Source organism: Phaethon aethereus (assembly GCF_964289735.1).
Source record: "Phaethon aethereus genome assembly, chromosome: 14".
NCBI classification, from domain to species: domain Eukaryota; kingdom Metazoa; phylum Chordata; class Aves; order Phaethontiformes; family Phaethontidae; genus Phaethon; species Phaethon aethereus.
In genome coordinates this window covers 8320960-8393048 of record NC_138590.1, presented here as the reverse complement: position 1 = coordinate 8393048, position 72089 = coordinate 8320960, and the positions used below count along the sequence as shown (strand labels likewise).

The 72089-nt window shown below is 40.5% G+C and overlaps 1 protein-coding gene across 1 annotated transcript; it reads right to left on the bottom strand.

Annotated features, from left to right (window-relative positions):
• Positions 1-11592: 11592 nt before the first annotated feature.
• ATP10B (ATPase phospholipid transporting 10B (putative)) lies at positions 11593-67091 on the bottom strand (the record flags this gene model as incomplete). The annotated part of the gene is made up of 21 exons (XM_082006421.1): positions 11593-12085; positions 15066-15253; positions 15703-15807; positions 15918-15998; positions 17765-17965; positions 19304-19429; positions 19975-20051; positions 21243-21555; positions 24834-25018; positions 26418-26544; positions 27276-27382; positions 27912-28497; positions 37417-37535; positions 38447-38699; positions 39825-39952; positions 42549-42680; positions 46262-46368; positions 49643-49728; positions 53120-53324; positions 65552-65746; positions 66817-67091. 21 exons carry the CDS (start codon positions 67089-67091, stop codon positions 11593-11595), a joined length of 4089 nt encoding a protein of 1362 aa, XP_081862547.1.
• Positions 67092-72089: the final 4998 nt, after the last annotated feature.

Below are 72089 nucleotides of genomic sequence, written 5' to 3'. Positions count from 1 at the left end.
GGAAGACTCGTTAAAAACCACACGTACAGTGGGGCCAAGGTCCTGCATACAGAACAGAAACACACGTGTGTACGTACGTACATGTGAACCCAGGACAGAGGACTCAATTCTGACAAAATGGATCCTTAATCAGAACAAATATGTTTTTTTTCCAGCCCCTTCCCCGTACCTGGAACCGTAACAGCTAAGATTAGAGCTTTATGGCAGGGAAAAGGATGAAAAGAGCAAACACCTTTTTATTTTTTCACATAGTTTTCCTTCTTTCCTTTTTTCTTTTCTTAAAACAAACATTTCCTGATTTCTTTCCTCCCTGTTTTGAAACAGTAATGACGCTACACTGACTCAGAGTGTTCACAAGGTGTTTCCACTTACATGGAATTGGTGAGAAATGTGTTTCTAACAGTTTCCCTGCGGGCAGGAACCTATGGAGCTGGGAAATGTCTCTCAGCGGGGCTCATCTGTAAAATGGTGAGTTTGAAAAGGGGCTGTCGATGGACTTTCAAGGCTTTGGCCTGGCTCTCTCTAGCAACATTTTTGTGATCCAAATTGGCATCGATCCGAGATGTGTTCCTGTGCAGGGTAAACGATAGCTTAAAGAAGCTGCTAATTAGCGGCTCTGTTCTGTTCTTGCTTTTCATGTCTAGATACCTCCTTCGAAATAAGCAGCAGAAGGAAAACATCCAAGCAAAAGAATCAGAAGGCAAAGGAAAAGAAATGGATGGGGACTGCAAGTGAAAAATTAATGAGGAGAGACCTCATTTCACAAACCTTAGATAAAGCTGGGCTGCATCTGTACAAGGAACAGTGACCCAGAAAGAGAAATCTGTAAAAATTCAGAGCCAGGTGCAAAACTTGGTAGACTTTTTCCCTCTGAGATGCCCCTGCATTCGCAAACAACGGTGTCTTGTTTATGGCCACTGCGAGCTCATCTTTGAAGTTTCCACCTTGTTTTCCCTCTGCTCCGGCAGGTCCTGGCTCGGGAAGCAGCAGGGTGGGCTCAGCGCTCGTGGAGAAGGTCGTGGCTGAGTGTGAGTCCAGAGAAACTGTGCTGTGGGCTCCACATGGCTTCTCTCATGTGCTATCCCCCAAATAAATATCTTTATTTGGGGATATCAAACCTCCTTATGAAGACATTTGTTTTCTATCCCTTCATCACATACATATATACAGCACTTAGGTTCTGGCCAGGATGAAACCCTTTGTAACGCTGCTGTGCCCACCGGCTGCCTGATGAGAATTCCCTTTCTGGAAAGCTTGGGATTGTTCCCAGTGCAGACGAGCAGGTAAAAATCTCTGTTTGTGGGTGCAGCAGAAGTCTTCAGAAACTCATTCTTGCTGAAGAACAATACATATAAAATGGCACCTGGATAGTACTAAAAGGGACAGGGAAAATTTCTCATTATTTTACAACTCAAACCCTCAATGAATGGACATCTCCTTTCACGGCCCATCCCAGAAGAAAAAGACCTTTAGTACCTTGCCTGCCAGTGCTGAGATCCTCACCCCAAACACTCACTACGTAATACCTGAAAAACAGGCCTCTTCGCAGTTTCCCTGGAAGAGAGAGGAGCATCTGCAGGCGTGCCAAATCAGCAGGCTAGTTTGAATCGCACCCCTTGCTCACTTGCCTGTTGCCCTGAGTGGAAACTCCGGAGAATTATTTAAAGTGAAAACTTTTGCCTTCTGTATTAAGAACACCTCAGGTAACACCGAGCAGCTCACACTGCTGTTAACGGGTTTCCAGGTATTAACACAGCGCCTATTTCTCCTACTAATTTCTCCTGCCGATCTTTGCCTTACAGTTCGAATAAAGGGATCGAGGCATCATCTGCTATCGCACTGCGTAAGCTTTTTCTCCGAGTGGCATCTTCGTTAGCAGTCAGCCTAATTTGATTGTTTCCAAACCGGAAAGGACAGCTGTCAGCCGCCTCCCAGGATGGATTCAAAGGCTATAATCAAGAAACCTTCTCCAAGAAGTTGTTCAAAGCTGGCGCTTATCACTCTTCAAAAGGCTGTGAAGACAATAAACTAGTCAATTGACTCTAATGAACAGGTGCAATCCGAGTATTTAGTGTCTTGTTAATATTGACTGGCAAGACTTAAAGGAATTTGAATGCCATAGATGTCAGCTGCTAGACTGGCAGGACATGAAGCAGTGATGAAAATATTTATACTCGCGCAAGAGGCTAATTCTGGTTTATTTTCCGAGGTCTTAACTACTGAAATTAATAATGTTTAAAACTTGCACTTTGTGAATATGTTCAGATTTCCCTTTGAAATAATCGCTGTTAGTTCTCATAAGGCTGCAAGGAACCCCCATACAATAGCAGAGATTCCTCCTGATGAATCTGATCTGGTTTCTCTCTACATTTGGCACCAACATTTCCTGCCCTCGCTGACTCCCCCACTTCTCTCAGCATCCCGGCCGCTGAGGACCTGCGGCGTATCGCTGGTACCCGGCGCGGCACAGGGTGGTTCTTTCCCCTTGCAGACCGGGAGGGCAATGGCAGAGGCGGCTCCCCACCTCCTGGGGGGTGTTTAGCTCCGTCAGCATCACTGAGCAGCCCCTGCGCCTGCTGAACCCTGAAGCAGCGTGGTTGCCTTCTCACACGAGAGCTGCCCGCGGCCAGATCCCCGTGGGGGACGTCAGCTGGCAGGGCAGCCTCACCCTGGGTGTCTTGGCGTATTCATCTGTTTTGTTTTTTATTTACAAATGCTGTTGCAGAGGCTATTGGCTATTAAACCGTCCGTTGCACAGTTAGGTCTAGAAAAATACACACTTCCTAAAGTCTGGTTTCCTTCTGTTTTAGCAGCACGTTACCCATTTCGCTACTGGCACCTGCATCTTTCTGACCCTGGAACCTCTGCGCCGGTGGGAGCGCGTCCCTAGGGGCTGGCTCAGGAAAGCCTGGGCAGCCAGCGAGTGACTTCTGAGCCTCAGGATACTAATTACAAAATGCCCTTGAGTCAGCTCCAAGTCAGGTAACAAAACAAAAGGCGCCACAAGGCCTGGAGGGGGATGGATGTTCAGTAAATAAGACCTATAAGACCCTTCTGTTGGTGACAGGCAGACAGTTTCAATATACAGAGCTTAAGTCTTAATGAAACTTGTTTAGAACCACTTATGTACAGTTTCAGAAATACAGGTGCATTGTTCACTTTCCTCTTCCCAAATATCTGGTTATTTAGCAGAGTCAAACTATTACCGGCTTAACAAAGAAAGAACTATACACAAGCGAATAGCAGTATTTTAAAAATAAACTCTCTGGTTTACCTTTTGTGAGCTGAATCTTTTCGATGCTGACAGACAATTGATTAGAGCTTCATAAACAGTATTAAGCAGACAAAATATTTCTTGAATGTGAGCATTTAGGGGATTCTGAACAATTTCTATCCCTTATAAACCTTTAAAAGGCTTTTTATTAATCACTGAACAGCATAGTTAACAAGTTGCAAAGCAGAGGTATGCCCGTAAACCATTGACTTCGACTATCTGCTTTTTATCAAACACAGCTAATTTGCGCTTTAACCTATTTCCTTCCTTTTTTTTTAGGTGACTGTAACTTTCCAGTGTAAGAATAAAACATTATTATACGTAACAAATAAAGCATATCTAAGGACATACTTTCAACTAAATAGTTTTCAAACTTTTGATGTTTGTGGTCATTATCGTGAAGGTTAATGACGATAGGAATAGTAGCAAGCAATAGGTACTGCAGCTCTTATAATAAAAGAGAAACAAAATGGATATGAAGCTTTAATGTGCTGACATTTGTATGCATCTATAATCCTAGTATTTGACTAGCTCTGCAAATTCTGCTTTGCTTCAAGATTTCTGTATATTTATACATATACCAAAAGCGTTGTATGGAAAGCTGATGTTTTGAGAATGGACTGATCTCTCATTAATTCTGCATCATGATAAGAGTTTTGCCATAACCCACATGACTGCTTTAAATATATGTTTCTATTTCAGTTGATACAGAAAAAAAAAATCTATTTCTATATACTAGGGCTGACACAGAGATCCAGAACATCTCGACTGTAGTGAAAGTGATGAAGACAATTTAATAGAAAAAATGGGAAAATATCAAATACTTGCCCATTTCTTAGTATATGCAGGACCTGTCTCTGTGCCATAGAATGCAGTAGAGGCTTTGCCATTGAGCCCGGAGGAGTGAACGTTGGGGTGGTGGGGCACCCCCTCCAGCACAGCACCATCCCTCTTTTCACAAGAGAATTCTACTGCCTCTTCCAACCTGCCCCTCAAGTCTAGTATGTGCTAACAACATTGCTCTAATAAATTAGTGATTACTGATCCAAATATACAAACGTAGGTCCCCTCAGCAGAAACCAAGCATGAAGTTCTCAAAAAAAAAAAAATCTGTATTTTCAAATGCTGTGATAAAAAATCCAGTTTCAGAAACACATAATAAATACAAACCAGAGAGAGCTCTTAAAGATGGCCTATAGCCGATTTCCCGGTACAACTTGTCTTTTAGATTCTCTGGTTGCTAAGATACTAGCAGTATTCGCTTTCAGAGTCTTTGGGATTTGAAGACTTATATTCCCTTACGCCTTGTGTAAGTCTCCTCCATGTATTGCATCCATGCCCTTACCTGTACCTTTCCTTTCAGAAAGAGCAGTTGGAGAGTGTAGGTGAGATTCTCCACACATATAAAGCGACGGACCTCCAGTTGCTCCAGCGGAACACTCCTACCTTACAACCACTTACAATCTGGCCTGGTAAATGCAACTGCTTGATTTAGAAATAACGGTTTGGAGGTTGTGTCATACCAGGTAACGTAGACTTTCTATAAGTGCAAATGATGTCACTGTCCTAAAAGATGCCGGAATCATTTTATATGAGGGTTCTGATTTTCAAAGTTAACTTTCAAATTCTATGCTCAACTACCTGATCGACTCAATCAAAACAATTTTGATGTCTAAATGGTTTCGTATTTTAGTGCTCTACCATCAGCCTTGAACCGTCACGAAGCCTCCAGGCTGGGGAAGTTATCATCAGGATTTTGTAAATGATGATGTCCATTTCCAGGAGAACTGGAGATGGAGTGATTTGAAAGAAACTCATTCTTTAAAGTTCATCACTCTCACTAAGCGTGATTAAACACTATATAATTTAACATTATTTGCCGATAGAAAATCAAAGCATTTGCCCCCAGCATGCTGACATTTACAGCAGTGGAGAACTTTTGCACATTTTATGCTTATAATAACAGATGAGGTATGAAATGGATTCTGATAATGCTTTGAACACCACGGAAGTCTTGTCATTTATCACAGCGTATGAGCTTGCTCTGGATCCCTACCATTATTGTGATGTATTTCTCTACAGCAGAAGTAAAGAAAAGCTTTATTTTGATGATGGATAGTGGATGAATCTCCAAAAATCTAGTAAGCAGGTTCTCTTCAAGCAAGGTTCTCTTCAAGCAAGGTCCTCTATAGTGCTAATTTCAACTCTTGCAGGTTTGGTTTTCATTTTTTTTTTTCTTGTTGTGGGGTGGTGGGGTTTTTTTTTTGTTAATAAAGACTTGCGTAGACAAATAGCTGATGTGGATTGTCTGTAACTCCTTACTGCAGAGAGATCAGATTCTCTCTTGAGATGCTTTACTGTCTTACATTTCTGTGAAACTATGATACATCACAAATAACCAGTTACGTAGAATAATCTCAGGAAACTGCAAACCAGTCTAAATTTTCAATGAGTGCAAGTCAAATGCCAGAATATTCCTTTTAAGTAAGTTGCCTTCCAAATCAGTATTAGGATTTGAAATATTTATTTGGTGTGTGCTTGGACTCCTTAATTGAAAGGTGCTGGAGAGTTAGATTCCTTTGGGCTGTAAATTTTAGCTTTTGGGTTTTTTTCATCTGAGAACTAATAGCTGCAACCACAGTTCTGGCTCTTTGATGTCTCTGGACTGTATTCCCTCCTTACTGTGAAATTGATGATTATGAAAAGGAGCAAAGGATCTTAAGAACAGATTCCCATAATTTATATACATTAAAAATTTTTGAGAAATTGTATCTGAATCTTTACAGCATTACCTTCTTTTGAAACAAGATTAAAAGCAAAATCATTTTAGTCTACTACAAGCGTGGGGCATCACAGTCCTCCATGCTTAACCGAGAACATACACGGATGCATACTTGTTTTACTCGTAAAACATGTTTGATGATAGATAGACACTTCAAGCCCTCAGTGACCTCTGAACAATACTTGAAAGTATTGTTTGCAAATCTCCAGAAGGTCCCGGACATATTCATGTTCCTCCTTTGTCATTATGGTTCCCTACCGATCTTGGTACTTATTAGTCCATCTCCTGCTGTGTCCCATGTACACAGTAACAGAACGAAGAATCTGCTCTCCTCTTCGAAACCTGATTTAGACCATGACATTACTAGCCACAAGCTGCCTAATCATTGTGAAAGAGGAACCATTCAGATCGAGCATATACAGACGTTTGTTCTTCCTGGCAAAAGTCCTTGAAGTATTAACAAAACAAGATGGGCTCTAATAAAATTTCAGTTGAATTCAGCTGATTTTAAATGACCTCTATTGACCTGCCTGCAGCATACCGATTTACATTTCTGCTTTTTTGTATAAAATCAGTAAATGTACATGAGTTTCCCAACTGATCTGGTTGAGGTTAAACAGAATGATGTTAGTACAATAAGGAGGAATACTGGCATAAAAAAGGAAGGCCCCAGCTATGTTTGGACTCGTCTTCCAATGTATTAGCTACTTATTTAAAATATTTTTAGTCTTTGGGAATAATACATTATTCACATTTGAGGTTCTTTGGACTCTCACCATGTCATGCAAAGAACGATTTTCAGGAAGACTAAAGTATCTGCTGACCCACTGGAATAGCCCATGGTGCCGTACGCACAGCAGCCATTAAACCAATGCATTCAGCTTTAGAGCCCAGCTTTGCTTTCTGGCTGGCTTCAGCAAACCCTTACAGGGACTGCAGGCAAAATGGAGAGCAAGAGCTAAACAACTGTAAGTATAACTGAGGGTTTCTTGTCAGGGTTTTCTGAAGCAGTTGAAGAGATAATCTGTTGTGTCACCTTCATGATGAGGGCAATAAACTATGGCACAGAAATAGCCCCCAGGGCTGGTAGCCATGATCTATTAACTGCTCCCCCCATAATCCCATGAAGACCTTGACTCTGCTTTGTGGGGCTGAATCAATGGCAACAACAAAGTAACATCAAATGACTTGGTTTCTGTGACGTCAAGGTCAAAACTCCATTTCCATGGAGCCAAAACTTGACCTATTAGTTATAGCGATGATCATTTATAGAGCTCTGCTCACCTGTTGAAGAACACAATAACCACCTGAGTTCTTTGGGCACTGACATGGAAAGAGACCTGCACAGTATACCTGGAGGTGAGAGTACACTTCAGTAGCTGCACTGGGGGTGGTAGATAAATAACCGCTGCCCTTCAATGCCTTCAGACAACAGACGGCTGCCCCTCTGATATTTTTGGAAAAATAATGATTCAGACTCTGTTCACACTCAGTCTTGTTTATATAGCTGAGAATAATCAGGTGTCATATTAAAGAGCTGGGCACCAAGTTCTGTTCACAGTTGTCTCATGTACTGATAATTGCAGCAAGTTCCAATCACCGGCAATGTCAAAAGTACTTCATAGATCTTCAGTGTTATTTGGTCAGCTCTCTAAATCCCACCCTCTGTGATCATTATCTTCAAGAGTCTCTTGTCTCTGGGTTTATATTTTTACTCATCAGTGCTGCTCACGAGTACCTAATCATGCCTCATCCTGCCTGCAGTCACCTTACCCCTAAAGCAAATAGCTCTGTACTTGCACACCACCTCAAACTGCAATCAAACAAATGAATTAAACATCGCAGCATCAGCCAACAAAGTGGCAAATTATACACAATTCATCCTCGGGAAAAGTGGTTTCTGTGGTAGAGCACGATGCACACCTATCTCTACATAGTTTAAAAGCTGGTTTTATGTTTCTGAGATACAGAAGAAAAGAGAACAAACTGGATTCTCCTCTCTATCCCACCTGAATAATTCTGGATTTTAGACTGTTATTTAGAACTGTTTTTGCTGCTATCAAGCAGATGATCTGCTATAACTGTCAAAGACCACATCTCCAACTTGCTGTGCTAAGACAGACACAAAAGATAGACATGTGTATGCATTTCCTGCACCTTGTATTAAAAAAAAACCCCAAACTTGCCTCTGTTGAGAACATGACGAGTGGCTCTTCACTGACCATTGCAAGCAGTTACTCAGTTCCTGCTCACCTCCATGTGAGAGGCCACCTTCAGTTTGTCACATAGGTATAGCTCTGTATAGCGCAAAGAACTGTTGCACATGCAGTATCATTATTGCAATAATATCATAGACCAAAATAAAAAGTATGCAGTAATTTCACAAAACTCTATTAATTTTAATGTTTTTATAGTTCACGTCTATGAAATGTTGAATATTACCACAGGATACGTTAAAAAGTGAGACACTAGTTCTGTTGTAAAGCATTCACATTAGAACTAACGGAACATATATCTTGACAGTATTAATAAATATGTCCTGAAATCAAAACAAGATATCTTGGAAATCCAGTTAGGTCTAAACAACCCATTTAGTAAATAACACTTTTTCTCTTGCAAAGAAATTCATTGGAGGGCTTGCTTTCTTACTATAGGCTTGCTTTCACTGGAAAAAACATAATTCTCTCTAGATCCTACTTCCCAAAGGGACTGATAGTCTCAGCTAATTTACTTCATGATCAAAGGGAAATGCCTGTTCACCATCTTTTTAACATGAGATAGTTCATGATCACTTCTTACCGAGCAGCATAGAAAAGATCGCACTGTTTAGCCATGAACATAGGTCCTGAACTATGGCAGCTTCTGCTTTAGAGGTGGGATGGTCGCATTGTCACCCAGGAGGAGGGTATCAGGGGAGAGCTTCATAAAGCTGCGGAGCCAGCTGGGATGCAGAGGCCAGGTCTTGCCTGAAGCTGCTTTTTGTTTCTGGTTGTTTCAGCTTTCTCTCTCTTCAAGGATCAGGATCCTCAAGGATCTTCAAGGTGCTCTTCCTCTATGTTGCAAACTCTCCATGTAAATGAATCGATTGGACCATTTTGTTATCATCTACCACACAACAGAAGTAACAGACTGTAGGTCTAGTTGTAGAATTATTTAAGGCAGCCGTGCAAATTTGGATTCCTTCTTTCAACTGAAGTAACTGTTTTTCGTTACAGCCTAGAAGCTACTTAGAGAGGGCCTGTCTTCCACTTCTTTCATCCCCTGATGTAGCAGGGACTCCATCGCTATAGAACTTTTAGGGTTTTTTTTGCTGGAGATCATAATCCTTCCTTCATTCCCCTTCTTAAGAGGACCCTCCCTGAATTATGTGCCATTTCTGAGCCTAAGCCCAGCTGTCAGGGCAAAATGCATGGTATAACGGTTTTGCAGAAGCTGTGATGAGAAAACAGAAAATTAGTTCTTGGCTTTGAATTCAGGAACCTCTACAGGTCTTCCAGATTTGCTTAAACACGACCTGTCTGCCCCTTTTCCATATATGCTCAGTCCCCTTGCACATTCAGATAAATTTGTTAGCTAGTTTTTATGGTAAGCATTTCTATAGTGCTGCCTTCTAGATCGAGCGGCCTCTAAAAATGTGAGTTTGCCACTCATGGATGAGAACAGAAAAAACACTCCTCTGCCTCTGTTTTTCTCCTCTCAATAACACACCAAATCACGACCAGGTTATATTTATTACTGTAAAAACACTTCACATTTTGTAATAAAATATATAAGAAATTGGCATCATCTTTAAGTTCAAAGGAAATGGAACATTTAATGTAAAAACATGGCTGCAAATCATAAAAACTTGATCTTAAGTTTTATCACCCAATGTCTATTCCCAGCTAGTGAGCAAACATTTGAGCAATCTCACACTCCATTAACAATAATCTCAGCTACGCCTAATTCTCTTAATTTGTACATCATGCAAAAAATCTCTTTCTGAATTGTTTTACAGCTGACAATTAATACTTCAGGTATTACAGGTCTACGTGTGCTCTTGCTGTGGCTACCAGAAATCCCAGTGGCATAAATGCTACTCAGTTATGCCTGAATTGCTTTAAAGTAACACCTTGAAGACTCTAGTTACAGTAATTATTATAACAGACAGAAATTAAATTAGTGTTTGCTAAATAGGTTATTAAACAGGCTTTACACATTGTGATAGGTAGCAAATAGCTAAAATAACATAACATGTATAAAAAAGGCTAAAAACCTACTTAAATCAAACCAGTGGTAGATTCACAAAAATACAGATAGCTTGAATTTAAAACATAGTTAATATTTCACCCCACACTGTGAAGAAAAACTTGGGAATGGTCTTACTAGTCAACATTTCTATAAGAAATACCGAAGTCACTTTTCATTGCATTGCAATAGGTAGTGATGATGGTGACATTTGATGGGTTTTTTCCTGCATCTTGTTGCCCTGAGATACTAAAAAGAAAATGTATTATGCATATTCTGGTCATTCTACACCATGAACTTACTGCAATGTGATTAGTGACCTTCATACATTGCTTGTCAAGATCTCCATTATTGAGATCTCTATCAACTGCTAAATGTAACGAACTGTGGGGAGGAGCATGATTTATACTTAATTGAATACAGCAACACTGTATAATAATATAGGGAATGGAAGGAAGAAATGGAATTTCTAGATGAAAAAGCAGGGACAACTTTAGAATTCTAGAACATAAATTCTTGAATTTGACTTGTTACATCTGTCTACGTTTGTAGGTGTGAAGAAGTAGACTCCACTTATCCCCGAGTTATCCTGTCAGTTCTTGTAGTTCAGTATTTGCGTTCTTCTGCTTCATAAACTCATTTGTCCCGTTTTTAACAGTATCAGGTCAAACTGCCTGCATAAAAATACTGAGCTTACTGTTCAGGGAAAACAGACTACAGACCTGGTATTGTTATATGTATAAAACCCCAGAACATTCTCTAACCTCTTTCCAGTGTTGTTATTCTGCAAACACCTTTAGTACTAGGAGGTAACATTTTTTCCAGGCAGAACTGTAATTTTTAAGTTAGTAAGGTCTTTTTAAGACTCTGATAGTGAAAGCCAGTGTGGAATGTGTTGCTCTGACTTGGCTTAATATAGAATGGATTCTCTTTCTATTACCTCAACAGCGTAATAACATTGAAACATTACTAGTACAATTATTCCCTATTACTGTGAAAGAAAAATGTTCCATGATGAAAGAAAGTAATTGTACATTTCTTAGTAACAGTGTGGTGCTCATCTAACATTCCCCTAATGAGACAAAACCAGGAAGACCAAGAAGTCCTGTAATGACAAACCCAAACTAAATGCGCACTTAGGGTAAGTTGCATATTAGAGATGTTATTGCACTACTCCAGCAGGTTTGCAACTCCACACACCTCCCTCTCCTTTTGTAGCGAGCATCACGGTTAAGTATAAGTAGACTTTTTATTTTCTGTATGGTATCCTTCTCCACATGTGCTGTGGATCCCGTTTCTGAATGTTTCTTCAGAGTGTCACTGCACTCACAGATCGCCGATGGCTTCCGTGGTTAAAATTGTTAGCATTATCTTTAGTCAGTTTGCCGCTGTCCTGTCCAGTTGTTACACTGCTGGGTACAAGGGGGTAATGGCCAGAGAAAGTTCCTGCTGAAGAGTTTGTAGCAGTAGATTCCTCCTCTGCCCACCTATTAAAGAAATAGTAGCTTTCTTCAGGTGTTCGTTTCCTGAGAGGATTCACTTCAGAGGCAGAAAGTCCCTGACTTTCTGTGTCGCCATGAGACACAGATGCTGCCGTTGGATGTAAAAATGGTGAGACACATAAGTGGCTGATGTTTTGCTCAAGGTCATCATTAGATGCAGGTGATGCTACAGTAGTTTGATTTCTTGATCTCAATTTCTGGATTTCAAGATCCTGTTGCCCTTTAGGAAGCTTATCTAGCTGTTGTGCTTTCAGGGTCAGAGGTGCTCCAAGGGTTCCTTGTAGAGCAAAAATAAAAAACCTGATGAAAGAGGAAGAGAATGGATTGTCTTACCAGTGGGATCCTTCCATAATCTGCATCACATAACACAAACACGGTTGCTAATTTTTTGTTGCTCTACAGGCATCTGGTAGACACCTTACAGCTGGTAGATGAAAGTTGACTCCTGAATCTTAATGCAACATGTAACTCTACACTTATCTTGACCCGTATAGAATCAACTGCATGTATATAAATGCTAAATAAATGATAATAGCAGCATTTGATTGCTGAACAATTCAAGAAAGGTACACAGAAGCTCGCCAAGAGATGCAGTATTTGAGGAGTTTGAGATTATATTTATACTGCTAAAATAGGCTGAAGAAGGGATCTTAATTTGGTAGATAAATTAAAACCAGAAATTTAAAAACCTCAGCTTGTTGGATTTGCTTAGGAAGCAGTAAAAAAAAAGGTGTCCTACCTGCCCTTTGCAGGACAGAGAACTTAAATAACTATATATTACGTGCAATGAGAGAGCACACATCCTCTCTCCATGTCATGTCAGTTCTGTCTGAAAACCAAAGTCTCTTTCAAAGCATCTTTCTAATAGGATTTGACTTTTATGTACGTGGCCTCAAGACACATTTTAAAACAAACATGGGGACTCTCTGAAATGGCATTAATAAAGCTGCCGTCTTCACATCCCACTGCTAAATGTATGCGTAAGTAAGTATAACAAGATTAAAAAGCTCAACAAGCTAGACTAAGTACAGAAAGGGCTTTTAAGGCGATGGATTTCTCAGGCCTATCTGCTCAAGTAGGAGTGGGTAAACACATATTTGGTGTGCCTGTGCTCCGGCTGATCCATCCCACAGCACCTCAGGTCTGGGCGCTGTGCAGCTGCTAGCTGCGGTTGGGCAGCTAAGAGCACAGCCACAGAGAGCCCAGGTCCGTCTGCGCAGAGCTGGTGTGGGTGTTGTCCTCTGCCTTTGCCCTCAAGTTGCCCCCTGTATCTTCTGTGCAAGTGGCAGGAGGACCAGACAGGAAGCCAGAGGAAGGGAAGAACTGTGTCTTCCATCCCACGAATTGCTGGCACTTGCTCCTGCCCTTCCCACAGCCCTGCAGGGTGCGAGACTCAGTTACCTGGTGGGCATCTGCAGGGCTTCCTGGCAGACCGGAGCCTGCCTTCTCCAGCTGGAGAGATATATCTGGCTCGTGTGTTGAAATCCTCCAAGAGACACAGCGCCTTCCCTTGCCAATGAACGAACGTGAAATTCACATGCCTTTTTTCTTCTCGGACTCAAGGGTTTTAGTACCCAATGCTGTGCAGTTCGTGCCCCAAAACAAAGTTCAGAGGCAGTGTTGAGGTGCAGAGGCACTGCCAGACAGTGCTGCAGGAGAAGACTGCACGCAGGCAGGGCACGGGCAAGCCCCCCAGAGTGCCTGCAGTGTCTCAGAAATGTCAGCTAGCACAGAAGGCAGTAGCAAAAGCAAGAACCGAGGAGAGCAAGGATTTTAACAAAACCTCTTAGAAAGAAATCAGAATCTTAAGGCTCCAGCTGGTTTCTGAAGGAGGTAAGGAGCAGGCAGTGTGGCGAGGTGAACCAACTGAAACTTAAAATTAAGTGCATTTTAAGAAAGGGTGGTTTCACCACTGCTGTGATATGCTGACACAGCTAAGTTGTAGCAGAAATGGGGGCTGGATGTTCTGTGAGCTGGGGACTTTGCAGAAAATTATCTGGGGTACCTATGTGAAGGACCAGCAGTTCTCCAACTTTGAAGATCTCAAGATACAAATCTTTAAGCTCAGTATCCTGCTGAGGCAGCAATGATCTCAACCTTGCTGAATTCCCAAGATGGAGATAGGAATTCTCTGACCATGTCTTTGATGTAGCTCTCAGTAGAAAGCTTAGGGTCAAAAATCCACACTGTGAATGAGGGCTGATAGGAACACAAAAATCAGACAGGCGCAAAACAGCCTGGAAGAGGATGCGCTGTCTAGAAGACGTAAGACCTTACTGAACTGTGTTGTTTATCCTGACCTCAAGTTATATAATGTAACACGAACTCACAAGAGCATCTCAACTGAAATGGGGAAATAATAATAATAATTTGAAGAAAAAATACTATCTAGTCTTAAAGGTCCCTTTTTAGACAAAGTTAGGGCTCAGATTCTAATGCCTTAAAGCACTTACAAAATCAGATACAAATTATTTTCCTGATTCTTGCAATACCAGTGTGCTGCACTACTTTATGAAAATCAGGATGAGGAGACTAGCTAGATTTTTTTTCATTGTCCGTGCAGAAATAAAAATTTTAAGCAAGTGGTGCAACTCAGACAAAATATATCTCCTTGAAGAATGATTAAGGTATTAAGCGTCAAAAATAGTAAGGTTACCATACACATATATGGGAACAGAATAATTACATTTTTCAAACCAGATTTTTTCAGCAGCCTATAGACATAATTATCCCTCTCCAAATATTATTCAGCCTCAGTTAAAGCTATCTTTAACATACCTCATTTGTTGCACAGGATAAAACTAAGATTCTGGATGCAGAAAATTATTTGATGTAGAAACAAGTTCTTAAATTTGGCTTTGTAATGCACTGTAATGTACTACAGAAACAGAATGTGTCTTGTAACTCTCAAAGCATATAGGACTATTTCCAAGATTTACTTTCTAGTCTTGATTAGCTCAACAACATTGCATTTGTAACAGTGAACAATTAACAAACAGATTTGTACTGGTAAACTTTGAAGCACCCCAGAAAGAAAGGTGGGAAAACAAAAGCAGTAGATATATAGTGACTTATCTAGGGTTCTATAACTGAATAAATTAACGGTTCATGAGCTGTAAAGTTGAGCCCAGTCATCTGACTTCCACACTGATCACCTGTCCCTGTGCAACACGTATGCCTGACATATCTCATATCCGTACACATCATTACTGTTATTTCACTTAGATGCCTACAAATCCACAGAATGACAACTGAGAGGAAAACAGTGCATCATTCAAACCTTGGCAAGAGTGCGATGACCGGGGTAATGAGACACAGGAAGTAGAAGGTGGGGTCTGAAAGCTGCTTCTCCATGATCCAGTAGGGGTTGGCGGGAGGGTTGCAGACCATGCAGGCGGCATTGTAGAGCAGAGAGAAGATGAGGTAAAACACCACGCTGCAAATCATCGTTACCACGTGGAACAGGGTCTGTAAGCAGAATTGCATGAAATGACAGAGACGCTTGTAAGACTCCGACTCTGGGTCTAAGACAGGAGGATACAAAGAAGGATTAGAAAGAATATATCCAATAGGTCCATGCTACTGAAAAATGCGGCAGAAGAAATAGCTGGAAATTAACTTACAAAACAACAGTGGCAGAGAATACTGTTCTTTAAGATACATGTCCTCAAATAATGATGTATAAATTATGTACTGTCCTGTCCAAAGGCGTAGCAGAAGCAAACTCTGTCGCTGTGCACATGAAGGTATTATCCTGAGGCTAATAATAAATTATGGCACGTTGTGAAACCTCAGTGCATCTGTTACTTTTTGTGACCCAGAATTCAGGTAAATGACCCTGAAAGGCAATGCCGTGTCTACACAGTATACTCTGTTCAAAAAAAAAGTCATGTGAATAGGACAGGTCAAACACATACCCACGTTTTCATTTCTAGAGCCTGGTGCAAGAGAATGGTCAGGAGGGAGATGGTATTGATGGGGTTTCCAAAGGAAAACACATCTATGTCAGAGTCCTCGTATGTCTAGAAAACAGGCAGAGAGACTGTGATGAACCCTGACTATTCAAAAGTGATTTTTTCTATTTTTTCAGGAGGATTAGGAGAATGAGAATATTAATGACCCCAGTACTTACCCAATAGGGGACAAAGAAGCAAATGAGGCTCTGATAGAAGGCATCCAACATTGTAATAACGAAAGTTGACAGCTTGTATATCTGCAGGAGTTTATAGATAACAGTCATTATGATGGGACACACATCTTTAGTCTGTCCTACAGGCATAATTGCTGTCTGTTTTTCTTCCATTCAAACTATTGATTATAGCTAACTGGTCTCCCTTCATGAGTAAATGCCTCCTGAGCCATTGATTTAGACCAAAGGCTTGTCTCTGAATAGGCATTTTCTCTGTCTTAACTAAAGACAGACCTTAGGAAGATTAGCCAGTCAAGGAAGGGTCTTAAAAGCTAAATGTCATGAATGCCCCATCCCTCCCCAAAGGACCCCATTCCTCAAATTCTTTTTAAAAAAAAAAGCTCTTCCTAGAGCTACAGAAAAATCCTTTCTGTCAAGGTTCCTTCCATGGAAACATTTTTCTGCCATTTTAATTTGACTACTTGTAATACTTAAACTTATCCAGTGACCTGTGGGGCCACAGCTCCCATGGAGTGGGATGCATTATTGGAACGACAGAAGGCTGGGCTGCTGTTGTTTCAATGCAGACAAAATGCCAAAGCAACAACAATGATCTCTTCAAAATGGTAAAGGACATATATTTCGCATATATGTGAGGTCCAAGAGCTCCTAAGAAAAGGGATAGAAAGTCTTACAGAGAATCCTCAAATTCTGCATTCCCTTGCCTGGGTTCTTCAAAACATCACTAAACACGATGTGACCCACCAGTGTTCATCAGTGCTAAAAATCACAGTCCAGGCTAATAAAAGTAGGTATTAGGAGAAAAAGAAGGAAAGAGAAGAATTCTTAATTACACTGCAATTTTGTGATTTAAAACTAAGGCCACATCAAATTTTGCTTGTTAACATTTTTATAATTTACTATGAAAAACGTTAAGGCAATTTGGGAATAGGTGCTACTGCACTGCATGTATATGCCAGACCAGGTATGTATGTCTGTATATGTGTGCTCCTCGCAACCGGATCAGATTGGTTCTCTAAACCTGACAGGCGAACTGAGATAAAAACATTTCAGACATATTTTCTGAGGGTTACCAATACTGAGTGGTCAAAGCAAAAGAAGTAAATAAATGACATAGTTCATGCCTGGAACAGCCTAGACACCAGTCTGTGGCAAAATTCTTTATGTATTAACGGGTGTGTTTCTGAACCTGAGAGTAGAAAAAAAATGTCGGGTTGTTTATTGATTTAAGGGTTTGCGTTTTCTTGTCACTTTTTGCTGTAATCTTTTTAACAAGTTTTTCTTCTTCAACAGATTGAGACCGTTCAAAGAGCCAAATCTGGGCAAAGTTTAATCAAGGACCAGCTAAACTATTTTACCCTCATTTGTTACATTTCTCATCCTGTTTTATTTATTTCTCCCTGTGCCTTCACTGAGAAATTTTCTATATATATTGTGTGTACATATATACATACACACACACATATTTGCTCCATCATCTCTTCAGATCAGAAACACCAAACACAGGGCTGATTCACTAGCACATCACTTCACTTACTGTAGTGCAGCATGTTGGTACCAAACTGGATTGCTCCGTATATTCAACGGCAGAATAAACCTTCCAACTATGACAAGCACCCAGCCTCACTGCCAGGAAGCGACTTCAATCATATGTTCCTTATCAGTTCTTCCGACAGCTACAATTATACCCCCTTTTAGTGGACACCAGAAACCATAAATGGATCGTTTGGTTCTAAGTAAGCCTGAAACTCTTCCCTCCCTCCTCTGAAAACCAAAAAACCTGCGGTCCTGTGGCTTATCAAGCAGTTATTTTAGCAATCAAGACATACTTCGGAATTTTGTCCATGCTTGTACAACTCGGGCAAACCTAGAAGTGTTTCTGCAGAAACATCTCTATCCAGGACTCCAAAGAGAAGAGGAGGCATCGAGGTGAAGAAGAGATTGAAAAAAATCATCTGCCAGTAATCTATCATTGTGCTGCCTGAGAACCCACAGAAGAACTGGTACCAGAAGAGCAGGTTAACGTACGTCTGTGGAGAAGCAAATACGAACACAACATCCCGTTACAAGCTGAACTGTGGCTCCTCACATGTGCAGTAGCACATCCTTCATGCTGATGTGTTTTATTTCCTCTTTGGGTTTTGGGAGTTGTGAAGCTGCAGCTTTCCTGTGGCCTCTCCTTTACGTCCTCTTCCTTCCCTCACACTGTTCCCTACTGTTACAGCTGTTCCGGACCCTCAAGTTTACAACGCATAGATGGTCTATGTCTCTCATAGTTCCACCTTGGTTGGTTATTAGCAGAGTCTCCTGAGAATACATTATTTTGGTTAAAGGTACCATCAGTAGACAGCTCTGCACTTCATTCCATGAAGCAGTAGATCTTAAGGGACTACTGCACACCAATCCGCTGTGATACAGCTTTTAAAAAGCCATTAGGCTTCTTTAAGACAATATCAGAGAATAATTAAGTAAACTGTTCACAGCTCTAAGCACCAGATTTTAAAATCCTTTTACAAACTGGTTGTCCCTGCGGAATCAAAGGCCTCCTGCTCCCTAATGGCACTGGGGAGATAATAGAGCAGCAGCATCCCGGTCTGGAGAGCTATTTTGCATTGCAAATAAATAGCCTTTGAACTCTAAAAGCATGCCCAATCAAGAAAAAAAAAAAGTTTCCACTTTCAGTACAAATTTTAACACTGATAAGAAGTAATCCTTATTCAAAATTATAAAAAAAATTGCTTTGAATTCTAGGTAAATAGTCTTTCATGCTCGGAGTGTGTTTCATATCAAATGGACTTGTTTGCACAGTCTTGTAGGAACTGTATTACTATCAGGTTTTTCCACTTTACATTATTCTTCAATGCACAGCTCATTTGCATATACATTAAATTTTTAATAAAAATGCCAGCTATGACTGCATCATTACTTGCAAGTGGCTCCTATCAAATTAAATGCAAGAATTCAGAGGTTTCACAGACAGCCAATTCTTAGTGCAGAGTCATCTTCTGTATTCTAGCACTAATAATCTCTTCCTTACGCAAATTTTAGTTTGAGGCCTATGGGTATTATTAATAAAGTTTCTTGAACTACCATATTAAAGTTACTAATACTCAAGTCCTTTTTCCTTCTGGAATAATGGTATTTCAAAATCTATTTAGAACCCGTATTTTCCTCAATGCTTTATGCAGCACATTACTAAGAAGGAGGTAACACACTATAAACTTGCAAAGTGAAGAAACAGGAATTGTAGCTTCATAAAATGTAAGAGAGCATGACTTGCAAAAAACCCAAAACCACCCCCCACCCCCAGCCCTGGATAGGATGAACCTTTGATAGGATGAAAACTTCCAGAATTTTAATAATCTTACCACATTTTTGTAGAAAAAATAAATCACCATCTTTGCCAGGCGAGCATAACACCAATGTCCATGGACAAGAAGAAGTTTTTTGAGATGCTTAAATCGGGATATTGCAAAGTCACTAGCCATCACAGCCTTGGGTAAAAAGAACAGAAGTTAATTTACAATATATCTTTTTCCTATCCAATCGGACGAAATTTGAACATGGACGTTGAAATGATTTCCTACTGTTGAATATTGCAGAAAAAAACCCCAAACCAACCCTTGAGTAAAGAGTTGGAACTTTCTACCTCTGCAGAACTCTCCAACTTAGAAGAATGAGGAAGGGGATGTGTGGGAAAGAATTTGGAGCAGAAAACACTGAAAGAGAATCAACAAAACCTGGCAATGCTATAGCAGAAATGATTCAGAAACCAGATGCTAACCTAACATCGGACAGGCATCTGCTAATTTTCCAGTCTTATGAGCAAACACATGTTTGTCCATGCATGCTAATTGTTGGCTCAAAACACTCTTTTTTGGCTGGACTCATAATTATGAACTGCATATTAATTTATGACAGTAATGATGCCAACTTGCATCTTTAATATGACACTCAAGAGTACAGGGCTGCTATGAAACTTCTTAAGCAGCAAGAGACCACGTGACAAAAGAGGAAAGGAAATAAATTGAAGGGATACCTGCATGCCTTCTTGGCCAGATATTCCAATTCCAACATCAGCTGCTTGAATCATACTTACATCATTTGCACCATCACCTAGAATGGGAAGACAGGAGGGAACAATAACGGTGTAAGAAAAGGTGCTTAATACAAAATGCCTATATCGGAACAAGAAAAAAAGCCCAGCTATGCTGGTAAGTAAAGGCTATTCTGTACTACCATGTATCTTAATTAGGGTAACTGATACTCAGCATCAAGCAGTCATGACCTCTAGGCTCTGATCTTGGTTGGAACATCCTCCTTCCCAGGAGACCTGGATCCATCAGGGCTAAGCCTGACGTCGGGACTGGCTGGGTGGTGGCATGGGCACCCTGACACCAACCAGAGCCGCGTTGTTTTGTCTGTTTCTGCTCGGTGAATGCCATATGCTCAACAACACGTTTTGCAGCACCCTACTTCACTGTATTCTCCACATTATATGATAAATTTGATTGCAGTTGACAATGTAACAAGCCAATTTCAGGAGTTATTCTGCTCGTTGCAGCAATATGTTAAATACATAACCAAATTTCTATGGAAAGAACAGCCATAGTTGTTGCCTGCAATGTGGAGATTGTGAATTAGGTTAGCTGGTAGAGCAAAATAAATTAAGTGGAAGGCTGAAAGCTTGTATTTTGAACTCTAAGGCAAAGAAAGACATTTTAAAAAACATCAGACTCTTCCTTTTTTGTTTGGTCCACGGAGGTGTATTTTTTAGTTTTAAGTCATAAAAATCAATTCTGCAGGGATTTGAGTGGGATCACTTACCAAAAGTGGAGCAGGAAACTCAAAGCATTTCACATTATTTAGAGGTAAAAAGCAAATGAGTCAGTGCTTAATACCACTCTGGGGATAAATCTGTTTTCACCAGCTGAGAAAATCTGACAGGAAAAGGGCTTTATGAAAAGACAAAACAGTAACTACTATCGACCGCTTTCCACGCCCAAAGTAAGAGCATTCTGGAGGGAATGTGTACATATGTTTGTACTAGCCTGCATGAAAGGGACTGCTGGGGGATTCTGAATTTGGAGTGCCTTCATCTTGTTTAAATGGGGGCCAGATTTGCTCAGTGAAAGTTGAAGAAGGACTTTCATATGGGTTTTGATCAGGAAAGACTATTCGATGCTATTTTCCCACCGTATCTGAGGCACGCAAAATAGGTCATACATTATATTCCATAGATTTCCGTAACTCATAAAGCAAGAACCTGCTCCCCTCCTTCTGCTGCGAGATTCAAAACGGAGGTACCTATCGACAGGGTCATCACTTTAAGCTGCCTCCGGACAAGCTTGACCACCATACTCTTCTGAAGAGGGGTGGAACGGCAGCAGAGCACCGAGCGACAGTGCTTTGCCAGCGCCAGGAACTTCTCCTCCAGACCCCCCTGGAAGATAACGTTCAGCGTCCGTCCATCAATCACCAGCCCAAACTCAGGACTGGGGGCCTCAGAGGCTGAGAAGGATGTTGGGATAACGCCAAAAAATTTCCTCCGTGGATTTTCAACCTCATAATTCTTCTTCACCTCTTCCAAGGTTAAATTCAAGAGAGATTCACAAGTTTCCTGTGAGAAAACAGAAGTGGTTCTAGAAATAGTTATCTCCATCTCCCTTCACAGCACAGCACCTTACAAAATGTATGTTTGCGTAATCATGCCAGTGTGTTTAAGACTATCAGAGAAACATTAGGGAAAACTAAGAAACACACCGATTCATCAGACTGGAGATTATTTCAATGACATCATCAAATCCTTCAGGGAAAACACGGTGCATCTTCTCAACTAGATAACTGTAGTAAGAAATTATTTTAAAGAAAAGAAAATAATCTTCACATCAGGGAGACATACTTGGATTTGCATTGCTGAGAGTACAGAAATTTTAAAAAATCCCTTTTTTCCTGAAGGAGATTTAAAAAATCTAGTTCTGATGTGAGATACTGCAGCATTTGCTTCCCTCAGAAATAAACTGCAGTAGAGAAAGAAGAGGTTCAGGTTTTCAAAATTACCCAGTAACTTCGACAGTTTGGCCTTTTCCAGGTCACAAATCAGGTGTATGTCAGAGTTACGGAGAGCAATAAAGCTTCGTATTGCCCAGCACTGTGCCTCAAACATCAGCCAAGTCTTTCCCTCTTAGAAAATTCGCCTCATTTTGCATCCGAAAGGAGACTTCAGTGCAAACAACTGGAACTGCCTTAGTATCAAATACAGATTTAAGGACGCTTTACCTCTCCTATACAGATCTCCTAAATTGGCACACCACTATCAGAGAAAACCCAGAATAATCTAAAATTTATATTCCTGCCTGTTAGTACTAAACGTCCTCCTTCTGTGGCATGGCACTGAATACCTGCGGAGCTAATCACTCCCTTTTCTACCTTTTCTGTCAGCTTTATTGAGTGATGATTCAGTTCTAAACGTTATTTTCACTTTATGTTGCATAAGGTACGTGTGTAGGATGTTTGCAAGATTTAAATTACATTTAAGTAGGAGGTTCTGGAATCAAATGTACCTCCGACATCTAATAAAAAGCTGCATCTAGCCTGCACACTGAAAACCTCTAAAAAATGTCGAAGCCTCATCTTTCTGTGAACAACACAAAAATCGTACTGGAAATTCATGGTTTGCCCTGGCTTGCCTTCTTAAATGAATCCCCCAAACTACCTACTTGTGTTGCTTCTTCCTGGAAGATGTTTAATTTTCAGTGTTTGAATGAACCACTGAGCTCAGGGGGTAGAGAGAGCCCCTTCCCACCGCAGCCAATTCAAGGGTTAACTCTGGCACAATTCAGGGGTTGAACGTTTTGTACGCGATACTTGTTTCCCCTTGCTGCTGCCATTGGGAGACTCCTTCAGAATCACTGTCCTCAGCTTCATTTCGAAAGGGAGGGAACTAAGTTTTATTGTGGAGCAACTCCAGCGCCCACCGAGCCACACGTATTCGCACGAGCACCCATATGTGCGCAGCTTGCACCTGAGCCTGTATTGGGGGCCATATAGGGTGCTATAGGTAAGTGCATGTGCCCGTGTCTGCTGGAGCCAGGGTGGTCCTGCCTGCAGCATCACTTCCGTGACAGAAACCATCTTCTAATTCCAAGCCTAAATATATTCATTCTGCCTTGTGTTAAAGCGGATATGTGTATCAAATGAAGTTACACATTGAAGCAAGGAGCGTGTTCTGTGCCACATTCCATATCGTCTCCGCGTGTTTCCCTATTTCTGTGACATTAAAAGAGAGAGACATTTGCGTAGGATTTTATTCTTGTTTGGAGAACTACTAACTGCAGATAAAAGCAGTTAGAAAGTAGGCCGTCTAACTGCTCTATACGACTGCCTATCACAAGAAGAACAGCCAGTATTTTAGCCATATTTAATTAATGCTCACGACAGCTTTATAGCGAAAGGCAAGCTGGTATCGGTAACTCCCCTTCTGCAGGGAGAAAAACGGAGGCAACCAGGACCGGTGACCGGCCCAGCCGCAGCAAGAAGCCCTGCCTTCCCTCCTCAAGCCCGTCCCCCCACGGCACGGCTCCCCTCACCGTAACCCCGTCACTGCCGAGCACGGGCCGCGAGCCTGCGCTGCGGGCGCAGCACAGAGCAGCACGGCGGGGAACGGCACCGCGGGCACCCGAGGCCGTACGGGAAGGCGCCACTGGCAAGAACATAAAAAAAGGGGATCGGATCACAACTGGCACTTTGGACCCCGCTTTTGGGCTTCAGAAATGATCAGGGCTGACCTCTCCTTAGAAAACGGGTCTGGTTTAACCATTAATGCCTGAACCCACTCCCCCCTAAGTCCCCCCCCAAAGCCGCCTGTGCCGCCAGGACGCCCGGGGGATGAGGTGCGAGGCTGTGCGCAGCCGTGGCCACTCTGCTTCTGAAAGCAGGGCGTGATTTTCCCGGTGCTTCACGACCTGGTTGCTTCACAATCTGCAAAAGCCAAGGTTGCTCTTCTAAAGCCTTTTACTTTCACCATCCTTAATGGCATTTACCGTCTTCGAAAGCTAGGACTCGATTTTCCCTTTCCTCTTCAGACAGTTTCAGGAATAGCCATAGATTGCACCACACATTTTTCACTGTATTTTAGTGAGTCACAGGAGCTGACAGACGTGCCCTTGAAGTGATTATCCTCATTTTGGAGTATGTTTGCCTTGCCTACCGCCTGACCTTCTTATTACCCCTAGAAATTCAGGGAATATCTGTGCACATCAACAACTACGTGCACCACCATGGAATATCAAGAAAGCGACTGTGTTTTTAACCAACCCACAAGACCTACCTTTAGGTTTCCAAGAAGGCGAAATGCTGCTTACACAAAAAGATATGTAATTAAATTGTTCACTAATAAATTTCTGATTAAGCCTAATCCTATTAGGGAACATGCGACTAGAAAGTACTGAATTAAATCCAATCTACACCTGCATACTTTTTCCAGACTGATTCATACAGTACTTTCCAAATGCCTTCCTACAGATATCATCTAGGGTTAAAATATCATTGTGACTGAAATTTCCATTGCAAGGTGAAAAGCCAGATACCAATATTATTAAGGAATCAGGCACTTAAACTGCATATTACCTTCTTTCCAAAGCTCATTATTCAGGTAATTTTTTTAAAGAATATTTTCATTTGGAAAAATAATTGTGTTTTAATTGAATAAAACTCTACATGACTGTCTTGTGTTTCAATTCGTCCTGTTACATGTGGTCTAAAGAGTTTCTGGCCTAATGCTGCTATGTGGGGTTTTGGTTGGCTGTTTTGTGTTGAATGAAGCCTAAAGCGAAACAGTGCCAAGCTGCAAAGCACAAAGAAATGGAAAGATAGCAAATTCTGTGTGTCTGTACTCACCTTATTTTCGGTGTTAATGGTGAAGACGGTGTCTCTTTGGTTCAGCAGCTTACAGGAATATGCAATGTTAACTGCTGTTTCCTGTTTGTCTCCTGTCAACACCCAGATTTGTATCCCAGCTTCTCGAAGAGCCGCAATAGTGTCAGGCACTCCGTCTTGCAGCCGATCTTCAATCCCTGTTGCTCCTGGGCAAACAGGCAAAGAAGAAATGAACTAGTTGTCTTTCATCTGGAAATCATGTTGCTATTTTCTTTTTTAAGAAAAGGTCTTTGACTTCCAGTTGTGATCCTGAGCTTATCAAGAGCTGAGCCAAGGTGTTGTCCGGGAAGTAAACACAAAGACACACGAGCTGCATTTGGATTAATATCTGAACATGTCAGCAATCAAGTTCTGGCTCTTCATTTTACTCATTGCTAGAACAATGCATTTTATTTCTTTTTAATACTCCAAAATGACAATGTACTGGCAGAGGAATTACACCATACGCATTTTTAAAATACTGCATTAAGTCCCACCAAGGCAACCAGAAAAGATCAATTTTGACTATTTAAATGAATGCTATCCCAATTGTCAAGTCAGATGCTTTGCCTGTCAAAGGGAAAAGAAATGGTACAGTAAGCATTTTTTTAAAAAGGCACAAACTTAGAAGCTGATGCCAACACTTATCCTGATGGTAAACCATCATCTGAATGTTACAATACTTCTTTTCTTGTCTCTTCCACTAGAGGTCAGTTTGAAGATGCTCTAACTGTGATATATTAAAGATAGATATTGATTTAAGCTAAAAGAACACTTTTTGTGAAATAAAGTATGAAAGCACACGGAGCCTTAGAGTTGGCAAAGGTAACAGATACTGACAAAATCTACATTACCTTTTTTGTGGTTCTGCTTATGGCATTTACTGCTATTACTAATTTTTTAAATCACTGTAGAGATTATGAGAAGTCATAATGCTAATAGCTTGAAATCACAGAAGTTCAGGATAATGAAGTATGGGCACAGATCGTATGCACAGAAAGATGAGACTGAGACAACTCTGATGGATGATGTACAAGTGCCAATGAATGTAAGTTTTAACATGAAACATCCTTTTAGAAAGTGCAGAAAGCAAACATGACAATACAACAACAGCAGGAATTCACTAGCAAAAATGCCTATGTGCTTAAATTACTGTACTTTACAATGCAGTTTAATTACCAAAATTCCCTTGGAATTTGTGCTCAAAAGTGAAGTTAATGTACAGTATTTTATAGGTTTATCTAAGGATACAGACACATGATTGAATTTTGGGGATTTCATTATCTACTGTGTCAGCTGAGCCACAGCAACAGCTGATGTACCTGTTCTTTGCTCCTGGCACATGATAGTTTCAGTACACTTTTTCGAAGTTACTACTGCTCAGAATGCATGAGAACTTGTTTAGACCATATCAATGGACTGTATATCCTAGCCCTGAGATTTCCAAACCTCAGAGGAAGACTTTTTGATATAAATTAGTATAAGCTGTTGTCTGTCTGATTGCCAAGAATGTCACAGGAGAGCAAGTGATACTTCATGCAATAACGATTCTTTATTTTTAGCTACCCAGCAAGGTGAGTTTGGTCTCCAGATGCTGCGCTGTCTCCATTAACAGCTCATCTCTGTTGTCAATTGCAGCTTCTGCCTCCCGACGAAAATTGGCCCATTTTTGAAAGTCATCTTCATTCAAGACCTGCATAACACAATTTAAACAGAGGTAATTTTAAATTTAAATAAGAGAAGAATGGCGCATTCTGGATCACAGAGACTTAACTCCCATCCAGTAGTGTGTCATCTTTAAAATAACACGAACTTTTCCAAGAGAAGACAGCAAGAACAGTAGTAATGAGAAAAATAGACCTGCCTTCCTCTTTGTATAAATGGCCTACAGCTGAGACTTTAAAACATGACCTAGAGAAACTGTTGATCACACAGCCCTTAGTTGGGACTCTGAACTGGAAAACACAGTTTCTGACAGTTGCTCTACATTTCTCCAGAGCTTGAATATGACCTATTTGTTGCACATAGACAACTTCTGTATTAAAGTATCAGGCTAAGATGTACTAACCCATGCTGAGGGCAAGATTTTTGAAAGCTGAATGCCAAGCAAAACAGAAGATGGTTAGCTCCTCTGCAGAGTTTTTATTTCTTGCTTGGAATCACTGTAGAGAAGGTCAGCTAGAGTTACCATAAAAGACACAGAAATTAATGCTTTAAGGCTGACCAAAAATCCATCATCTGCTCACCCTGAGGAAAAAGAGGGAAAAAAAACCTGCAGAGTAATCAAATAGAGGGACAAAAAGATGGGCTGTATCTGGTTTGTTCCCTGAAGCAGAAAGAATTATAACCATTACTTTTTTCTAATAAATCTATTGACATGTACAGAGCAAAGCTGCAAACAATATTAGGCTAATGGCCTCCTACCTTCTTAGCTATGCACAGAGTTCGTAGGCCATCACGGGCATAGTAGTCCAGATGCTTCTGTGTTTTTTGTTTTATCCTTTTCATCCTCTTCTCTGCACTAATGTCAGCTATGAAATACAAGGAGAAGACTCTGCATTTGAAGCACAGATCATTTCAGACCTAATGGCCTAAGATTAAAAAAGAGTGGGCATTACAGAAAACTGGATTCCAGTATAATAGCAATACCTTCAAAAGCTCAAAAATGATGGCTGTGCGTAAGCCGAAAGCTTGCTAAAGATCCTTGTTTCCTTTAAGATAACATTACTCGGCATTTTTGTTTGTTTGTTAACGTTATAGCACTTTTGCTAACGAGCTGAAATACAATGGTCAGGCCCTTATGACAGTATTATTGCAGAGTACACAATCCACATGGGTTAGCGCTATCAGTAATTTTTAATTGGCCCATTCCATATTCTAAGCACTACTCAGGTTAAATAAATACCTCGGTTCTGATCCGCAAGGATAACACTAGACAAAGCTTATTCTTTTTTTATATTTCTAATGCCTAGGTATAATATTTCATGCAGAGTAGAGTACTGCAAACTCCTTGTGCTTCTCTATAGGAGACACAACAGAAGTAGCTCATTGGCTAATTACCTTTGGCGGAGTCTTCCAGCAAGTCCATTATAACAGAGTCAGCTCCTTTTGTGTAGACAACAATCTCCTTGGTTAGAGGGTGCCTCACCACTACAGACATCCTTTTCCTTACTGAGTCAAATCCCAAAGTGTAGAGAATATCAAAAGTCAGGAGTGTGCCTTGTGGCAACTGTACGGTCACCTGTTCAGCAGTTCGGGACACTAAAGTGAAACTGTATGCCTGGGCAGCATAGACCAGTGCTGCCTCATCTGGGCTCTCAGCCTCATAACAAAAGTCTGTTGGCAGAGAACTGTTAGTCACGGATTTAAAAACCTCATCCAAGGAAGCACCACCAATACCTGTGCTGCCCTTGCCCTGGAGCTCATCACCTCTACCACTGGCACAGCAGTTGTTGTCACTGTCGCTGCAATCCAACGCAGCAAAATGCTCCTCGGTGTTACTGGCATTGAAGCTCGCGCCTAGGTCTGTACTAGACTGAGATGATGAAAAAGACTGACTAAGGCTTGCTAGTTTTAGCCGCTGAAATATCTGATGAATCTTCTCCAGGGTGATTCCTGAAGGTTTTATTGGTGGTGGGACTGTGACCTAGGAATATGAGAAAACCTATGGTTAAAAATAAATGTGAACTACAAGATACTTTTCAAAACCTCAATATATTTTCCTGTATCTAAATTACGATAATTAGAAAAGCAACTTTTTTTTTTTTTTCCTATTTAAGTGTGGTGGATGAATTCAGTAGAGTCATAGGTGAGTTGGCATCCAAATTTGATGGTGATTTGTATCTCTACCTTTGAAGCAGAGATGGAATCAAGCCCCTCTTAGTTCTGTCAATGGCCTGGGAGATGAGAGAAAACCCAGTGTATTCAACATACTTCTTACAGTATATATGATATAAAATCTAAAGGAAAAATTGCAGCTACTGTGGTAGCCATAGCTATTCATCAAACATAAAAAGCCGTGTTAGGAAGGGATATACACAAGCAGGGAAACAGTAGATATTACACAAAAGGCAAAAGAACTAGAGGATAACTCCCAAAAAACTATTTTTCATTGTTTCAGGTTTCACTGAACACTGCTCTATGCTATTAAAAGGAAGCATAATCAATTTTCCTCATATACTTAAAGTTAGATTACCCTTTGTCTTGGCTCAGTAGCAGTAGAGACCAGGACTGTATTGCAGATGGCAAGGGCAAGAAAAAAGTCAGTAAGGGATGTGGAAGTCTTCATATGTGTAAAAGGAGAAAGATTTTCAGTCTGGAGTGCAGCATCTCTCACTCGCCTCAGCAGCCTACTATCGGGAGTCACATCCTTTTCCTGGAAGAGAAATTACTTGATGAGGATTATTCCCATTTAACCCTGTCCTCCAGGAAGAACTATAAACTCGGTAGCTTCTTCTTGCCTCTTACTGAATTTGCACCTAGAATTATGTAAGGTAAATGCCTTTTGTACTTAACATCTAGGGAAAAAATTTCATGTTAGCCAAGTCTGGTTTGGATTTAATTCTGGGACATATTTAACAAGAGCTTCCAAATTTAAAAGACACCTTCCTGTGAGCCAACACTTTTGGATGCCTTCTTTAAGGAACTGCCAAAGTTATTTATCTGCTTTCTAGTTCACCTCAGCTATTACCCTCTCCTCCTTCAATCTGGCACAGTTTTCCTAAGTTCCCTAAATATGCAACAGAAGTCAACCAACCACCTTCGTGGCCATGTTACGCTGAGCTGAATATGTTGTATTGTAACTCCTGCTTGCTAAAGTGAATAGCAGTTCTTAAATCATCCTAATAATTGCAAATCAATCTACTGCTCATTTTGCAGCACAGAGCTCAACTGAAATCCAAAATTGGAACAAGATTCTGCACTTTCTCTGCTGCAGGAGGCTCTGGTTCCTCTGGCTCAGTGTTTTCATGCTTTTTTGTTTCACAAAATGGGGAAATGTTTGAAGTATAGAATCATAGAATAGTTTGGGTTGGAAGGTACCTTCAAAGGCCATCTAGTCCAACCCCCCTGCAGTGAGCAGGGACATCTGCAACTCTATCAGGTTGCTCAGAGCCCCGTCCAGCCCGACCTTGAATATTTCCAGGGATGGGGCATCTACCACCTCTCTGGGCAACCTGGGACAGTGTTTCACCACCCTCATTGCAAAAAACTTGTTCCTTCTATCTAGTCTAAATCTGCCCTCTTTCAGTTTACAACCATTACCCCTTGTCCTATCGCTACAGGCCCTGCCAAAAAGTCTGTCCCCACCTTTCTTACAGGCCCCCTTTAAGTACTGGAGGCTGCAGGAAGGTCTCCCTGGAGCCTTCTCTTCTCCAGGCTGAACACCCCCAGCTCTCCCAGCCTGTCCTCCCAGCAGAGCTGTTCCAGCCCTCGGAGCATTGCTGGGGCCTCCTCTGGACCGTCTCCAACAGGTCCATGTCTCTCCTGTGCTGAGGGCTCCAGAGCTGGATGCAGCACTGCAGGGGGGTCTCCCCAGAGCAGAGTAAGAGGGGCAGAATCCCCTCCCTCGCCCTGCTGGCCACACGGCTTTGGATGCAGCCCAGGACATGGCTGGCCGCCTGGGCTGGGAGCGCACATTGCCGGCTCCTGTCCAGCTTTCACCCACCAGGACCCCCAAGTCCTTCTTGGCAGGGCTGCTCTCCATCCCTTCACAACCCCCAGGCCTGTGCTGATACAGGGGGTTGCCCCGACCCAGGTGCAGGACTTGGGTCCTGCACTTGGCCTTGTTGAACCTCATGAGGGTCACACGGGCCCATTCCTCGAGCTTGTCGAGGTCCCTCTGGATGGCATCCCGTCCCTCAGGTGTGTCAACCGTGACAGATACGGTCCTTTCTCTAGTAAACTGATACACATTCAGGATAAGCTGGATTTTTTATTTATCTTGTCAGGTCTCTTGAAAGGACTCAGAGGCTCAAAAGTTAAAGCTGTCATCCTTTAGAAACCCTTTCACAATATTGTAATGCGGCAGACAGTTACTGTGGGCAACTGTGTACCTGTGGCCTTTACTGTACTTGCTATCCCAGAGAGCTTAACTGGACAATTCCAGTGAAGAACACATGTGCAGACACAACCCTCAAAACAGTTATGTTGGGAATTATATTAAGTTCAAAACGTGAATGGTTAGAAACTCGTTGACTGACTGCCCAGCTATTCATATAATTTCCTCATGCACTGCAACAATTAGAATGAACCTCATGAACCACATGGATCTCAGTCTCTCCTATCCATCATCATCCTACTCAATTTCCTTTGCATCTATATCCTCAATATCTGCCTCTAGTTCATGCCAAAAAATGACAATGCACTAGTAGGTATTCCACTTTAGCAGTAACTTTCTGAACTCAAAATTTTCCTCTGGAAAAACAGAAAACTGTCAGGTCAGTTATGGCCTCAGAGACAGGTTTTAAAACTAAAATAATGCAAAAATCAATATTTATCAGAAAAGTTCTTCTTTTTCACATTTGGTGAAAACAGGGATGACCTGAATTTCCAGCCTTATGGAACTTCAGGAGATAAAAATTTGGACAAAGAAGTCTGTTCATTGACCAGTCTGAACATACAAAAAACCAAACTAAAAAAAAAAAAGAAAATTAAATAAACCATCACTAATGATGATGATCAGTTAAAGGTACCACCTTTTCAATTTTAACAATTTTGTTAGTGAAAATGCTGATGTTATAAAATGGCTAGTGCCATTCAGTTTTTAAGATTTCCTCATTAATTCGATAGCATTTTTTCTACTTGATGGCACTAAAACCTGATGACAATAGTACAAATGAAATCTTCATGAAATGCTTCTAATAGCAAGGCACTATTTATATGAATTATTAAATCTAGGAGGAAAAGTGCTGTCACGACCTTAATTCATAAGAACACCTAAAGGTAGACAAAGTAAGTGTTAATGCTCTACCTTGTTCCAAATTTGCTTATCGTTTTATTTTTTCCCTATTGTTTTAAGTTCCCTTAAGTCCTTCTGTCAACCATAGCTCTGTTGTTTTATAATACATTATTTTATTTTTCCCCTCTGAGAAGTTGCAGCAGCCACAAGGAACCAAATGAATAAAGTATACCAGCATTATCTCCTTTTGAGGTACCCAAAGAAATGAGTAAGTTGGCCAATGCTACCTTCTAGGTTCTAAAATGAGATGGTGTCCTCTGTTGGGCTGAAGGCTTCTCTCCAGAGGTATAGACAGGCAGGATGAAAATCAGTTTCTGTTTTCACACAAGGTGTGAAAGAACAGGTAAGTCTGTTCTTTTTCCAATTGCATTAGATACTTTAGATATGGACATGTCCATGAGCAGTGGATATTTTCTACCTGGACTTCAGTAAGGCCTTTGACACTGTCCCCTGTAAGATCATCCTAGGCAAGCTGCTGATGTATGGGCTGGATAAGCAGGCAGTGAGGTGAACTGAAAACTGGCTGAATGGCTGGTCCCAGAGGGTGGTGATCAGCCGTGCAAAGTCTAGTTGGAGGACAGGGACTAGTGGTGTACCCCAGGGATCAATACTGGGTCCAGTCCTGTTTAACATGGGAGAAGCGGCTGATACACCAGAGGGTTTTGCTGCCATCCAGAGGAACCTCAACAGGCTGGAGAAATGGGCTGACAGGAACATCATGAAGTTCCTGAGAATTGTAGAGGAGTCAACGAGGAGAAGTACAAAATGCTGCACCTGGGGAGCAACAACCCCAGGCAACAATATATGCTGGGTGCCACCCAGCTTGCAAGCAGCTTGGTCACCACCTGGGGGTCCTTCTGGGCAGAGTTGAACATGAGCCAGCAGCGTGCCCTTGCAGCAAAGATGGCTAATGATATCCTGGGCTGCTTTAGACAAAGTATTGCGAGCAGGTCCACTGAAGCAATCCTACCCCTCTACTAAGCACCGGTGAGACCACACTTGGAATACCATGTCCAGTTCTCGGTTCTCCAGTACAAGAGAGACATAGACACACTGGAGACAGCCCAACGAAGGGCCACAGATATGATTAAGGGACTGGAGCGTCTCTTATATGGGGAGCAGTTGAGAGCACCACAACTGTTCAGGGATGAGAAGGCTGAGGGAGGATCTTATTAATGTATATAAACACCTGAATGGAGGTGCAAAAAGGATGGAGTCAGGCACTTCCAGTGGTCGACAGTGACAGGACAAGAGGCAATGGGAACAAACTGAAACACAGGAGGTTCCACCTGAACATCAGCAAACACTTTTTAACTGTGAGGGTGACAGAACACTGTCACCGGCACAGGTTGCCCAGAGAGGTTGTGGAGACACCATCCTTAGAGATATAAAAATGTCTGGGCATGGAGCTGGGTAACTGGCTGTAGGTGGGCAGTGCGGTTGGACCAGATGACCTCCAGAGGTCCCTTCCTACCTCAACCATTCTGTGCTTCTGCAGTGTCTGTCTCCCTCCAGATTTCTCATAAATGTTTACGAAATGAATAAATCAGTCACTATATTTATCCCGGGAGATTTCTGAAGTAAAGACGACGCTGTTCTTCTTTCCTTTCCATTCCACATAAAACCTAAGACATACACAGACATTGCACATTTTTATGGTATCAATATAAACACTGCAGGCTTGGCAGCAATTTTCAACTGTAAGTTTTTGGAATAGCTTGAATTTGTGTTCAAACAGATCTGTTAATCTCAGTCTTGACTTTTTCAAGTGTAACTGTTAATAGGTAGATCTCTATCTCTTTGTATTTATGTTTAGTAAGTGTAGCAAGAGATACGATTGTTGACAATAAGCTAGGAATTTGCTTTTGCATTGTCCAAGACCTGGTCAAGCTCTTTCCCACTGAATAGACTTTGACACTGAATTTTTGGAAGCTGTTAACTGGACATAAGATTCATCATTTCTGATGAACTGCATGAATTGTATGTATGGAGGCTTCACAAACTGCCACGAATCATGAAGACTATGGCAAAAATATTGGAAGGGGCAAAGCCAAAGGGTAAGCCCTAGGAGTTAGGCTCTGCATGATACCTATGCTACTTTTACTCCAGAAAAGACAAACAATGCTATTTAATTATTCTTCTAGGATCTGTGGGCTCCAGTTTAATTAACTTTATCAAGTGCCATGAAAAACCCATCATCTTCATCTCTATCTCAGAGATGCACTGAGATGAACATGATAATTGAGAAGAGCTTCTTGGATTTCAGCAAAACATCAAAACTTGTCAAGCAGAGAACACTCTCACAAACAGGCAGGCTGAAATATGTCCTGTAGCTGCAGAGCTTCCTAATTGCAGAACTGCTCAGAATACTGAGACAAAGTTCAAACATGCTGATTTGCAGGTACAATCAACTACCGCTGTACAAATGCACTTAAAATACCATATGCAACCTGCTTACCACTGATTCATGTAAGGCTGGTTGAGAGTAAGTAAATTTTGTGATCACTGCATAGATAATTTTCCTTTAGAAACTATTCACACATAAATTTGACATTTGTAAATTATTATCTTTTGTTTGGCACAGTTACTTTCCAACTGAACTCTTTACATTTTGTAGGATACTCTTATGTTAATGTCCCTTTTGCTTTAAAATGCTTTTCTTGGCAACAGTTCTGACATGCAGGTGCTCATAGCAGATGCTGTGCTAACCCTTACCCAAAAACCACTGTGTCTTCTCAGCAGTGCAAAGTTCTTCAATTTTATTATTACCTGAGGCTACCGGTTTTCATGAATAGTTTCACGTGGCTGGCACATCAACCCTTGGAAACTTGACATTTATTAAGATAAAAGCCAACAACAACAAATTGTACAATGCTAACTATTGGTCTTTGGACTTTATGTTGTTTATTATGTAAAACAGCTTTTTTTTCCTCTTGCATTTCGTTGATCTGAAGAAGCTGAGTCTCACAATTTCATAGCGAAGACCGTGTTTGACAGTCATTGACTGCCACTGTTTTAGTTATTGCTGAGCAGTGCATACACAGAGTCAAGGCCTTTTCTGCTTCTCACCCCACCCCACCAGCGAGGAGGCTGGGGGTGCACAAGACGCTGGAAGGGGACACAGCTGGGACAGCTGACCCCAACTGACCAAAGGGACATCCCGTACCATATGGTGTCATGCTCAGCATATAAAGCTGGGGGAAGGAGCAGGGGGGAGACATTCAGAATAATGGCGTTTGTCTTCCCAAGTCACCGTTACGCGTGATGCAGCCCGGCTTTCCTAGAGATGGCTGAACACCTGCCTGCCGGTGGGAAGTGGTGAATGAATCCCTTGGTTTGCTTTGCTTGTGTGTGCAGCTTTTGCTTTCCCTATTAAACTGTCTTTATCTCAGCCCATGAGTTTTCTCACTTTTACTCTTCTGATTCTCTCCCCCGTCCCACCGGGGGAGAGTCAGCGAGTGGCTGTGTGGGGCTTAGGCGCTGGCTGGGGTTAAACCACGACAATCTTCAATCACACATAGTTCAAAGATGGATTTTCCGTAAGAAACTTTGACTACTGAGATACATTGAGGCCCATGATACTATCCGGGTAACTGGAGTACACAGATGCTCCAGATTTGTAGCAAAGTACAAATGCATCAGACAAGGCGCTATAAGTTCCAAAGGGCAGGAACCAGAGAGACACAGAAAATTTTACTATCCCCATTTTATTGAAAGGGAATTGGCTTGGCAGATAAGGAAGGATGCTACTGTGCATCGTTTGAAGGATATCAACATACAGGACAGCCTCTGGGAAATTACCCAAGTGTCTCCGTTCCTACTACATCTTCATATTTTAGAGGTTAAATGATTTACCCAGATAGAGTGACACCTATTAACAGCTAAGGCTGGTTATTTCCATGACAGTAGCTTAATCTTCCTCTACAAAGGAGATGTTTGATACTAGGTTCCTCAGATACAGCTTTTACAGTGGGGAAAAAAACCCCAAACATGTCAGTTTGTTTATAGAAGTAAACAGAGAGGCCTGGCAGTAAAAAACATAACTGGGGAAATACACTGGCAAGAAATTCCTTTATCACACTTCAGAAGTCATGACCCATAAGAGGTTCTCAAAAGTCATGACCCATGGGTTCTCAAGAACCCATGGAGAGGTTCTCAACATCCCATGAGGACTGGGCTGGAAAATGCTAGGATAACAGCTGACAAAATTCCCATACTCCAAGAGCAGAAGGAGTACTGACTGATATCTACTACAGGTCAGAGGAACTGAATGAGGCATGGAGGATCTTATAACGCACTTAAACTACTTTGCCAAGAACAACAACTGCAGAAAATAAAATTCTGAGAATTCTGTATTGACTAGTTTAAAAAAAAAAAAAAAAAGATTTTGAAGTGTTTTCCAGGCATTTAATTTTAATTGGAATTCTAATTCTGAAAGTGTTCGATGTCCTCCTAGAGTCCATAAAAGCCTTTTCTGAAATGTCTTTTAAAAAACAAAAGAAGAAAAGAATAGTCTGACTTGAATTAGGTTGTGGTAGATTTTGGGAAGCATCTGATCTAAAACTCAGCTGAGTCTAAGATTTTCCTAGAATTGCAGTGAAGACAGGTACTTCCACGTCAGTACTCGAGGTGGGTCAGAGGCCCACCTAGCTACTGAAGTGGGACAAGGCTCTTCAGCATCGTGCAGAGTTCAACATCTTGCAGGGTTTAAGGCCTTATTGTGATATGCCCTTTTGGCTCAATTTGTATTATCTTTGTGAGAAGTGCTTCTTTTTTTTTCCTTAAAAAATGCAATATTTATCTTTTGACATGCTAAGAAAATCCAAGAACTGCTTTGGAGAGTGCCGTTTGGCCATTTTGCATGCACAGCGCAGGGGTGGCTGAATTCCATTTAACAGAGAGGGTATGTTGCAGTGCCCGTAGCAGAACTAGTCTGTGGCTTTCTGAGCTACGTTCAAACTCAGACTTCAAACCCATACCCTCTTCTCAACCATCATCTCCCAGGAGGAGCTGTACGTCCTGTCTCTGCAAAGCCAGTTCCCAGACTCGCATCCCTAGCTCCTCTTGCACAGTCCTAGCCCAGAATCCCCACCTCACTTTCCCTGGCATTTTAGTGTACCAGAACAGTACAAAAAGCTCATTCACCTCTGTGCAAAGTACCTCCTGCTGTTACAAACCGCGGTCTCAATCCTTGGACCCCAAATTCATGTCTCCTCCTCCGCTCAAGCAACCATCACAAAAACTCACCCGTGTGCCACCACTCTTCTGCTGCCGTCTTTGATACAAGAACCCAGCTTCCCAAACGTGCACCCAGCTCCCCCCAACTGTAGCTTGCACACTCTAAGCATGGAGCCCAACACTTTGTCTCCCTCTTCCCTCCCTTGGCTCCACCAGAGCTTCAGTTTCTCCTGTCCACCTGTTGGCTCCCCGTTACAAAATGCAACAGAAAGGAGAACTTCAAATGTATGAGCTCAGTCTGCTCATACTCACAATGGTACTGCTGAATGCCACTTGAGACTGGTTGCTGTCACGACGGCCGAGTGACCTGTTCCGTGTATGCCCCTGAAAATGAGCTCTAGCACTCTGGCACCTCCTTAAAGATCTCACGGTCCTCTGCTTATACATGTCTGGTCTCTCAATATTCATGGGAGGAAGAGTGAAGTGTTGAAGTTTTGCCGAGCCCTCATCATCTAAATCCAATTCTTTGTGGGTTTCCAGGCGCCTGGCTGTAAAAAGAGAAAACGGAACCTCACTTTTTATTCTGTTCTTTGCATTGCTCGGGAATTCCTTGGTTGGCTAAAAAGACTGAAACAAACTAACTCAAAGCCAAAACATCTCAAAATTCAGCACCAGAAAAACTTCAGTATCCACTTCAGTTTCTGGCATCTCCCACTCTCCCGTGTTTATTACTGCAAGAAAACAAAAACGCGTTTCAAAGCGATCAGTCACTTTTATGGACTTCTGCTAATGCTTCATCTCTTTAAGCTGCATTTTGCAGTTGACTGAAACAGGAAAGCAAAATATGGTAATTTACAATTTGCAAATGTTTTCTGTCACAGAGCACAAACATCTTTTTGGCAGCTGCTTGCCAGCTTAATAATATCCTTCTTACTATGTAGAGAGAAAGTAGAGACCAAGAACGGGCCCGAGTCAAAACCCCAGATTCAGAGCACCGAATGCCAAATGACTCCCGAGGCGGACCGCAGCTAGGGTCGACTCACGGAAATGTGTAGCTGTACCTTTCATAACACACAGAAGGATATGGTAATTACTTTCGGACCCACTGAGTTTAATTACTAACCAATCTCACTTTGTGAGCTTATAAAAGGTTGGCTGGCATTCATTTAGAAATGAAAAAGAAAATGTTCTCTTTGCACTCTCAAGTGGGTATTGAACGCAAGGCAAAACCTGAGATGCCTGCAGAGGGAACGGGAAAACCTTTCCCATCTGACTTCTGAATCATTTAAAACACCTTTACTTTTGTGAATCTCCATAACAGGAGTCCCTCACAAAGTGGAGACAAATCCACAAAGCTCTGCATTCAGTCAGAGGGCTCAGTAGGTTTAAATACTAATATTTAAATTAACAACATTTAGTTGCTCAGAGAAAAAAGCAAGTATGAAAAAGTGTCGCTCACCATTTTCCTGGTGTGAAAACTCAATTCCATTGACGGTACAGCGTCGGAATACCATTTTGTTTTCTGTTAGTGTCCCAGTTTTGTCTGAGAAGATGTACTGGATTTGTCCAAGATCTTCAGTAATATTTAGGGCACGGCACTGTATGGGCAAATCTGCTTCTTCATCATACAGGTCAATGTCGTTGTGAATGAAGAAGACTTGGCCCAACTTGACTAGCTCAATGGACACATAAAGAGAAATGGGGATTAAAACCTGAAAGAGAGATAAAATTCTCAATGAGGGGTGAGAAAAGTCTTATTGCTTTCTGTCAGCAATGTCCTGGCACAGGTATACCAATAATTTTCAGAGAAACAGTTCTTCTTAGAGACATATTGTAGGACTGAATAATAATGGTTCAGGGGAGAAAAAAATCCTGCACACAACAGCAATGGATAAACATGGACAATAAATGAAATATTTAAGACAAAATTCCTGGAACACCAAATGCAAAGATGTGTCTTTCAGAGGATGCTCTCACAAGGCACATTTTCTGGGCTGAGGTGCATGCTGCTCCCACCCGCCTGAAACTCTGAAAGGATACACTAGCACAGACTAACTCTTAATGTAAAAAAGTTTCACAGGCCATTACTTTGCAGGCAACACTTCCCACCCACTAGCTTCCCTGTCCTGAAATAACAATGAATTCTTAAGATGCACAAATATTCTGTTTCAATAATAAAGAATAATCCCCCCAAGGAATCTCCAAGGAACCTCCGAACAACTCTGAAACTTATCTTCACATTTCATTCATATTAAAGAAATTCTGTCCACTTAAATCTCAGCAGTTACATCAAGAAATCTGAAAAGTAAATGTGATTTTTTCCCCATAAAATGTTCTCTCACAATTAGGCTTAATCACAAATATATGAGCATCCTACTTCTAATTTAGTTTCTCTCCTAAACTGGCTGAACCATACCTAGTTATCATTCCCCATTAGCAAAAATGACAATTTTGTATTTCACTGTTTTCCTGAGATATTAAGTCTTATTTTAGAATTCTGGCCATAGTCAGAAAAAAAAAAAAAAGTGCTGCTATTTGGATGTAAATATCCTCTTTATTGCATATGCTAGAGATTCTGGAGTTATTTAAAGATATAATACATGTCCTCCCTCTCGATATCCTTGTGGGGTTTTGACAACAAGAAAGAAAAATCCGCAGTTAGAAAGAAAAAAAAAAAGAAGATACATTATTTCACACTTGGATGATTTGAAACACTTGAGCAATATTTTCAAATAGGATTAAGAAGGTACTGCACAGCTATTAGTTGATATTAATTGTTCATTAGTGATTATACTCAGTTTTGAACAGCTTCTTCCTTGGAGGTTTTTGTCTTTTACCTGTAACAGGATTATCATTGTCAAGAACATGTAGAAACCAGCAAGAACTGGAGACAGAAAATTGCCCTTCTCATCTGGAATGTCATAAGGCGCATGTTCCGAGAAGTTTCCAGTCCAAATGCCATGCCCTGTAGGAATGATATACAATATTGAAAATACACTGAGCAGTAAGGTGATTGACAAAGTATCTGAAATTTTCAGATAGGGACTGCTATGATAATTAAAAAGAAAGAACATTTCCAAAGCAACAGTCCCCAAGCAATACTGTAAATCTACCGGAGAATGCAAAGTATATGCAGAGCTCTGTAGCACATGCATATAATTGATGTGCTAGTAAGAAATGAGCAGCCATGGATATTTTTATTCACCTCTCCTTCAGCAGGTGTCCCCCAGGGCTCTTAGCTCTGCACAGAGCTTTCCTCACTCTCTGTTTTTTTGCTGGAGGACTCCATCTCTACTGCCTATCTTTAAAAATCCTCAGTGTTGAAGACTCCCTCTTCCTAACAGAAAGAAACCTTATAACCTTTGCATAGACAAACTGAAATCTTTCTTACCCTTCCTGACCATTATCGATTTCCATCTGTCTTTGTTAGAGTTAACAAGACCCCTATAATTCAGTCCGGGCAGCTCGTTTTTACATTCCCTTTGATTAAGTCGTACCCCAAAACTCCTTCTTCCCCTGTGTCTTGCATACCGGTAGATACCGTTGCACTACTGCAGCAAAGCCTCCGGTTCAGGACTTACCAACACGCCACCACATTGCCACCTTTCTCACTGCCCTTACGGAAATAAACTTTGCTCAAGGATGTTACTAAATTTGCAGCATCAGAAACTTCACACAGAGCTAGGACAAACAAGTCCCTTTCCCTTACTGCATCATTGCTCCAGATGCCTTTTACCTGCCAAAACCCTCTATTAGTCCACTTCGCATATCCAGCTCTGATAAAACCTCTATTAGCACCAATTAAGCAAGCAGTTGTTTTGCAGCATCTGCCTACCAAAATGCTGCCAAAAGAATTCAAATTATTTCAGGAATACTTCCCGGCTGCTAGAGACCGCAATCACACCTAGCAAGGACAGCTATGCTCTACAAGCCACTTCTCACCCCAGTTTTTTTTCGCTGTGTGCAAGCAAAATACTGATAACCAACCCACCAGTGAAATTTCTTCCTAGATCCCTACATTCAGGCAAGGTTGCAAAGCAAAAATTCATGGCAGAGCTACGGGACATTTTGAATGGGTCAAAGCTAACGGACTTGTTACTGTTTTACACGTTTCACTTAGACTATGAATATTATTTTTTTTTTTAACCCGAGCAGATAAATTGTTTTTTAAATGCTGATTTTTTCATCTGAGACCACCGTAAATGAAAGGACTTTATTACTCCAGGGGCCCTACACACCAGACAAAGACAAGTCTTTAAATCTACATGACAGGAGCCAGGGAACAATGAAAATAAAGTGCCTCTCTCCCTCACAAAGAGCTCAGTTGTCAAACTGGAATCCCGTTTCTGTGCCAGAAAAGCCCACTGCAACATGAAGCAGCAAAATTAAAAAAGCAATTAAGTCAGTTCAATTGTTCATCTTTTTGGATGGCCCTTACTTCTAATGGTATTACACTGACGGCTAGCTGGTGTGTCACACCATGTCCCCAGGGCAGGTTCAGGAAAACCTGACAGGGCCACATTATTTGACTTTGTCCCTACAAAACTAAATCAGAGCAGCAGCACTAAGCAAGTTATCACCGAGATGGAATCAATTAAAAGGAAAAGGAGCTTTGAACACAAAGCACTCCTGGGAGCCTCTGTTATCTCTTTAAAGCAGCGACCCATTCAAAAACCAGTTAGGCTTAAAATTTGGCTCTTTCCTCAGGATTATGAGATCCTATTAATCCTGACCTGCCTGGGACAGATTGCAATCAGAGCTGGAAGACAGGCAGGTGCTTACATGCAGTGAAGGTGATGTTTTTGAGATTAGCAGAATCACAGAATCATTAAGGTTGGAAAAGACCTTTAAGATCATCAATCATCAACCCAACACCACCATGGCCACTAAACCATGTCCCGAATTGCCATGTCCACATGTTACTAGCAATCTAGTGAACTCTAGTCAGCTAACCCCAGTTACTATATTCAAGTGTGCTCAATTGCAAGGACCCCAGAAAAATGCAGGCTCTTCCTACCTGAACAATTAAGCCACCCCACAGCCTGCTGTAAAGGGGCTTTTGAGAAGGAAGGTAGCTGTGGAGACTGTAAATAGGGTGAATTAGTCATATGCAGCTCATGGGCTTTAAATTGGGTGGCTCTGGCTAACATCACTCCTGAACATATTAGAGGAAGATGTTGCTGAAATGAAGGTAAAGCTACATGATTTTACTTCTGTTGTTATACACAAGGAACGAACACCCACTCAGTAAGCAGATCTCAGTTGGCAAGTACTGACTCCTGTAATGCATTAACGCAGTGGCTTTCACTTGCTTGCTCTACACGTATTTTACCACAGTGGAGATGGGTCTTAGCTGAAATATTTATAGCCATGGCTGAATTTTCTTCCGTCTGAATTGCTCAGATTTGCCATTTTAATTTGTCTATTGGAAAGACCAAGGAGCCTAAAGACCCCATAAGCATTCAGCTCTAGATCTGATCTCACCCGGGTCTATAAGATCAGTTTTAACTACCTTGTAGAAAAAAGCAATGAAACAGAAGATTTTTGTTAGTATCTCATACCTACAGCTCCAACAAGACACATCACGAACAGGAGTCCCACACATAAGAAAATATCCATATTCATCCGTCGCTCTATCTTGCTGCGTTTGTAACGAGGACCATTGTTATTTAACATGGCCTTAGTTTCATGACCTTCAAAACACAAATGAGTATCATCACATTTATGTAATATTTTGTCTTTTTTTTTTAAAAGTATTTATCTCACAAAATGAGAGCAGGGTGGTCATGACATGTTAATTTGACTCTAGTTTCATTCAGTAATTTTATTGCCCATCTTCTCATTCGAATGAATAGCAGAATATATTAGAGACTAAATCTAGAGGTTTACAGAAGACCCCCATTACATTACAGATTTCAGCTGTCCTATACATTTTACTTTCCCGAAGACAGCATATTCAGTAGGATCACAAGGTTTATATAAATATTCAAAAGCCAAATCTCCTTGAGAATAAAAGGAAAAACAACAATATTATGTTTTTGTATTTTACAAACAACTTGATTAAGTGCTATACAGATTCCTGAAACCTACACTTGAATATTTTTCTGCAGCTATTTAAAAGCCACTAGACATATTTAATGTATTAACTTAAATAAAATCCAACATGTCAGATCCAGCAGTGAAAAACTCTAATGTTATTTAGTTTTCGTTATGTGGTTGTAAAGTGCTAACAAAACAGTAGGACAAGAAATTAAAAAAACCCAGTCCTTAAAACTTACTGAATTAGAATCGAACTAGTGTATTTGTAATGGAAAAAGAGGAGTGCTGTAAGAAGCCAAGAAGCAGATATTGCTTTTTCTGTTCTATTCTATTAATATTATCTAAACTGTGGCTCCACAATTGGGATATGTGGATACCATCTGTTGCTATAGTAAATGGTACCTTTTATATTTATTTCTACAGTCATTTTCCCTGAAAATACAGACGCTGCAGACTTAGTTTTCATTTGTATGTGCATGATGTGTGTGAAAGGGACTGTTTTCCAAGCTACCTTTTGGCTTTCTCCAGGGAAGTGATTTGAACTAAAAGCTGGAAGTTAGGTGTGATTCAATCATGCCTGCTGGATTCATTCCAGGTTTACATCAAAGGTTATTAATTGAGGCAGAGAGCAAGAGAGAAAATTACTCTCCAGCCTTATGTTCAGGACATTCACCCAAGCTGGGACTCTTGGCTGCCTGTTCCAGTGAATATGTAATTATTTACACAACCTGGAGCTATGTCGGTAGGACCAGCTTACACTACTAATGCTCCCTCCTTCCCAACTCACGTTGGTACATACCCACTTGTTCCACACAGGTATTCAGGGTACAACTTGTGAAGCAGGAGATGTATGTTTGCTCCCATACAGGCAGAACTAAGAACAAACCCCAAGTCTTCCCTTCGGTGAACAAATGCGCTAACCACTGAGCTACATGGAAGAGAAGTGCTGCCTGCACTTCCCTGCCTCCAGCAGCTGTGTGACTCTTGTTCCTGACTTCTCTTTTATGTTAGGCTTAATGGAATGTTTTGTGCTGAAATCAAAACAAGAACCTCTAACCCCTCCCAGAAAACCCTCAAGGAAATGTTGATGGAATGTTGATGGATATATTTCAGGGAGAAAATGGGAAGAGATTTCTTTCCAAATATCAGCTCTATCATTCCCTTCCACTTCAGCTGACAAACAGGAAAAGGACACATCTGTAACACAGATGTCACCTTGCAAGAAACAGAATATCAGGAATAAGAGGAATAAACTACTTTGTTCTCTTTTAATCCTCACAGTTTCATATGCCGTGCAACACAGCACCTTACCTAGCATCCCGCTAGTACCTTGTCTCTCCATTTGTGGATGATGATGGGCTTATCTAAAACCTCATTCTGGTACTTTATTATTTGAAAAGCATCTAATTCTTGTTGCTGTCCCTATCACAATGATACTACGTTGGCTGTTGCTCTGTAATGAGGTTTTTGTGCATCAGTGCTATTGCTTTGTATAGAACCATTTGGGTAGCCATGAACGGTATAACCGTATTTGGGTCAGATGCACAGGCTAAACAATCACATTAAGTGATGGCTTTATTCTTCACAAAGACTTCCATTAGAAAGTAGGTTTGAGGAGTAATAGAGTTATAAAAACGGAGAATGTGCCATCTTATAATGTGACTGATCTTGATTGTTCAGAAAAGGTCACAGACCGTGATTAAAAGCCAAAGTATAATCAATGTCAAAGAACCCTAGAAATGAAGCTGGTACTGGCTCAAGTGAGTCTAATTTTAGCAGAAAAAGAACAAACTTTCATGCTGACATTTACAATAAGATGCCAGTTGGAAATTGAATTGAAGTCTTACTCAGATCAAAGACGCCATATCTTGAAAATGACTTTAAAACTCCAACCTTTGCTACTAGCAGCTTAAGTAACATTAACAGAGATCCACATTAAGATCTATGCTGGTGGCCAAAGGAACATACTGGGAAATGACTGTACTAAGGAGAAAAAAAATAGGCATCCTAAGAGAAGAAGGGAAGACAAGTTACTCCAATTCTATAGGGAATGATTCCTACAGAGATTTTTATATAGTAGTTACTTCCAAAAAAATGAGTGACGGGTTTGGTTCTGACTCTCCTCCTCTGTCTGGGGCACCATCCCCATGTGTGGTGTTCAATGAATGACCCACAAAATGAAGGTTACTTTGGAAACATATGGGAGCTACAGTCATTTAAGTCCACTTCTGCAGTAGTGAAATGAAACGGCCAGTTGTCAGGTAAAATAATCTGGATGGCAGAGACTAATCTAAGATAAATGATCCTTGCAAAGATGGTGACTTCTATTTTCTCTTAGGAGGTTCAGTCTCGAACCTCCTGCTGCTGATTAGACATAAAACAGGTGACATGACTCTCTGGAAAAATAAAAATAACCAATAGTGGGATTAATTGTTGTACTTAAATGGACTTTTATTTAATCTACAAGTAAAGAGCGTAGCTCATATTCTGTTTCTGGAGGGGAAGAGGGCACAGCTGGCAAAGCCAATGATAAATCACGCTCACTGAGTAAAAGCAGCGGCAACACACCAAAGGTAAAAGATGATGAGAAAAAGATGAGCTGACCCACTGCTGAACCTGGCACCGTTGCATTTGATCTGGGCACTGACACCGTCTTGCTTGGTTCATGTTTTACTGCTTGAAATTCATGGCTGCGTGGACACACTATGTCTGTGTCAGCGCAAACCTGTGCTGCTGCCACCTCTCCCGTCAGCTCCAGCAGCTGTTCTCACTGCCTGGCGCTGGCACAGCTTGGCGTTGTGATGACTTTTTTTCTGCTGGGTAGCTTCAGCTGCACCCGCTTCTGCCCTGTGGAGGCAGCGAGACCTCCCTTAGGGCAGCCGTGTAGATTTTATGCCAGATGGAATTAGTGTTATAATCAGGGCTGCAGAGCTGAGAGTTAAACTCACCTTAGCGATTTTTTACTTGTCTGGATATTTTCGCAAGATATTGCAACGATAGCAAGATATCTGACACACACAAGGATACTGTCACTTGCCAGAGACCCAGCGCAGGACTCTGGGCTTTTGAGATGGACGAGTAATACCGTTACTTCCAAAAGTTATGTAAACTTCCTGTGCACTACAAGTTCTTAAAACAGAATGTCAAACTGTGGTGCAATATTAAACTACGCTTATTTACTTAAGGATATTTACAGGGAAAGTCTATGTTTAGCTAGATAGAAAGTACATCTTACCTGCATATATAACAATTCCTATTGCAGCCTCAGTATTTCTGATTGTACAGCCACGAAGCAAGAGGCTTTCAATGTTAAAACCAATCCGTTCATGATTTGGCTGCTCCCTAGAAGAAAGAAAACAAAATAAAGCAATGCCTTTTTCTGTTCTAATATAGTATTAGACAGATTTTTTTGTGTGTGTCTATTTCAAGCTGAAATCGAGGAACTGTGAAGGCCCTGTTTTGTTTGTATTTCACTCAACTTCAGTAAAGACTCCAGCAAGAACTTACAGAGAAGTCCAAGTACCTCTTCTAAAGACCGTTTGCATGGTGTATGTATCATGATGTCAACATGAACACTCGGTACCTTACCTGTCAGATTCAGTATTTCATAAATGAAGCCAGGATACATTATGTGACTTCATTCAGAGGAAATGCGTCTCGAAAGCTGAGCAGGGTTTGCCTGCTGGTAGAGGTTCAGACGAATACATCTGCACCCTGCGAGAGCCTCTGTGCCTCTGTCAGACACCAAAAGGCTGTTCATCTTTGTGAGCCTCAGTTCACTTGAACAGTCTCTAGGCTGAGGCTCTCTTCCTCACTCTCACACTGGACTGAAGGCTTTTCATCCTGGCTGAAGATGACCTGTCACACGCCAGATCCTTCTGCTAGCAGAAGAGACCGATGAAAACTTAATGGAAATTATGAGATCAATGCTCCAGCAGGCAGGCAACTTGTTACCTGCCTCAGAAAATGAAAGCATAAAACTAATTTTTCTCACAGTTTTTATTATATACGCTGCTGGGTTCGTCCTGAGATCTTTACCAAAGCTGTGATTTTTCACTTCAGTCAGTCCATCTGGTTTTGTTATGTAAATATCAGCATAAGAAAAGATTTTTTCGCAGCATATGTATATTTTGCTACTTTCTATTTGATATTTGGCATTGCATTTACCAGTAAACTGCAGCATCACTTAAACAAAGGGCAAGGTTAGGTGCTATCTCAGGGCTAAGTACAGTCTGGTGTCTGTGTGCAGCTGCACATGGTTACATGATGTCAAACTAGACAAGTGAAAAGGATTAGGTACCACCAACATAGAGCTGGTAGAATTGTAAAAAACAATGCCAGAAACCTGTTTTTCTGGGAATCTAGATTCAGTCTTTGTGAACTTGTTTAACAGATGCCTTCTTGTATCCCTCTGAGCAGAATTTGCTGTGGTCAGGCATGTCAGATGGACGTCACTAAGTTCGTTCTTATCATTTTTAGCAGAGAGAGTACTGCTAGTGTTTTATAGCAAGGCAACAGAGCCTCAATAATTTATTAAGGGTTCTCAGAGAAAAATATAACCTGTTCCAAGTAATCTGTGTTTACAAAATAGCTCAAAACAACAGCAGACCAAAGACAGAAAGTCCACTAAATGTTAGTAAATAATTTTCATTGCAGATTATTTCATCTACCCCTGAAGCGGTGAGAGAAAGGCAACTAATTTCATATTATCACAGAATCACAGAATCACTAGGTTGGAAAGGACCTTCAAGATCATCAAGTCCAACCATTAATCCAGCGCCACCATGTCCCCTAAACCATGTCCTGAAGTGCCACATCCACACGTTTTTTGAACACTTCCAGAGATGGTGACTCCACCACCTCCCTGGGCAGCCTGTTCCAATGCCTGACCACCCTCTCGGTGAAGAAATTTTTCCTAATATCCAATCTAAACCTCCCCTGGCGCAACTTGAGGCCATTTCCTCTCGTCCTATCGCTGGTTACTTGGGAGAAGAGGCCAACAACGCCACAACCCCCTTTCAGGTAGTTGTAGAGAGCGATAAGCCTCAGCCTCTTCTTCTCCAGACTAAACAATCCCAGTTCCCTCAGCCGCTCCTCATAAGACTTGTGCTCCAGACCCCTCACCAGCTTCGTTGCCCTTCTCTGGACACGCTCCAGCACCTCAACATCCTTCTTGTAGTGAGGGGCCCAAAACTGAACACAGGATTCAAGGTGCGGCCTCACCAGTGCCAAGTACAGGGGCACGATCACTTCCACCAAGCAGGTGAGATAAAAGATTTCCAAAAGAGATTTCCATTACAGACTTTCAACAGAGATTTGAAGATTTTGAAGCCAGTCCTAGGTCCTACGGGTGTGTATTTGTGTGTGTGTTGTTGTGACATATCACCTACATTTCTATAATCTCAGTGCTCTTGTGCCATATTACAGGAGGCTAATTGGAAGGATTACCTCAATTTAGATTATACCCAATCGTCCTCAAAGCCAGCAACCCCAGCCAGCGATCAATACAAACCTGACCTCTTTTTCCCCTTTCAAGACATCACAGAAAAGAGGAAATGGCATTGCTCTTGGAGGCGTCATTCTTACAGGGCGTAAATCCTCAAGACCAGCTTAAGCATGGTCAGTGCTAACGGGAGAGAACCCTCAGGTTTGCTCATGTCAGAGGATCTGGCCATTTGCAGCTGCTCCTGATGCAAGACTCTCACTGCATTCTTGCAGAGACATTAAGTCCTAGTTTAGCTACTAGTAAACTTCACAAAGCTGGGGCGTAGGTAGGGTTGCTGGCGCATTCACACAGTTAAATTATTAAATTATTTGTGGGGCATGGGGCATGGTCTGGGGCAGCAGGTATTTCAACTCTCTGTGTGGTGTTGGAATCAGCCTGGGGAAACAACTGCTCTGAAGAGGGTCTCGGGAAACAGCTGCCCTGTATTGGGGAGTAAAAGAATTTTAGGTCATGAGCCATGCCATAAATATTTGCCTTATAGCCAGGGAATGGGCTAAATCTGCTGAATTTGCTAGTATAGATTTCCCTGTTATGCCTTGTAACAGAATTATTTAATGAAGAAAGAACATCAGGAACAGAGGATGTGGCTTTTTTCTCACATACATAGGTTTACACCAAAAAACCCCCCCTCTTTTTTATACTAGTCTAACACATTGGTTCAGTAGGGTTTTGCTTGCTTTTTCTAGCTTTAAGAAGAAAATCCGGTTTGTTTGCTAGATCCTGGATACCTTTTCCCTGTGGCCTTAAACATGAAGAAACTAGAGCCATGCAACTGAGTATCGTTAAACATCAGGAAGGATTTAGATTTAAAATCTAGCCTAGCCTAACCCTCAGGTCAAATGTAAATGAGCTTATGTCTGAATTCTGAAAAGAGCTGAAGTCTTGTGAGAACAGTTTGTATGTAACAATTGCAAATCCGATGTCAAGCCTTGGTCCTGCCTTGCCTCAAAACACAGATTCTAGTCTACATTTTATATTGACTTCTGAATCCAGGAATAGATAATAATGATGTCCACCAATTTCTGTAAAACATGTTCCTTTCATCCAGTTACTCCAAGAGAAATACTGAAGTTCAGATACAAAATGCGTTTATGGATAACAAATACTTACATGTACCCTTTGAATTTATTGAGATCATTGTTAGGCATTTCACAGATGATGGTATTTCGGAAAAATTCGGGTTCAAACAAAGTATTCTGCAAGAGGAAACGCATTGAAAATGAGTGTCAAATCCAATTAGTACTTGAAATGCTAAACACTAAGAGCAGCTAAATACAGGCCACCAGGATCGTTGGGAGCTGGAGCACTTGCCCTGTGAAGAGAAGCAGAGGGAGTTTAGCTCATTCAGCCTGAAGGATGGCGTCAGAGGGGCTGAGTAAAGATCTGAGGTCTTCCTCTCTTGGATTAACAACTGGTTACATTAAATGAAGAAAATGCTATGTATTGGACAAGACATCACAGATGCTAATTAGTGAAAACATCTGTCTTCTTTAAAGTGAAGGTAACAAATAGTTCAAATCATTTATGAAACAAAACCAGCCTTCAACCAAAAGCAAGTTCAAATGAAAATAATTTCAGGATTTATCAGGATTTTGAAATATTTTAGAAGACTTACATTATGATCCAGGATGGTATAATCACAAACTAAGAGCCCATACATTTGAATAAAAGTATCACATTCAAATAAGACTAAAAGCAAGACTAATTAGCAAAAAACCCCCAATGCACAAACCAACCCAACCCCAAAATGAACAAACAAACAAAACCAGAAGAAGGAAGGCAGCAGAATAAATCCAAAGTGCTGGGAGAGACAAAACAAGACAGAGCTTTTCAGGCTAAGTGCTCCCTGAAAAAGAGCTTGGAGCTGAACTGACACACTATTTTGCTTGATTTCCCCTGTGTTCAAGGAAACAGGCTTGGGTTTTGGACTGCATGAAGCAGTCCAGAAAGCAGACAGCATGAAAAGTACTTGACTCCCATAAGTGGTGTTTTTTTTCTTGACCAAAAAAATACACAAGACTTTGATTTTAGATTAAGAAAATGTAATAAAAATGGGATGTGAGAAACATGAAAGAGAATCATTATTGCTGTGCCATAAAATCTTCAAAACAACTGAAACTCACTTTAATGCAAACTCCTCCGATTAGGAAAGCTGGAAATCAAGTCTGCTGCTGGGTCTCCCTACCTTTTTCCACAGCAAGACAGACTTCCAGAGATTAGACTCCTTCAGAAACTGCAAATCCTGGGAATCCTTCACTGGAGTTCACAAAAACTTTGCCAGACTGCAAGAGGAATTCCTTACGCTGCCAGTCCTCAAGTCTCAACTTTTTCTCCACTGTGCTTTAATTCTTACATTATTTTCTCTCTCCTGTTCTTTTTTTTTTTCCTGAGCAATACATATATTCTTTTTCTTTAAAAAAATTTATAATATCTAAGTACAAGCAAGTAGAGAATCTGATCTAAAAAAATAAAAGTTTGAGGAAATACAAAAGCTTGATGAATATAAGGGCATTTTGTATACCTTCTGACCCATGTGGCTGAATATTTTTAGAATCTCTTTCAAGAGATATCGTTCATCTCTGTTGAATCTTGTTCAACTTGGTAAACTCAAAAGGAAGAATAAACTCAACAGTAGAATACGAAGATGCAAAAGGCACCTGGAGGGCTTATACTAACAAAGAAACCTAATAGGCTTCTAGCTAGAAAGGGGTAGAGAAGGGTGATTCTTTCAAAATTTATTCTTTTGATGACAAGAATTTTGCATTTGAAAATTCAAGTTAGAAAATGGCATAAAAGGAAAAAAAAAAATCCTTCCTCTCAGTCTTTTATAGGTAGGTGAATTCGATATTCCTAGCATATCCTAAAACAAAGAACTAACCCCAGTTCATATGTATTTCCTCCCTCCTTAAAGAGTCACACTTTATAGACACAATTAAATCTGAGTAAGTTTTATGCAGCACATAAATCACAGGACAAAACGCTGAAAGAACAAGGAACAAGTTGGCATACTAAAACCTGTACATATGATATTTAGCGCGCTGGGGGTTTTTAGCCAATGTACTGTTTACACTAATACGTTAAAATGACAGGGTAATGATTGACTATTTAAGCTCTGACCTTCCTGAACGTTGGCTATCGCCACGGTCAGAACTGCGTTCCATTCTGCCAGTGTAACAAGACTGCGTAAGTATAAACACTTCTGGGCATACAGGTTACCTAAATAACAACTCAAAGTCTAAAGAAAAGAGCTATGAATAGGCAGTCGGAAGCATAATTTGGCATGCCGGGATTTTCTGATTTAACGAAAGACTTCCTCATATTATGAATGATTGAGGCAAAAGTTTGTATGATAGTAGAGCACTCTGTTTTCCTCTAAAAGCAAAAATACAAAACCTAATCTGTAAACTATGGCTACATAACACAAATGCAGCACTTTTATTTTTGCTATTTAAGTAGCCAGGTTATTTTTTTTTTTTTTCCTAAATCTCTATGTATTAAAAATCTTCAGTGTTTCTCGGGAAAAAACCCTCTCCCTAATGATCATTGGAAAGCTCTGGAAAAGGTATGCTTTATACTATGGCATTCACAACCTGATAAAGCCCTTAATTGTACTTGAACTTAAACTTATAAAAATATAAACTTCAAAAAAAATAGCTCCTTAAACTTGTTCTGTGTTATTTGAAAAACTGACCTGCTCTGTTTGAAAAGATATTTTAAAATGTAACAAAGTACAACTCTCCCTAAGTCATATTTTCTTGTTTACATCCGGTTTGTCAAACATAGAGAACAAGAGAATTTGTTTATCAAACAAGAGAATATACCAGTAAAGTGTTTGTAAAAAGAAAATGATACAGCCTAGGGGAAAAAAAGGTGATTTTAAGAATTCAAACTGAATCTCTGCTAACAATCAAACTGATGTCAAACATACCAGTTTTATTTAACTTTTCACATTTTAATTTACTTTGACTTCCTGTTCAGTTGCTTATTATACTCCTATAAAAGTTCCATTATTTCATTACAATTTAGCGTGCCTTAGAGCAGCTTCTAGTTGCACGGCCGTACTTTGGACCTGCCTAGCGAACGAGCAGTGGTGTGTCAGCTGCCACAGAGGACCAAACCCCCAAGGAAGCCTGTGGCCACTTTGGAAGGGGGGCCGTGTGCTGTCTTCCGATTTCCGCGCAGAAATAAGTCACTCAGTAGCCGTGGCTTTGCTGTGGGATGCGCCGTGTGCCGTGGCCACCGGTGCTGTACGGGTGGCTTACACATAGGAACGGCTTGCTGCTGTCCTGGCTGGTGGCACTGTGCACGGTTGCTTAAGCATCTGTTGCTGCAGTTTGTCTACTACTGTCTGAGATAATCTTCCTTTTTATACATCCATCCCTGTGCCTGAGTAACAGAAATCGTTTGGGACAAACTGCTGCTTTCCGTAGAGGGTGTTAGCTCCGACAGCAAAACGCTTTCACAGCCGTACGGGTGCAACCAGCCCTTGGCTGCCACCAGACCTGGTGCGCTTCGTGGCTGGAGCTGGCGTGCAAATGGGCCCGGACCAACCCTGCGCTACATGGGCTGCGTCTTCCGCAGGCTCACCTGGCTGGAGAATCCCATCACGACGTGTCGCTGTTTAAGGTTGGTCTCGCCATCGAGGTTGGCAGTTTCCAGGTGACAAACCCCGTTCTGGTCAGAGGAGTACAGCAGTAGGATATCGGCTGGGATTGTCTCGTTACACCGCAGCTGCACAAAATCCCCCACTCGGACATCCTTCCAGCATTTCTCCACATAAGCACGTTCTTCTCTGTCACATTAAAAAGATGCCACGGGTGAACAGTGACATTAGGAAGGCAGCCCCGGGTTAGCGGGGCTTCAAAAAAACCAAACAGGGGGTTGTGGCACATTGCTGTGGGTTTTTTTGAAAGACACGGCACAACAGCTAGAAATTAATGATTTAGACACTTCCATATGACATCACTTCACAATATATCATGTTCAAATTAAATATTTACATGGAATAAAAAGAAACAAAAGTTCTCTTTCATCCTATTATTAGCCCTATAATCTCCATAGCGAAAGTTAGGAAGTTGTTCAGACTAACAGAGGTGTTTTAAAGTATCTTATTCAAGATTTTATACATTTCAACAAAAGAAATTAGTGGTTTTTGACTATGTGACTATTTCTCAGATACCTTCCAACAACAACATATAAATGCTGAAAGAAACAAACTGCTATCTCAGCTACATTTCTTTCAGGTCTCTCTCCAATTTGAAACTCTCAGAAGGTAATTACAGATCTTGAGCTTAGCCCACAGAAACAACTTCAAGCGGTAGAACAGCAGACGAATGACCCCTTGATATTAAGCAAAAAAATGCAACTACAGCCCAAGTGCAATGGAAAAATTAAGATAAGAAATAAAGAGCTTCTAAATTTAAAAGGGAAGGGAAAGGAAGGGAAGGGAAGGGAAGGGAAGGGAAGGAAAAAGGAAAGGAAGGGAAGGGAAAAGGAAAGGAAAGGAAGGGAAAAGGAAAGGAAAGGAAGGGAAAAGGAAAGGAAAGGAAGGGAAAAGGAAAGGAAGAGCCTTCAGGAAATAGCAAACTTTTTTTGACTTTACCTTTTCAATAATTTATCCTTCAACCACTCTTAATCATCTAATCAAACTTGAAAACCACACAGCAAGCTCTGAAATTCGTTAATGGGAAAACTGCATGGGCAACAATGGCCCAGATCCTCTAACTCTTTGAGAGGAAATTATGTTTTCAATGTGAATAATTGGATCATCCTATGTCTTGCTTTGTAAGAGGGAAAATGCTCATGATACTTTAGCAGACAGACAGTAAAAGGCTTTTTGTAATGACTCAGAGTCTCATTTTTGCTTAAGTTTTTAATCATCCTCATCTATTGTCTGAAGAATACTGTCTTTCAGTTAAGTGTTTGCACCATGCGAAGGGGAGCAGCGATACCATAGATGAAGTGTTTTGCTACAGTTCAAAGCACACATCCAAGCCTTGCTTCGGAGTCAGGCCAAAGGCTACTGCCTCCTCACCTACTTTCCTGGTCTTCTGTAAAGGAGAGCCAGCCATGATGCTGCCAGGCAAGCCCTCGTAATCGGCTGATAGTCTTATCTGTAAAGCAACATGAAATAACGGCTTCCTGCAAAGGTTATACAGACAGTTAAATTCTGTGCATTTCCCAGGGGTGTCCACTCAAAAAAAGATCCCCCAAATCCTAACTATTTAAACCCTTTTAATGCTAGATGTGAGGCGCTTACTAAATAATGGTATTGTAGCAATAATTCTTCCTTCTTACATTAACTTTTCATTCATGAATTCTTCATTCTTCTTTCTTCTTTTGTCTGACTCTATCTGCATGTCCTTTTTTCTTTTGCTCAACAACAGAAATAGAAGACCCCACTGAAAACAGAGGTTTGTTGTAAGTTAATTTGATGTTGCTGTGCATTTAAAAAAAATAATTGCAGATCAATTTCTATTTGAAAAGTATTTAAACAGGTGCATGTTGAGTATTTATTGCTCTACAAAGTGGGTGCTAATGTTAATACAGCAAATCAACGAAGTAACTAGGAATCCTTCCCATGTTAAACACTTTCTGGTGTAACTTCTTAATTTGTTTGTTTAAAACATAAAAATGAGAGTACAGAAGCACATTAGAGTAAACAGATGGCTTGTCTTGCTATCCTAGCATTTGAATGCTGTGTATAGTTTACATATAATGTTTGCTGTGACTTCTGCACAGCAATCCTACCTCTCTGTACATCAACTCTTGCACAATTCTGAAGTTTATAGAACACACTTCTGTTTTTTTCTCCTCACAAAATGCTATAGAAGGGCCTTGCCCAGCTGGCTGTCTTCCACATCAGCCTAAAGAAACCAGGTTAGCAAATATACTCCACAGAAATCACAGATTTGTAATATTTTTTCAATAATTCCCTATGAAACATACATTACACATAAAGCTTCAGGTTCTGCCCATTCACTAATTACAGAGGAGATGGTGAGTCAGAAAAGCCAAATGACCTCTTTCAGGTCAGAGGAAAAGTCTCAGCACGGGGACTAGAGTTCAGGAGTTGCTACAATTCCAAACCTGTGTTCAGGTGAACAAACTGTCCCTTTCTCCCAACAAGCATTGGGTTTGGCAAAGAAACACATTTTATATTCCTGAAAGAACTATTCAGCTGGAGCTGTAAGATTAACAGTTTCCTACAGTACAAAGGTTTTCTACAACTTTGTAGAGAATTACCAATGGATGAAAGGAAGAAAAGTACTCCACAAGGAACCTGGTGCACCCCACAGCAGCACCGGCCCAGTTACCTTACAAGATTTCTCAAATGAAGCAGTTTCCCTTTAGCAATTCCTGTAACTGGGAACACTGCCCGTTTACTGTTCAGTGATTAAAGTTCATAGAACAAGCTCTGGTTGCTAAATAAACAGAGGAGCTTCATAAGTCTAAGATGGTCTGATGAGAAATTTATAAAAAGGGCAAACACATTTATCCAATAAAATAAACAAGATGTGGTGATTTTCAACAGGAGGAAAGCTGGAAAACTGACTCCTCTAGCACGTGGCATCAGGGCTGTGACACGTCAAAGACATCATCTAAGATAAAAGTTTCTCAGTACCTTCTCTCCTTTATCAGTCAATTTATCAACAGCACACTTAAAAAGTGTTCCCTTGCTGTCCTGGGGTAATGGGTAGCATGATAAAGCCCATCAGGGGATAGTGCAGACAAAAAGAGGCAGTTAGCCTTGAACAGTCGAAGTGAAGTCTGCCAGATGTTGTTGGACGACTTATATCTGACCAGAAGGCCTGAACTAAATAGACTTTATGAAGTAATTTCTAGGAAAAAAAGGATCATAAAAATATCCTGTTGTGGCTGGAGAATGTGGGGAACATGAATAAATTATTGACCTTGTATCATCAATTTCATTTCACATCCTTGGATTCAATAAAGATAAATTTCAAACAAAAACTGAGTCAAAATGGATGGTGAATGGAAGCAAATAAAAAGTATTGTTCTGCTCCCTAGAGGAGATTAGATAAAAGTGGTTTTTCATATCTATGAGTCCTAGATTGTCTTAGAGAAAGATCTTCAGGAATCTTTATCACCCAGAAGTATCTTATCCACCAATTAACTCAGTGAGTCTTATTTCCTTGAATTACTGCACGCTCCATCTCAGGATCCTTTGCAGTTTGAAGTAAAGACACTGTTTGTTCCAGCTTTCATCCCCTAAATTGCCACTAGGTTATAACACTTAGAAAAAAAAATCAGTGTCATGAATAGACAAAACCAAATGTTTGTACTTTATCGTACGTAAATTCGCTAGAATGTTATATTTGAAAATGGCCCCCCTTAAGCATCACCTACTTTATAAAAAATGCTCGTGTTCTGAGATTCTCAGTTCTACGCAGACAACAGGTAGAATTACACAGCTACTTACTCTTTACAGTCTTTTTGCAAATAGAAATCCCACACATTTTTATGCTATCAAGATTACACCAGCTGTTATATGGAAAAACATCACAAAAGGTTTTCGAAGACCACTTTATGGCCATGACCTCACAGGTAGGAGTTACTGCCATAAAACTTTGAAAAACTGACAACAAAGGAGCAGATTTAGGATGCGAGGAAGGCACTAGGCTGGAAGGGAACTGATTCTGAAACCCGTCCATAGGTCAGGGTACATCACAACTTGGCTGATAGTATTCCTGAGCTAGAGATACTACCTGAGCACAAAAAGGCACCGTATCGTCCACGCCAATTCACCAGTGGCTTCTGCCACACTGCTATTACAGTGGCTGGGAAGGTTGTTTTTGTAATGTAGACATCAGCCCAGCAGCTTCAATGAATGATGTCGTTTAGGAGCGGTCGGTCGGTCGGTTGTGTAACAAGCCCTCATTAGCAAGCAGCTACAGTCCTTCCCCATAGTCCCAAACTCTCTCTCAGCATTTGAATACTGGTTTAAGAGAGCGACGAGCATCTTTTAAAGATAATGGGAGTGAAGTTTTTCTAAAGTCTAATAAAAGACATCTTTAATTATACTGTTTTGGCATTCCAAATTCCTTATGTTAGCAATAGATCCTATCTTTTTATGTGCTAAAACTGTCTGTAGCATGCTAACAAGGAAATTATTCTCTCGATGATAAAAGACGCCTATATTAAACTTCTGCAATCATTTCAAGTTTATGTGGACTTTAAGTAAGTATCAGAACTTTATAAATGTATTATATGTCCATACACAAGGTTTTGGATTTTAACTCGCCTTCTTAAATCTCTATGTTGATTTTATAATGACCTGTACCAAATGAAGAAGTAAAATAAAATATAAGTAAAAAGTATTTTGAGAACACATTTGCTTAGACTTTACTGGGTTCATTTTCTAAGTTATGGATTATTGTATTTAGGAAAATCTAATTTTTAATACTGCCTTGAACAAAATGCTATTGCTACAATTCTACCTGGCAACATTGGAGCGAACAGGGAACCCCAAGATCCGTTACTAAAGGACTGCTAATCATTAGCATTAGTTTCTAAGAACTCCCATTAACTTAACAAGTTTCTGGAAGCCACAGCCTAGAACAACTTTTTTGCTACAGCCATCTCCTTTCATGACCACGTAGCTCTTGAGGTCACATGGTAGAAACCCGTTTCTCTCCAGGTTTTAATGGTGTTTTAAAATTTCAGACAGTTAGGATGGAACCTAATGCCATGAGGTCATGATTCTGCAGGTCTCTGAGCCAAAACCATAGCTTCTCATTTATTTGCCCTTTGTCTTTAATCGTTAGCTTCTGCTGCCGTCTGCTAAACCATTGCACCTTTTCTGTGACGCAGCTTTAAAAGCCTTGGCAGGTAATAGATCTTGATGAAAGCTCCGATAAAGCAATACACACGCTGGTGGTAGCATTAGTAATGTATTTATGGATTTTCTTCCACAGAGAGCAAGGATCCTCACTGTAGCAACACACACTGACTGACGAGGTCTGCCAGCTCGCTGCTCTTTGACTTTCCAGTGCTGCTGAGTGTTGCAAACTTGACATTTTTCTTTTGCATTTAGTGAGTTTAGCATGTCACGTATTTCTTCACCACACAATCAGCATGCTCACCATAAGATGAGTTCATGTTTTAATCGTTTCTTCACAATTTTGGGACCCCTGGTTTCAAGCAGTTGCATGGTGACACAGCCAACCTGAACGTACTGTTGGTTTAGGCCATTTTCTGAGCTCGCTGGAAGTTTGAAGAATGCCTCAGCTTGCACACACAGAAGGCACCGTTTGTACCTTCAGTAAAACCCACTGTTAATTCAGGTATCCGTTGTTAAACTAGGTACAAAACTGAACTACATACAAGAGTTTTATGGGCGACCGAGTAAGCAGGGCAGAGGATGCCCACTGCCAGGGATAGTCCCACACAGGGAATGGGATAGTCATGTCTGACATTAAGCAAGGGAGAGGCATCGGGCCTTTCCTGATGGGAAGTGAGTTGCAATAATATAACACATCATAATCCTGCAGTCATTGTAACTTATTCGTATTGCTACTTTTATAAGAAATAATTCATGTTTCAATTGATGAAAATTCGTGCCTTGTGGCTGTCATAGGAATGCACCTTCAGCCATGCAAGGGCTGGAGATCTTCAGCAGATGAAATTCATGCACCCTTCAGAGAAGGCACCACTGAGGTGTAGAAGCCTTGATATTGCTCTGCCCAAGAAAATAGATTGCAATGTTGCCTGAGAGGATGTGGTGGGACTTTAAATGGACCAGAGGCTTTAGAGTTTCTTTTTTTTGGTGTATAAAATGAACCCACTAAAGCCTCCAGCAGCCTCCTAGTCTTTAAAGTTATGCTTTGTCAGAAAACAAAATGAATAAAGCAGAAAGAAAAGGCTCTTTAACAAGTAAAAACTCAGTGCTGCTGAACAAGACTTTAAATGAAAGCATTGGCAACAAATCTCTTTTTGCTTATTGTTACCCTGGCAGGATGGTATTTTCCTCCCTTTCTGCTTTCTGCTCTGCAAACTTCCCGGTTCAGCCTGGGTTGAACAAGCTGCGTATGACATTCACTGGGTCCAGAGAAAAGTTGTCTTTTTTCTTTCACCTCTGAGATTTGACAGTAGGTCAATTCCTGTTTTCAAGCATGCTCCCTACCTTTCTCTGCTATCTTCCAGATGCCACAGAGCTCTGTTGGTCATTGCATCCCTGGCCAACCCCAGCTGCTCTCCCAGACATGGGGAGCATTCAGGGGAGGTGCATTCTCTCCTCCCTTCACAAGGTCCAGCTGATCACAGCATACAAAGGAAGTTGAAACAGAAAGGCAGCCTTCATCTTCACTACTCAGCTACCATTTCAAGAAAATATAAAATATTCAAGTATACTATATATTCTGTAACCTGTAGACAAGGAGATCTCCATTGCTCTCAGTTTTCCTGAACAAGGAATCCAATATTTGCCTCACGATTTACAACACTGAATTACAGAAATTCAATCGACTGAAATACTTCTCTTTCAAACCAGTGAGTCTAGCTTAAAGCATTTCCAGCAGCTCTGACTTCGTGCAACACAGAGATGATTTCTTTGATTTTTCCTATTTCTTTGTTTCACTGCTCTAGGACTAACCCAGATTCAGTGCTGATGCAGAAGTCTTAAAAACTTTTAAAACCTTACACTTAGCAGATAAAGAGTCACAGCGAAGGCCAGCATGACTTTTTTGTATCACAGACATCGGTGGACCTACAGAGGAAGAGGAGATTGATGCTTGTAGGAACTATTTGAAAACCACAGGGCCTGAAAGCATCACAGGGGAACTTTCTATTGAAAAAGTAATCAGGCTATCTCATCTAGGATGCCTGTTGACTTACCGAGTTATCTGTCAACTCCCCAGGATGATTCCAAGCATATAAACTAGGCTTCCCTGAGTTGCTATCTCAGATATCCAGCTTTAGGTGCTTAAAATTAAGCAATGTGAATAGCTCAATGTTTTTATGGCTGCTGCTACCTGATGTATGTGCATTGTGAAGTGTGTTGCTGTGTCATCTTGAATTGTGCACAAGCGTTGCATTTGTACCTGAGTGTCTATCGAGACACTGAGAAAAATTTAGATTAAAACTTCCAGAAGTGTGAAATTGATGTAAAAACCTGTCTGGATGCTATGGACCATTTACAAACCATTATAGCTTAATCCTAGGGGTATATCAGATCCAGGCCACACATGAATTACATACCAAGTAGTTCCTTGAACATTACAGAACTTCAAGAAAATTAAATAATAGCTTTTAGCAACTGCTGGGTTGACACTCACTTACAGATTTCTATATGACATTCAGTGCCGGCCCCTGTTGTTAGTAAGTTAATGACAAACTGGAGAGAGTTCAGAGAAAAGTAACCAGAGCAGGTTTGGAGCGACAGACCGACAAGAAAGATGGAAAGAGTGATCTACATATAGATCTTGACTAAAAGGTATCTGGGTGTAGCAAAATGAACATAATAAAAATCACTCATATTTGAACAATATAATTAAATGTTATAGAAGAATAACTAATTAGAGTTGCATGAAACCAGGGGACTTGAGGAATTTGAATGCAATTAGAGAGGGATAATAAAACATAATATCATAAAAATGCTTTGACAACCACATTTTGTAGTAATGGAAGCCCCATTTCTTGGAAAATTTAAAAGCAGGCAGAGTATATTTTAAAGAATACTAGAAGAAAGGAGGCAGCTAAACAGGTCTGTACCATCTACAACTAAATTTTTTGTTCTCTTCTTTTGGTGGTGTGTTATTTGTTCTGACAGCACAACAGTTTGTATACAATTAGTATGATTCCGAAAGTTTTGGTTCAGAAATTAAAATCTCCACAATCAAACACCAGATCTAAGTTATTGCATCTCCCCGAGACACTTTAATGCCTATTAGTTGTCTCCCATTTTCTCAATTAAACATTCTTTAAATATAGTAGTTGAAGTGTCTTTTCATTCATTTGACTAGCAGACTAGATTACTCATTCCAGCTGATCTTTGTGAAAAGAAAATTAGAAGAAATGTGTTTACAGGGCAGCCTATTTAAATTCAATTTCCCTTCCTCCTTGCTGAAAGAAGGCAAGGTACTGCATTTCCCTCAGTCTTCAAGAAAGTTTTGAAGAACATCCAGCATTCGGAAAAGACTGTTTTGCCTTTGTATTTCTTTTGGAACAGGAACCAGAGTTCTTGTTATTGAAATCTGAACTAAAGACAAGACACTCTCCAAGATTAACTCGTAAAATCTAAGTAATTCTTAGGGTGGAATATCATTTGCTCTATTAAAAAGAATTCTTTGCTGCCACAAGATTAACAAGATCTGCAGTGTCTTGAAGAAGACTTTCACCTATGTTAAAAAATTACCTACAGCAGATGATTCATAAGGAAGAAAATTAGAAGACATCATGCTCTTCCATGACTTTGCAGCTAGCAAGAAGAACAAGAAATATCAGCTTCCCAAAGCGCTACAGAAGCTTGATTAAAATTATTCATGATATAATAAGCTGTAGCTACTGATCTGATGGCAATTGTAATTACCCATAGTTTTTCCAGACAGGATGAATGCTACAGTCTGAAGCTCTCCTCATCTTCCTTTCCCTACATCACCTTTTTGGGCCATAAAACTTTGGTGAAAGAGAAGATTCTAGAAAAAATTTATTCCCAGATCAAAGTCTTTTTTATGGGATGGGATAACCAATTTTAAGACAGGCCTGTGTCAAATTTCTGCATAAGAAAGCACTCATGGCTGTAACTTGAATCTGGATCTGTACATATGTTCTAATTCCATGTGGATGTTTTTCTTTTATACAAACCAAATTTTATTGTATTTCCCACTTCCTATATTCCCATGGTAAAAGGCTTTCAGATATAAATCAACATGTTTGCTTTATGTAAAGAGGAAATAAATAAGATTCCTATGTGGCTCCATTCATTAGTACCTACTGCACCACCTGTTCTCTTTCATGCTGGTTTTAACAAGTGTTCTCAAATAATCCATTGCCTCATGGATTAATGCAACATTGAAAATATTAAAAAATCCAACTAGATTGCCAATCTCAAAGGTAGGAAATTTTGCCATGCTGCCTAAAGAGCTACAATTACTGACAGTCTTCATGGTGGAAAAGAGAAGAAATCTTAAATGAACAATATTTGGAAACTTGTAAACTGTCTGCTTTTTTGGACAAGTTGGCAAGGAGAGCAGTGAGCTTTTGTTTCTGACAAGTCATTATCTATCTGTATGGATAATATAGCCCCCAAACAAGCAAATCCATTGTTTTCCTGTTTAACCAGCAGGATATAAAAATAAAAATCTGACCAACATGTGCAAGAGAAACAAACAGAAATGACAGCACTGTGTGACAAAAGCCAGATTTCTGCAAGATCTTGCTTGTGAAAGCGCACATTATATAAAGCACTGTTGATTAATTTGAGGGATGACAAGCAACATTCACGGAGATGGAAAGTTTTGCTCTTCTGACTCCCAGATGTGATATTTTAACGGGGAGAAGTAATTTTCTACTTTGCTGAGAGAACAGTTTTGACACGATAAAAAATAATTTTCAAACTTCTCAACGTCCTAAGAGCGAGAGGTCATGAAAATTTTTCAAGAAGTGAGCACAGATACATGTAATTCATTCATTTAGAGATGACTGAATGGAGGCACATATTACTTCTACTTCCCATTTGCAAACTGCAGTTTTACAGTTTTATTTTACACACAAGCTAGTAAAAGAAGTACAACTGAAAGCTAGTATACAGCAAGGAGTATAAAATTTAATGTAGTTCAAAGGACTACATTTTTAAGAGGTTTCTTGGCACCTAAGAATGCAAATAGGTCCCATGACAGATTTTGTTCTTTGCTACCTTATATTGATAGAATTAAGTCCTCTTGAAAATTCCTTAGAAATCCAGGTGCTCAGTAGCTATTTAAGCACCTGTTTTCACTGCATTCCGCATTTAAGAGGCCGATAGCCACCTCAATACCACGAAACTCAAACTTACCTTCCCAGTCTGAAAATGAGGTTTAAACAAAAAAAGACATTTCTTTCCCTGTGTCGGAACAAATACCAGTTGTTATATAGTCACTGCAATTTTCCCCTGTTTTCCAGCAGATATTTATTAATTTTTTACACAAAAACCTCACCATTGATAAAAGATCACAAGCCAACTTTTTTGGTAATAAAAGCTGTATGAAACTCACCTGCTGTAAATGTAGCATCCCATATGATTGATTTCTTTGTCTAATTTATAACACCGAAAATCCTCCCAAGCATCTTTAATGGCTGTAATGGCCATTATAACACAAATTGGGATCACAGAAACTTCTGGTTGGAAAGCATTCACCACTGGCACAAAATTCAGCAGTGCAATCACCACAAAATAAATATTGGCAAAGCGGTGAAACTGCTCATAGATATTTTTAGGGAGGAAAGTCAAGATAGTATATTTTGTGGTCTTAATTTTATTGGAGTCATAGTATCTGTTTGGATTTTCCTTCCACTTCTTGCTTCCAAAGGGCAAACTGGAGATGATCACTCGTTTATTTTCATTTTTCTTCTTTCTTTTCTTTACTCTTCCTCTCTTCTCCAGCTCTTCGTTTTGGATTTCAGTGTCTGGAGCACCACACTGGCAGGAGGTTTCCTTGAAAAAATGTTTTTTCCATATCATTCTAGAGAAGCAGCCTGGAACACTTTTCCTTGACATCTTGTTTTCCTCTCAGAAAGTAGCCTCAAGTTAAAAACCAACAAAATTAGAAGAGTTCAATAATCCAAATAATCCCAAGGAGTGGAGATAAGAGTGAAGATGTCCAAAGCCCAGGGCTGCCTCTCCTCCGACTCCGGCCTCCACCTGCCTAGGGACAGGTATCATCCTGACTCAGCTGCACCAGATCCTAGAATCTGCCGAGGAGGCTGCACCTCACATATGACAAAAGCATCCCGAAAGTTTTGTTATTCCTGTTAGCATACGCCTGGAGGCTCCATTCAGAGCACTTCCCTGGCATAGCCTATCTGCTCACATCAAGTGTCTCTGTTTTAACCAGAGCAGAGACAAAGCTAAGAACGTACACACAATTTTCACGGTTCACTCCATGAGTTTCTGAATCATTTTATAAGCCTGGGAGTCGCCAGGAAGTTCAAAGGTAATGGGCAGAGCTCTGCATCCGAGAAGTCAACACAAGATTGCTAAAAGCCTCAACACAGACAGGATTTCTCTCCTTTACTTCCTCTAGCTACTATTTGTTTTCATGGCCATAACATGGAATATTAAACAAACAAAAAGCTTAAGAAGAGATGGAAAAAGGAAGAGGCCCAGATGTTTAAACTTCTTTTAAATGAAAACTCCTATCTATTGCATTGTGCAGTGACAAGCTAAGCAGCCTCAAGTCAAGAAACTCTGATGAAATCGAAATGTTGCAATAAAAATTGCACATGAAAATATTTCTTCCTTCTGAGTCAGTACTGAGCAAACATTGCGTCTTACTGCGGGTGTTGTGCTATCTCCAGAGTGAAACTGTGCTGTATGGATCATTTGTGTTTACTGGAAGTCCTATAAATTTTTTTGCAGTTCCTGGTTATGCTTCACCTTGAATGTAGTTGATTATTAATTTTTGTATTTATGATTTTAGTGTGAAACGTCCAAAAGATATTGCTCCAATTTGTTAAGCAGCCCCAGTAATCCTTTCCAGACTTGGACAAGTTTCATTTTTCCTCCGGATCCTTCTGCTACCTGGAGAGGATGTTGTGTGTGTTGGCAAGCTGGTCTGAAAACTTGGAATGAAAACTTGTACATCAGCACATGCTGCTGAGATATGAAACAAAACTTCAACGATATCAGGATGACTTAAGTGAGATAAATGAGGCATTTTTAAAGGCAGAAAAAACTCTTTTAGAACAGCTTTTCCAAACTTGCTGTACTCCAAAGGGTCAGTGAGGGAATTACTGCAAAATCAGATGAGCAGTTTCCACTACATCAAATGTAAGGAAAAATAATTGGTATAGTTTACTTACTTGTCATATACCCTGGTTTTAGAAAAGTTTATCGTCTTATCAAATCGGTATTTTCTATAGTCTTCAATAGCATCCTTAATCATACTGGCAAGCAGCACCACAATCAGAGGCAGCATAGTAATCTCCTTGTGGAAGACTTCCACTTGTGGGAACCAGTTCACAACCACCAGAAAGAAGAAATAAAGATTACCCAGCCTGAAAAGGTATAAAATAAATTAAAAGTACTCAGAAATTAGAATGTGTCTGTAACTTAATGAACATCTCCCATTTTCTGTCAAAGGAACATTAATCATTTCACTCCTCTACAGTCCTCTTCTTTTCCCAGAACAAATCAGTTGCTTAACTGAGATGCTATTCTCTTCTTTAGAAGAGCCTGTGAGATACGTTTTAATAATACTACAGCTACTTCCATTTTCCACATATTACAAAGACTTTTTATTTCTAGGAGTGAAAACTTTAATGATGCCCCACTGCCTCAGTCTTGAAAATGAGCATAAAATCAAACAAAAGCCCCCCAAAAACTTAAAAAACTAAACCAATGTAACAGAATGGGTATAAAAACCCACATGTTCAGAATTATGGAAATGTCCCCATCATAAATTCATGAAAGATTCCACAGGTGGAAGGTCAAATTACAAATGTGTAAATCTAATATATGGAATGAAAATTTCAAAGCTAGAGATGGATATATAACTTTTCATTTACCTTTATCATAATGGTATTTCCCTGAGCATCTTATTGACATGATTAATTACGCTGGGGGGGAGTGTACCTAATTTCAAACTAGCATTTGGAAAGAAACCTGACCTAGCACTTGCATATACACGAATAATGTTTGTAAGTCAGTAGACAAAGTCACTTACATGCCATTAAAAACATACCAAAATTAATTTATGAGCCTCTGAAATCTACAGAATTTCACAGGTGTCTCAACACATCCAATGAATGTCTTTTCATGTTCTTAAAAATTAGGGTTTTATTCAACAGAAAGAGAGGATTTTAAAAAAAAAAGGTGATATTTTAATGTAGAAAATTCTTCCAGTATTCAAATAAGAAAGCTGGCCACAGCATTGGTTAAGCACACCTAGTGTCTGCTTGCTTTAAACCTCCATTTCAGTGTGAATTGAGTGACATTTGGTTACAAATAATCATCAGCAAATTTTAGTAATGTGGCAACTACAAAAGCAGCCCTTCTCCATCACCCTCAGATAACACTGTTGCAGAGAGCTCTTAAATCTCATGTAGCATTGAATGAACATTTTTACCTGTGAAACTGCTCAAAAAGGTTTTGTGGCAAAAAAGTGAACCACGTGTATTTTGTGGTCTTTATCCTGTTTCCAGAATAAAACGTAGAAGCTTGTTTCCAGTCTTTTGACTGCCTCCCATTGTTGGGAAACACAATCCTCTGTTTGTTTAAGTTGAGTTTTGGTTTGTCTCTGACAGAAAACAGCAGTGGTGTCGATTCTGATAGAGTCTGGGAGGGACTTTCAGCTCCTCGTCGCTGCCAACGGTACAAAGCAGAGTCCACAGACAAAGCCATTCACAGCAGGGATGTCAGGCTGAAAGACAAATGCATGACAAGGACTGAAAACCAATTCCATTCTGGTAGAAAATTGACTTCATGTCTTGCTAGCAGAGGTTGAAAGCAGCAAACAATACTCCTGTTCAGTGCATTACACGTTCAGTCTTTGAGCTCAGAACTTTCTGCAGAGAATGCAGAGAATAACAGAAACAACAAAATCTTCAATATGGAAAAATCTATTTCTATCTCTGGGGAAAAAAAACAAAGCAAACCAAATCTATTTTCCGTGTGTTATAACAGCAAACAAACATAGATAAAGCCAATTTAACCGAGGTGAACAATGGCTTTTCTGTCGCAAATTCTTTATCATTTTCCTCATAAACTGTCATAAACTGCCACCAAATTTATTCAGGCATTTCTCTTCAAATGTCTGACTTTCTTATGGTACTTTTTCTATTCACAATTATTTACAAAGGGACCGGTTCAGGCGTTGAATCTTAATAGGTCAGATAATAAAGAACTGCAGCATCAGCTTAATCTCGTTTACACTCATGCAACAGTTTTCCAGAGTCTCCATAGAAATCTGATTTGAATGGAAGATGCCAGCCAGCACCAAAACTATGGATGTTTTATTGGTTGGAGAGATAAAGGAATTAAATCTCACAATACTAATCCTATTATCATTAAAAACTTGTCTTCTGACTTTTCACACATCTGCAACCGCAATTGTGATCCAGCGGGCAGGATGCTCAGGCTCCAGCAGCACAGATTGCTGCTGTGCACAATCCAAACACATAAAATCTCAGTCCAACAGCAGGAGTTCTTTGGAAGCTGCCTTACAACGATGAGGCACTAAATGTGAAAAAGCAAACAAAAAAAAGGCACTGGCCTTGTGCAACTTCAAGGTTCCACTAAACAAAACATGGGAACTGAACCCACCTCACTTAGACTGTGGGAAATACAGAACCCCCCCACCCCGTATTTAAACTTGGGCAATGGTCATTTAGATTAACTCATTGAAAAAATGGTTTAAACTTTATTTAATAGCAGCTGTTTTTGACGCAGCTTGAGAATATCTGTACATGTTTGTACAAGTCTAAACAAACACATTTTAAATACATTAAACCTTTGAAATTATTTATACTTTTATCATCAGTGAGTCCTTTGTTTCTCTCTGCTTTTCAGCTTCCTCTTCCAAAATGTCTACCTTTTACTGTATGCAATATGTGACTTGCTTTGGAGAAAAACTTAATCATATTTAAAAATACATACATGTTTGAGTCTTGGAAGGGGAAAAATACACTGTACTGAATTTCATTAACAAATCTGAAGTGTGTTGTTTCATCAGTGAACAAGTATTGTTTATGCACTATTACTCACTAGCTCAAAAAAATTTTAATTCTGAGTTTAGATTGCTCAGCAGTGCCTGGCGATCCTCTACAATGTTGGGAATGGCTAATTTATGCCTATCAGAAACTTGGCTCGGCTGATACAAACTTAAGTCACAATACCTACTGAATCTAGACTTAATATCATGTTACTCTAGTAGGGAATGCTGAAGCTATGAATTGCCAGGAAGACGCAAGGGAAGGTAAGTGTCACAACAAGCAAGTGAACGAAGGTTTTAACAGAACTTGCTGGTACTTGTGCTGTGTTCCACAGACTGGAATTCCAACATTTATCCCTTGATTCTAGATGTCTTCATTGTGTTGGCGATAACTTTATTCACCTGTTGAAAGATAAGCCACTGCAAGGTAAAGCAGCTGCCATTGTGGATAACGGGTTCATATGTACTTAAAAAAAATAGTCAAGTATGTTTAATCCCTGAAGGTCATGTTCATGTAGGACCACAAGGACAGTCAGCAGCAAGGTAACTAACCAGACTGATCTCCAGAGGTTGCTGAGTGTCAATAAAAGCAGCATGTCTGCAGGATGCCATGCCACCGGTGAACCGTAGGCAACATGTAGTAGGTCAGAGATGGTCTGCATGGGAGAGGGACAGCGATTTGATGGTGTGCTGAACCTAAACCTGAGCAGCCGACTCTCCTTCACTCTGCTTTTGTGCTGTGTTCCTGGGTGGTCCTCGAGTACCCATGGGAGTGTTGTGCTGATAGCAGGAGAAGAAAATTAAGGCTTTATTTAGGACTAGTGAGAACCTTGGGACACGACAACAACAAGCAGCTGTCTCTTAGCATGATGTAGTGGCATTTAGTTTGTTCTGTGTTACTAGGTGTGAAGAGCTGAGAAAAAAATGACACCTAGACACAATAAGAAGTATGGAGTGCTGGTTCGGAGAACTGAAGGAAAGCTTTCTATAGCTTCCAAGCTGTAACAACCAACTTTTTTAGAAGACTTGGATCTCAGGAACCTTTTCTTCATACTATACCAGATTTGAACAACTAACATGAGAAAGGACTGGAAGCACAGCAGATGATGACAGACTTCCTTGTGTCCAGATTTTAGCACACTTGGTGCTTGTTTACTGAAGAAAACGAGTAATTTGAAGGTTACATTAACACACACAATCTAAAGCTCTGAATGGCTTCATGCCAAATGGAATAAATTTGTAGTTTAATCCATAGACAGGACCTCCTGCAATCCATGTTAACTACTCTACCAATGACCAAATGAATGAGTACTTTGACTCAAATCAAAACGATATTAAACCTAAACTACCTTAGATCCAGCACTTCCTTACAGTATAATTTTTAATCTGTGGTGCTGAAGGATTTTACAATGAAAAGGCAACAATTCAATTGTTGGTAGTTGCCAAAAAAGGCACAGCTGTCACTCAGTGAAAACGCTGTAGTGAAGTGATGCAGCACATGTTTGCTAGTTGAAGGCTGGATGCTTTTGCCACCTTGTTCTGAGCACTCCAGTTGATTTCAGCTACATCATAAATTAAGATCTGAACAGTGGATGGAATGCTGGCAGTCTTTAGTGGCTCAGCTACACACTGTACAACATATATACTACATATGTCTTTAACCACATCTTTTATACACACACACATATATATAAGTTACACGTAACAGGACTACTTATATGAGTTACTGACAACGTACCAGAGCAATTCTTTCTGTATCTGAGATACATCAAGGTAGGTTGAAATTCTTTAGAAATTACAAATTAAAAAAGCAATAGTTTCAGACATATTACTAAAAATAAAAGCAGACAAGATTAATTAAGGCACCTTTACACATAAATAGGAGCATGTCTTCCACAGCTTCCCCTGGGAAACTTTTTCTACAGCTTCACAAATCACAATTAGGCAAGTCTGCTTGACTTTCAAGACAGGGTCTCTCCCCACCCCATCTTTAACTATTTACTTAGTATATAAATCAATGAAATAATGACTTAGTTTTATTCAGTTTGGAAATCAACCCTCTCCTCATGGCTTTCTGTGAAAGGCAGTGGTCATAAACAGTGCCATATCCATGAAGAGAGAGGCCAGTTGGTGCCACCATGCAATTAAACGTGTCGCAGGAGATGTAGAGACTTCGTAAGATAAACCATGCAAAACTAAGCAACTGTTATATGGGGGGTAAATTATGTAGCTGGATGCATAATCCAAGCAACAAGCTAATGGCTTTCTTGAGACATGAATTTCAGTGCTGGTAGTGAAAAGACAGCAGAAGCAAACATAATACTTATTTTTTCAGATCAGTAAGAATAAAAAGGTGTCTAAGCTTGCCGTCAATGTTAAAAGATAACCTAACAGAAAAGAAGAAAGAACTCAAAGAAGCGTCCTTCTCTAAAAAGACAATTCAGCCAACTGCATACAAGAATCTTCAAACTTATTGGCACTTTGATGTGTTATGCCAGTTCCTTTCTGTATGGTAGGAAAACCATTAAAAATATTGCATTCCTCTGGCAATATATCTAACACATCTGTCACAACTCTTTCTAAAATCCCTCGTCATAGTTTAACCTGGCCTGTAGCTAAAACAACGACACAGCCGCTCACTCACATCCCTCCCACCCTGAAACCAGGATACCTTTTTCTGTAATTCTAGAATATTTTACATGTAAACACCCATTTGATTTATGTTTTTTACAGAGATATCATTAAAAGAACCCATGAAGTGTGGATTTTTTCCACATACATTTACTGAAGTGACTGGTTTTCTTCCACCTAGCTAGTGAAGCTTCAGTACAGCAACACGTACCCTGAAAGGGAAAGGTCAAGGTGATGCAGGCATTTCCAACACCATTATGTTTGGGATTTGGTGTCTATTCCACGACAGCATAGAGGCTACAACAAGTGCTAATTCCAGCGCTGGCGCATTACAGCTGCTGCTGTTTTGCCTAACTGCCCTTTGTCAGCCACTTCAGAAAAGTTTGCCTTTGAAAGGAATCAGCAAGTTCCAGCGGTCTGCTTTATTTCTGACTAGGGTTTGGAGACTTCCCACAGGGTGAGGTCAGAAACACCAGAGAAGCACCGGCCATGGCTGCAGAGGGTTGCATTATGCTCAGTTACACCGTAACTGCTCAAGGCCAAAATGATGTGAAATACAAGGAAAACAGGTGGCTGTGCTTCAGCTCAGCACTTGTTGGGCTTGGAAACTAGGGGACAAAAGGACCCCTCTCTGTCCTTTAAACCACGAAACCTAGTAAGTGGGAATCTTTCTTTCTATTCCGTTATTGATGGATGTACTATTGGCAGCTCTCAACAGGGCAGACATGTTTTTCCCACCTGTAACTCCCACAATGTTTTCCAGTGAGAAAACATTGGGCAATCTAGCTTAGGATGAGTCCTCCCCCACCTTGTGTAGATGGCCCTCAAGGTTCCCACAACAACAGACATGTATTCATTACATGAAATTATAAGGAATCATTACCCATCCTATTCTTCTTTTTAGGAAAGGACTGTGTCTCTCTTCTCTGACCTTCCAGTGGAGCTACTATGGTCTCAAGAGACAGGCAAAAAACCCAAAACGTGTCTAGGTATCTCAGTGGCTGAACTTCTGCATTTGGAATAAACAAGACAAACAACATAGAAGTGATTAAACTATT